General features: G+C 34.6%; 3 protein-coding genes and 2 long non-coding RNA genes across 5 annotated transcripts in view; 2 read left to right on the forward strand and 3 right to left on the reverse strand.

The window, feature by feature from the left end:
* The window catches only part of LOC126823930 (prostaglandin reductase 3), a 22,773-nt gene extending 12,517 nt beyond the window's left edge, over positions 1–10,256 (reverse strand). The window contains exons 1-8 of the mRNA XM_050553005.2: positions 10,121–10,256; positions 8,328–8,470; positions 7,652–7,739; positions 6,504–6,599; positions 5,712–5,810; positions 5,037–5,076; positions 4,903–4,931; positions 4,246–4,320 (exon numbers count right to left, since the gene is read on the reverse strand). Of these exons, the coding sequence (XP_050408962.1) occupies positions 4,246–4,320; positions 4,903–4,931; positions 5,037–5,076; positions 5,712–5,810; positions 6,504–6,599; positions 7,652–7,739; positions 8,328–8,464 (564 nt within the window). The 5' untranslated portion in view covers positions 8,465–8,470; positions 10,121–10,256. The remainder of the gene's footprint in view (positions 1–4,245; positions 4,321–4,902; positions 4,932–5,036; positions 5,077–5,711; positions 5,811–6,503; positions 6,600–7,651; positions 7,740–8,327; positions 8,471–10,120) is intronic.
* A 25-nt stretch (positions 10,257–10,281) lies between these two features.
* Positions 10,282–12,572, forward strand: LOC126823936 (uncharacterized). Its single transcript, XR_007681377.2, has 4 exons — positions 10,282–10,540; positions 11,370–11,536; positions 12,008–12,178; positions 12,433–12,572. It is a non-coding gene; the product is annotated as an uncharacterized LOC126823936 (long non-coding RNA).
* A 2,016-nt stretch (positions 12,573–14,588) lies between these two features.
* LOC126823938 (uncharacterized) lies at positions 14,589–19,092 on the forward strand. Its single transcript, XR_007681379.2, has 5 exons — positions 14,589–15,041; positions 15,287–15,825; positions 16,174–16,516; positions 17,065–17,119; positions 18,147–19,092. It is a non-coding gene; the product is annotated as an uncharacterized LOC126823938 (long non-coding RNA).
* A 904-nt stretch (positions 19,093–19,996) lies between these two features.
* On the reverse strand, positions 19,997–25,788 carry LOC130013237 (BET1 homolog). Its single transcript, XM_056102031.1, has 4 exons — positions 25,649–25,788; positions 24,647–24,750; positions 23,951–24,007; positions 19,997–22,445 (listed from the first exon to the last, which is right to left on the reverse strand). Exons 1-4 carry the CDS (start codon positions 25,665–25,667, stop codon positions 22,290–22,292), a joined length of 336 nt encoding a protein of 111 aa, XP_055958006.1. The 5' UTR covers positions 25,668–25,788; the 3' UTR covers positions 19,997–22,289.
* Positions 25,789–30,991: 5,203 nt separating this feature from the next.
* Positions 30,992–54,719, reverse strand: LOC126823927 (actin nucleation-promoting factor WASL). Its single transcript, XM_050553001.2, has 11 exons — positions 54,305–54,719; positions 35,373–35,513; positions 35,139–35,225; positions 34,121–34,220; positions 33,858–33,929; positions 33,584–33,704; positions 33,372–33,414; positions 32,605–32,779; positions 31,876–32,312; positions 31,565–31,673; positions 30,992–31,133 (listed from the first exon to the last, which is right to left on the reverse strand). The coding sequence occupies exons 1-11, from the start codon at positions 54,461–54,463 to the stop codon at positions 31,078–31,080; spliced, it is 1,500 nt and encodes a 499-aa protein (XP_050408958.1). The 5' UTR covers positions 54,464–54,719; the 3' UTR covers positions 30,992–31,077.
* Positions 54,720–57,029: the final 2,310 nt, after the last annotated feature.

A 57,029-nucleotide genomic window follows, 5' to 3' on the forward strand; every position in this document is an offset into this window, starting at 1 on the left:
TAGAAACACAAAAAATATAAATCCCAGAAATGTCTTGATAGTAAAAGGCACAACTACTGTAATGGGTTGCGATGTCTGTACAAATTAGCAAAAGGCACCACTAATATAATAGGTTAATGTTTGTAGAAAGTTTCAGAAAGATATCTTGAACAGTTTATGAGATATGCTACCTAAACAAAATTATACACCAAAAACTAAGTCAAATTTGTTTCCATAGAAACACAAAAGATAGGTTGCCAGGCAACAAAACATACAACCACAGCAGCTATATCATCCGGGCAGTCAACAAGAGTTGTTGCATATTTTTACTTTTTTCGGTAATTAAACATTTATAATACATTAAAATCTGATTAAGAGTAACAACTCATTAAGTAATTATCAGAAAACCATTAGAATTTGTTTGGTTTTTATAGAGTTCTGCCCCATGCTAACGTTTAGTATACGAAACTTTCAACATCATGGATTTAGCTGTTCAAGTCATAAAGATTCATTGAAAATCAATATACTTGTTCGTCTCAAGACCTTAAACTCTGTGTATCAATCTGAAGTCAATCGGATGATAACTTTAGCCGCTAGAGCGTCACAAGATTTTTCAAAGTGATCAAGGGCCATAACTCTGACAATTATCCGAAATCATTGAAAATCAATATGATTCTTTATCTCATGGCCTCAAACACTGTGTATGACCTTAAACACTGTGTATAAATTTAAAGTCAATCGATATTAACTTTGGCCTTTAGAGTGTCCACAAGATTTTTTGAAGTGATCAAGGGAAATAATTCTGGCAGTAATTATCGGAAATCGTTGAAAATCAATAGGATTTTTCGTCTCATGACCTTAAACACTGTGTATAAATTCAAAGTCAATCGGATATTAACTTTGACCTGTAGAGCTTCCACAATATTTTTTGAAGTGATCAAAGGCCTTAACTCTGGCAGTAATTATCGGAAATCGCTGAAAATCAATAGGCTTCTTTGTCTCATGACCATAAACATTGTGTATAAATTTAAAGTCAATCGGATATTAACTTTAGCCGCTAGAGCGTCCACAAGCAATTGTGGACGCCGGCCGGACGGGGGCGACAACAATATACGACCACATTTCAATGTGGGCGTATAAAAATATAAATCCCAGAAATTCCTAAATGGTAAAAAGCACAGAGTTTCTGAAAGATATCTTGAATGGTTTATGAGATATGCTACAGAAACAAAATTGTACACTAAAAACTAAGTCAAATTTGTTTCCATGGAAACACAAACCAGCGGCTGCCAGGCAGGATACGCTCACATTTTCACGAGATGGATAGAGAACAAGCTAACAAGAAAGTGATTTTTCTTACTATCAAGGGCCATAATTCAGGAAATTACAATTCAATATGCTTGAAGATCGAAAGGAACCGAGATCTTTGGGTTATAAACTTACATTTCAAGTTTCAAAAAAATCGGATAAAAATTGTGACCTCTATAGGGTCCACAACCTTGATATACCATATTTTTACGCTATTTGAGAACGAACGGTGGCCATTTTGTTGGGCCGATTTTCACAAAATTCGAACTCAACCTTCCTTAGGGTGTAACGGTGATATAATAATACGGTTTTTTAAATCGGATAAAAATTATGACCTCTATAGGGTCCACAAGCTAAAAACGCTAATTTTCGTACAATCAGGGGCCATAATTCAGGAAGTTACGGTCCGATATGCGCGAATATCGAAAGGAACCGAGATCTTTGGGTTATAAACTTACATTTCAAGTTTAAAAAAAATCGAATAAAAATTGTGACCTCTATAGGGTCCACAAGCTAAAAACGTGATTTTTCGTACAATGAGGGGCCATAATCCATGAAGTTTCGATCCGATACATGCCAATATCGAAAGCAGCCGAGATCTTTTGGGGATAAACCTATATTTCAAGTTTCGTCAAAATCGGATAAGAATTGTGACCTGTAGAGAGTCCACAAACAATTGTGGACGGACGGACGGACAGGGGCGACGGCATAATACGTCCACATGAAAATGAGGGCGTATAAAAATATAAATCCAAGAAATTCCTAAATAGCAAAAGGCACAACTACTGTAATAGGTTGATGTGTGTACAAAGTTTCAGAACGATATCTTGAACGGTTTATGAGATATGCTCCGGAAACGAAATAGCGACAGACGGACCCCATTTCAATATCCCTCTCTAACTTCGTTTGGTGTGGTTGATGATTATTTATTCTAAAATATAATCGAAAAATGTTATACATGTTTTTGATTCTAGAAAGAAGACCAATTCTTTTTGATCGTGGAAAGTTTAAATACAGGTTTAACAAAAAAAATCTCAAAATAATTAGTTTTGAGCTTTTGAAATTTTATAAAGATAGGTTGTCAGGCAACGAAACATACGCCCACAGCAGCTAAATCGTCCGGGCAGTCAACAAGAGTTGTCACATATTTTTACTTTTTCAGTAATGAAACATTTATAATACACTAAAATCTGATTAAGAGTAACAACTTGTTAAGTAATTATCAGAAAATCATTAGAATTTGTTTGGTTTTTATAAGGTATACGAAATATTTAATATCATGGATTTAGCTGTTCAAGTTATCAAAATTTACTGAAAATCAATATACTTGTTCGTTTCAAGACCTTAAACTCTGTGTATCAATCTGAAGTCAACCAGATGATAACATAAGCCTCTAGAGCAGCACAAGATTTTTCAAAGTGATCAAGGGCCATAACTTTGGCAGTAATTATTGGAAATCGTTGAAAATCAATAGGATCCTTCGTATAAATTCATAGTCTGGCAGTAATTATCCGAAATTGCTGAAAATCAATAGACTTCTTCGTCTCGTGACCTTAAACACTGTGTATATATTTAAAGTCAATCAAATATTATCTTTCGCCACTAGAGCATCCACAAGATATTTTGAAGTGATCAAGGGCTATAACTCTGGCAGTAATTATCGGAAATTGCTGAAAATCAATAGGCTTATTCGTCTCATAAACACTGTGTATAAATTTAAAGTCAATCGGATATTAACTTTGACCTCAGAGCATCCACAAGATTTTTTGAAGTGATCAAGGGCCATAACTCTGGCAGTAATTATCGTAAATCGATAAGGTCTCATGACCTTAAACACTGTGTATAAATTTAAAGTCAATCGGATATTAACTTAGATTACATGTCATTTCAGTCTCGCGTCATTTCATACTTACGACATTTCAGACTAAAAAATATGGCCTTGACGTTTCGGACTCGGACAGGTGATATTTCGGACTCCGGTAGGTGACGTTTTCGAACTTGGGAATAAGTTGGAAGGAAAGGTTGAACACAACTTTCGAATCATAGATAGCAGCACCAATCGATAAATTAGTGCGTACAAAGAAAACTCTTTTGGGAAAATATTAGAAATGGCAACGATCAAAGTGGGATAATTAAAGCTGATTAACCGATAATCCCTATGTTATTATAGTATGCGCAAAGAAACCTTACAGTTCTTTAGTGGACGAGGAAAAATGTGAGTTGTCAATCGGTGATAATGGCAGATGTATGTTGATTCGATTATTGAGACTCGCGTAAAAGACGTTTAGGCTTTCAGAATTATAAAAACATTAGCAGTATTACTAAATATACACAAATTTTCAACAATCTTGTATTGTCAAGTTCAATACTCGCCAATGAAACAAAACAAAATAGAACAAGCAGTGTAAAATCAGTGTTATCTTTTTATTAGCAGTCTCATGAATCGCCGATCAATTAAATAAAACAAAACAACTATTGGATTCACATAAAACAAAAAAAAAACAGCTTTTAGAAATATATCACACAAATTTTCTACAGTCTTTTAATTATTCATCGTCGCCAGACCGAGTCTGAAAAGTCGTCAAGTAAGTCCGAACCGTCGTCAAACTGAATCTGAAAGGTCGTCTGTGTTGAGTCCGAAATGACGCGGGACTGAAATGACGTGCTACCCGACAATATACGACCACATTTCAATGTGGGCATATAAAAAGTGTTTTTGGCCAAAAATCGGTTATATGAGGTTTCAAGCAGAGACCTACGATATACAAGTCTAAAGCACGAAATATTGTAGTTCAGCGGTTTTTTTGTTGTTTTTTTAAATGAACAAGTATTATATTTAGCAACATGTCTTTATTTTACTTCATTTAAACTACAAATTATAAACTACATATAGTTTTCAATTATTTTTTGGCACATTTATTTCCATTTTCTATAGTTTTACTGGTAAATATAACAAACCTTTAAAAATTGAACTTTTTCTTCACTAGAACATGTTCCTATTACATGACATCCTGCATTTTTTGCCCACTGAACCTGCAACACAAAAGCTAAATATCGCAATACATGATATGTTGGACCCTCCATTATTTTACACCAACAATTATCTTTAAATTTATGTAATAATGTTGATATCATAAAATATAATGAACTAAAAACCAGTAATTTATCACCGAGAAAAATATATTTTTATCCAAAGCTTCCCCATCATTATGCAAGACATCTTAAAACCAGCTAACACCAGGGCCTATTATAAACATTGCCGTTACTAGATCACTGTATACATACACCAAAATTATCTTTAAATGGATGTAATAATGTTGATATCATAAAATATAATAAACTAAATAGATTAAGTAGTCACTGAGAAAAATGTATTTTATCCAATGGTTCCCCAATATTATGCAAGGCATTTGAAACCAGCTAACACTATTTCACATGAGTATAAACATTGCCGTTACTAGATCACATACATGTACGCATATGAATATAAAAGAATGTGAACCATTTTAGGTATCAACATTGGTTTAAATAATATTTTATTTCTAGTACAGGAAAAATAATACACAAACCATTATTAAATAATGTACTTATATTGAAGTATCAAAAAAGATTTACCGCTAACTGTCCAGCACCACCTGCTGCAGCTGAAACAAGACAGTTACAATATGAGATTACAATATATTTATGTTAGGAAAGTTCACATACAAATTCAGAATGCTAAGTCAATTTTGCAAAAGGGAAATCCTTACCTGTTATTAGAACAGTTTCACCAGCTTTTATTTCTCCATACTAAAAGAAAAATATGTGGTAGTTAATTTTCCTCTATAATGGTGCCAATTATTAGTCTTGATCACTCTAGGCCAAACTGTCTTTACTTCAACTACAAATATTAACTGGGACAAAATAAGTACCATCTGCGATATCACCTCGGTGGAAGCGGACGTTAAATAAAACTAACTCACACACACAAGTACCATCATATGTATACAGTGTCTAAGTTCAAAAGGGATTTAACATGTTTTAAGAGTTACGATTGGTTGAGAGGAAAATGACCATGTAACCTTACTAATTAAAAGTAATTCGCTTGAGAAGTTATTTCTCATCGCTCATATAAGGAACCACAAACAGTCAGTTACCAAATCAATTTAGGATGGAGAGGTCAAGATCACAAATTATTAGATAAAAAAATATTGAACTAGAAACAGATATCATTACAGGTGCAAAATGTGGAGTAAAAAAATGACTAAAAAAACAACAGTATATTATTAAACAGTAAACATCATATGAGTGTATTCTCTGATATTGTTAACCTTAGAATTGTAAAATGGAAATGTTTTAAAATTGAACTTCCATCCAACAAATAAAATTCAGTTAGCATTCTCCAACAAAGAAGACTTTTTAATAATATGTGTACAGCACATTACCTTATCCAAGCTGATAGAAGCTGTTAACCCACTCAGCATTAAGGGTAATAATTCAGGATTGGTATTTGGTACAGGTATTGCCATGGCACTTTTGAGCAACTAAATGGAGTAGTAAAGTCCAAAATCAAAACATAAGTGTGCATACTAACACAATGTTACCATGTGTGTGTGTGTGTGTGTGTGTGGTTAGGGAGATATAAATCTTGGACAGCAGGTGTCTCTTTCTACGATACATACAGCTAACCATTGCAGTAACATTATTATACTACCCATGGCTAAAATCAGTTAAATAATTTTCAGGAAGTGTATCGACCAATGAAATTTCTTAGATCTGCTGCGTTTTATCTTGAAATGTTAATCATTGAACTCATTCAAGACATTCACCTAATGAACATCTACAAGTTTAAACATTCTACCTCATATAAAAGCAGAGTTGTTATGTGGAATTCATCGCTGACTGAAACTTTTTTATTTCCGATTCAACATGATTTAACAATATAGTTCAATCATGCAAATAAATTACTGTTATGTGCAAATTTTGAGATGTGTGTCAATCCTTAGATTCTACGATTCAATTTAAAAGTCATAGAAATTTTATAGTGATTTGGAAAGAAATCGGATCACGTTTATGCAAATGGTTTGTTCTATAAGTAAACCAGTTTTGATATTCAAGATGGTTTTTTTTTTCAACATCACGTTACATCAAATTAACGACATCATTTTTCTTTGTACAAGTGATGATCTACATTTAAAATAGTAAAGGCTAAATAAATAATTAAGTCTCCTCCATACCTTGTATTCAGAGAAAGCACCCATATTCATATACAGAACTGATTGTCCAACATTCACACTACTTTGATCTCCTGCAGCAACAACTTCCCCAATACCCTAAAAGCAAACAGACATCAAACTCTTTTTTTTTTCCCAGCATTAAAGGTATATAATGTAAGACTTAGATAAAGAGCTGGCCGTTCTTGCTATAATAATTCAAAAATAGATAATGGAACATTAAAGATACAAACTGTGTGATTTGATGATATTATTGGGCTAAAAATCTATCAAAAATTTGCTTCAAAACCTTCTCAAAACTTTGTATTCATGGGGAGATACCCCAAGCTATAAAAAAATATGTTTTTAGAAGCCATGTTTGTCACCTAATTTGATTGAGGGAGGGTCCATTTTTCAGAATGTATTTATCATTACTTACTGACCATTTACAAAACATATTGAGGCCTAAGTAAATTCTTGAATTATTTTCTGCCAACTTTTTTTTCGCCGTTTAATTGCAGAGTCTGTTATACGTTTACATTCTCAATGCTCCCAAAACTGCTTAACCATTCGATCAAGAAATAACAACCATTCCCTCACTCAACTAAATATCGGAAAAGCCATCGGGTTGCCAGTTAGTGATACCCTGACATTTTTGCCCAGTCCTTGCCCCATGGGTGTTTTTTGGCATCTGTACTTTCCATATATACCAAATGTGCCATACTTTTATTGAAAATAACCACCTAATAAAAACTTTCATGACAATGTGTCTTTAATGTATTGAAAATTTCATTAAAATTACTTTTATTGATTAAGTCTTGATTTTCCATTTTATCGTTATTTTTTTTCAATCTAGTGGGTGTTCAAATCTATTTAAATCTGAGCCATAGGATGATCTAGAGAGCTGATTATAGGCTTGTCATGCGAATAAATGTCTAAATAAAAATCTCAATAGGCAAATTGAGCTCTTACAAGATGCATCTTTATTTTAAACAAAAAAAACAAAAATTTTTTACGAATATCATTATATGGCATTATCACGCCCAAGAAATCATTTAATTGATATCAAAAATAAATCAATTTGAGCTTCTTATACAGATTTATATGACTAAAGAAATGGATCTTCAAGCTAAAATTATTTAAGGCATTTTAACATGAATAATTATTTATACCTCAAATCCACAATCAAAGGGAGGCTTTAATTTCTGGTCATATCTTCCTGCTGTGTAGTTTATATCACTGGCATTAATACCAACATATCTGTAAATAGATTTTATTTTTCTATACAATATCTTTATTTAGTAAAAATCATAACTGGGGAGCAGGCTAAGCATGAAAGGATAGGACATCTTTTAGTTGGGTCAAAAATCAAATTGTCAATTTCAATGAATTTTAGTAAAAATCAACATTCAGAAAGTGGAACGGGCTAGGGATAAAAGGATAGGACATGGTCAATTTCAATGAATTTTGTGATATGAAAAACTATCTTAAGAATTTACATCATTGTTGACATGTAATTGATTGTGTGTGCAACAGTCGACATTAAATACCGTAACTAAAAGATTTGTAACAAGCCGATTTTTGCTAACTGTACCAAAATCAAAATTTCATTAATTGAAATAACACGTCCATAAACCAAATTCATCTTTTTTTTTTCAAAGAAGTTTAGCTCATAAATACCAGTTTGAATACCAGCTGTTGAAATATCATTTAATTAAACCTGAAAATAGTTTCTCCAGTTAGTAATCTGGGATTTAATACCTGAATTTTTTTTTTTATCAAATATCAGATTTTAATATAATTCTAAAATAATATCATAGTTTCCTTCAATCAGAAATGTAGTCTCACCTGTTTTTTATAAGAATTTCTGAGGGGCCAGGGGATGGAACTGGTGTCTCAATAATTTCTGTTGCTTCACGGAACTTAGGACTAAATTTTGTTGCAACAATTTTTCTCATTACACTTGGAATTTGTCTGACTGCCATTGTATGCTGAAGTAGTATAGACAAAGTTCTTATATACATGTATATTTAAGTTGACAACAAAATATAAATTCTAAATTTTGTGGCTGTGATCCAATTCATCAAGGACATATAGAGCAGGAGCCCAGGGGGTTAACCTAGCTGAAAAGTGTACCAATTTTCTCCTATATGGTATCAATGTATGTATATCTGGTATCATCAGAATGTAAGTCTGCCGGGTTTCTGGTGGTGGGTGTGGTATTCCACGCCCAAAATGCCATGCCCTCTAACTAGTCTAGATTAGCTCAAAAGTGTACCACATGAAAATCGCACAGAAATGTACCGTACATCTTCAGGTATTACAAAAACACTCTTGACAGACATTTCTAGTGGTGGGGTACCCCTGACAGAGCTATGTAATTGCCAAACATTTGTAGTGATGGAGTATCCCTGACAAGACCAAACCAAACCAAAGCTAGGCTAGATTAGCTCAAACCTGTACCACCTAAAACAGCTTTGGAGTTGTTCAGTACCACCACAGGAATCATGAATGACCACTGCCAGACAGTTTGTGCGGTAGGTTGCCCCTAACAGACACGCCCAAAATAACACGACCCCCAATACTAAGCTCAACTAGTTAGTAATTGTGAGTTGTAACAATTTAACTGCCATAAGTCCGATACAAGTCGGATCTTTGATGCAACTTAAAGGAGCTAAATCGCTAATATTGGTGACCTAGAAATGGACACAAATGGGTCACAACGCATACAGTAATGTAATATAAATGAATAAACTGATTTACTGTAATTTCTAATCAGTTGTGTTCATCGAAATATGCCACAAGAAGTCTCAAAATGGTTACAAATGGTGCTGAAACGCATTATGGTACACGATAAATGACCAAATGTTTTTGGATAAAAGAAGCCCATCTTTTCCTGGTAAGATCACAATATCAATGTTGATTTAAACTGAAAAATAATTTGTGTTTTCAATGTCGAAGACTTTGGACGATATTTATTTTATAGAGACATACGGTAGCAACTTTTAGTCAAACTCAAGTCTGAATCGCTGGACTCAAGTTCGCATCTCTGTTGATAGATACATGTTAATGTATTTGCATGTTGGTTTTAGTTAATTGGAATCCTGTGCCTGTAACGAATGACTACTCCAGTTACTAAGTAGTATTAAAGGGACTATCCCTTATTTGAACAGAGTCTCAAAAATAAAAGTCTGAGTATGTATGAAATTTAAGCGCCAAAATATAGAGAGATACAGTGAATGACCCAAATGCTGTACTTGATAACGAACGGTAAATTTCATCTACACATTATTTTTATACAAAAAATGGCTGGTTTTATCTAGACACCACATAATACAGCTTGGGGCACTGGTCTCCATTTCCAGATAAGATTGACGGGTTTCAGTTATTTGAAAACTTATCCCATATATTGAGTTAGTTGCTAGGCCCTTAGGTAGAGGATTTTAAGGGATTTTGAACCAAAATTAAACAGTTTTATTCTCCAAAAAATTATCGGGCTTAGCCCTTTAACGATATGTCTGATGGAGATAGTATCGTAACTAATGACTGACTGCAGTGGTTTACCGATATAGGCTATGCAATCTTTGGATAAATTAAGTGTCAGCCATAAAGAAGCTTAACTCTGGCGAAATAAATAATACCTGAAACTTTTTACATTAACGTCTTTACGAATACTTTCTTTTTCCAGACTCGACTTAATTTTCAAGAACACCGACCACTGGCACTGTCAAATTTCAGATCAAAGTTCATTTAGCATGGATTTGGTCTGGATAACCCTGACTTATTTACAGAGTGACTTCCCTTATATTGTTATTGTGAGATTTTTCTGAACTTTCTTATTCAGAATTAAATATTGATTGTTAACATGCTATGTTCATTAATCTATGCATTTTTTCCATTAGTATCGGGTTCGATACTAATAAGTTCAGTGATGTCATTAGTTTGTTTCCTGTCCAACCAGCAGTTGAGGGTTGGAATTAAAATTGGGGGAGATGGAGAGTCAGAATCTCATCAACAACATAATAATAATAATGATGATAATATTAATAAAGAAGTTATAGGTAGGGTACAATACAATTACTACAATACGTGCATCAAAGTAGACAGTACCAAAAAAATATGGCTGTACCAACAAAATATGAAAACAGAATGAGGGTGGAAAGGTTCACAATTAGGCCCAGACCTACATACAATAAGAAGCAGCTAGCTGTATTTGGCCAATTACTTTATTAGGGCTCTGAAGAGTCTGACCTCGCACCAGTCCTGCAAATGCATTGCAATGACATGTCTGACATATATATCATCCAATTTTCATACCAGAATATTCTATAATTTAACTTACTGTACTCAATTTAAGGTTACCCATTGATAAAAGTGGTTATATAAGTTTAGCCTCCAAATTAATAAAATATCAGCCAATTTGTACCGAGGCAGAAAATTCTATAATTAAACTTATTTCATCTATGGGTACTCGATGATAATAGTTGTGTGTACAAATTAAATCTCAAAATATAACTTGGCTGGTATGTAGAATTGGCTATCCATGCACCTTAGCATCAATAGCATGCCAATCACAGAAACTGAAAGTTTGTATTTCCTGTGAAATAGTAGGCTATCGCAAGAGATAAAGATAATTACACAAGACTAGGATAAAGGAATCTAAGAGTCTTGTATGAACATTAACCCATTTGATTCACTAAGATAGATCTGAGACGGGCAATATTAAATACCTGTTATATAAAATCCAATCACACATAACATTTTTAGTAAAATGAATTCACCAAGATTGTAATATGGTTGAAAAACAAAATCTGGGAAAACTATTGGTAGATATATGTTTGTTGTCAAAAACAATACTATATCATATGATTATTTCTGTTTATATTGTAGATTTCACCGAATTTAGACATATCATTTTTGATGTCTGTTTGATTGCTATATTCATTCTGCAACATTCATTGATGGCATGTAGTTTCTTCAAAAATGGAATCAGCAAGTGTGGTTTAAAACCTGTTGAAAGATGCATTTATGTGGTATTTACTGGTTTAACATTAATGGTAAAAGTGAATAATTTTTGTGTATTTATAGCTTGCCTAGAAAACATTTTTATACATTAACAATTAGTGCAATAAATAATTTCAAGTTGCGATTTCTCTTGTGTATGCTACTTAAAAGGGAAATTGAACTGTTATTAGTGTTAACAACTATAAATAACTTGAAACTCGGCTAATCATCAAAAGTGGCCTACTTAAATCAAAGCACTGTTCAGCTAAACTTTTGAATACCAAATGCGCATGAATCATAGTCATAGGGAATCTTAAAACTCTTTTATATTCAGCAATCGATTGGCAGATTCGTTCCACTGAAGGTAACATAGGCAGTGATATGATCACATGGCATTACTGCTAAATATATAAATAAACTCAGTTATTAGTTTAAATTCATTTTTCTTATTGATAGGAAATAATTTTAAATAAATACAAGTCTATAAACTATTGATTTGTTGGGGTTTTTTTTTAATTTTTCAGACAATGATATACTTTTGGCAGCCTGTGTATAGTTTGTCAGCCTGGTTAATTGATACCAATGAAAGCTGGATTTTATGGTTCTTCTTTAATCTTGTTCATTGTTTTGCCTGGCTGATTATTTTCTTAGAAGTTTTGATTATGGAACCCATGGAACTGATTGGTTGGAAACAGGTAAATTATAAAATCTAAAAGCTTTAACATGTCGATAAAAATTACTAACCAGCATTATACAAGTGACAATATTGGTGTCAGTCATTATCACATATGTGATAGAACTGGTTATAATTTTAATTATTAGCTTGCTCTGTTAACAGTGGAAGCAAAATTGGTTATGCTCAAGGAAGAAAGATTGAAAATTTTACTTTTGATCCAAATCAGAGAGGTTTAAATTAGAATTAAGTTAATCATCATTTTATATATTTTAGGTGTATTACAGTTTAAAGGGTTACAATAGTCCAATATCTTACAAATCAAAGGGTATGCAGAAATTATATAGGCATATGAGACATCCTGGAGCTACTTGTTTTTTCCTCATTCTCTGGTTGCACCCTTTAATGAGCGTAGATAGACTTATATTAGCATGGTTTCTATCTATGTATCTAAAGTGTGGTTTTGATGTGAAAGCAAGTGATTATGGCTATTATAAAAAGCATACATTGGGTAGAGTATCATTTGAAGAACACAGGATTGAGACCATATCAGACTAAATACATGTAGATTTATTTTTCAGTCTAAAAATCACTGCCATGATATCATTTTTTCGATATTAACAGGAGTGCATAGTTTCTTATTCCCATTCATTGGATTTGTGCCTTGTTAAATGTCCCCTGCTTGGAGACTTGTTATTTAAAAATTTTAAATTTATTTTGCAATAAATAATTGTGTCCCTAAATCATAATAGGTCAAAATTACTGTAAAGACTTTTATTTAAGAAGATGAACAGAAACTAAAAACTGAATAAATAAGGGTCTGAATGAGCATGGTCTTAAGTTTAAATATTTGAATTTAGCTGTGAGTTGCTGATGGTAGTCAAACAAATTAAGCTTTTTAAAGGAAAAAAGAACTTCAAGACCTAGTAAATATATGATTATTTTTCTGTCATAAATACTCTGTTGGCCATTATATTTGTAGGCCTAGTGTTATTTTTATTGTATTTTATATATATTTTTTTAAAATTTAATATATACATAAGTTTAAATTTAGGCTAAACAGTGAGTACTCAATTGTACAAAAGGTTTATTTATTTATTAATTAATTATTTCTATAACTTTGCTTATTTTATATGTATTCTTTTACCCATCCTTATCTTGCAATTATAACATTATACATTATTTCTGCAGTAAATAATAAAAGTAGTTTTGTAAAATGACTTTATCGTTTTTAAGGCAGTCTGGGGAAATATAAAGTTCTACATATATATATCTGGACGTAACAGAAAGGGTTATTGCTTTTTTTACACTATCTTCGTGCCGTATGACAGCTTCCATAGCAACTCCGTACACTCATGGCAACCATAAATATAATCGCTCTGCGAGACTGTCAGTTCCTATCTTTTATTCAAAGTTTGTCGCCAAACTAAATCCCGACAAATGCCGACAATTTGACTTGCATGCAAAAAGTCCTATGTGGAAAACCTTACAAGTGTTGTGGGTATCAGAAGTCGCCATCACTACTGATCAAATGACATGTTTTCAAAATATTACGCGTGTCACATCAGACACGCACGCGTCATCAAAACTTCATTAATAATGTCCTTTTCAATATTTATAAATTGATGATGTTGTGTAGTCATGAAGGAACAGACTACATATTTATGAAACAGATTTTAATTTCTGTTTTGTCTACAAGTTTCTCAACCATTTACTGCTTTATTACTTTGGCCCGAAACTTTTAAATCGCCAGAACTAAATTTAATTATGCAGAAAATAATAAGGAACTATTTCATTAATGATAGTATAGCCATCACAAGAACTGACCAAAAGAATCAGGAATATTTTGAAAAGGAATGTGACATTTTATTCAAATTTTTCAACTCAAGGGAATACACTCCTTGTTTCCAGAGATTCGTCAATTTTATTAATAGCCTTCTCCCGGTTGAATATCAATATTTATTACAATACAATGATAAATTTGCTAGAGCTTTGGTATCTTTGCGATTTTTTCAAGGAAAATTCGATGATGTATGTGACCTTTTACAGGTAAGTTAGCCTTTCAATTGTCCTAACCCCGTAAATCAACCGATTAGTCGTCAAGGAATTATTTTGTCAAAGGACTTGAACCATCAGACAGAAATCGGGTACAGCATTGTTTCTTTTCTTTAACAACACAGTCGATATGTATTGTTTTACATTATCAAGATAATTATAAGATTTCACAAATCTCACATAGATTGGTTCTATTAATATTTTCTTTCATTTGATTTTATAGTTTAAAATTATGCTTTTTGCAAATGGATTTTTTCAAGACAAGGGGTGTGTTAATTTCGTAAAAATCGAGAAAACTTTACAATAAAATAAAATCAATTTTATTGGTTTTATATCTGTGTACAAGGTCATAATATCAAACATTACAATAAATATAGACCAATTTATTGAATTTATATGTTGCTACTATATTTAATGAATTTAGTTGCCGTCCGAGCTACGCTGGACACAAACTATAAAAGTAGAAACTTCGATCTGAATATTGTCTTTTACAATATTGTCTTTGTAGTGCCATGTCCTGGCACAGAAGAATTATTTTTATCCTAATTAAATAAAGCTGGAATTTAAAATAAAATATAATTGTCAAGGGAAAATATTCTCTTGGCCCTGCCCCTTGGGAAGTCAAACTTACCAAATTCTTCATCCTACTCCGATGTTTTCTGATTAAAATTAACAAAAATCACCAAACTTTTGCAATTTTCAATTTAGAGTCACAACTTTAAAGATAAAACTGGATTGCTTAAATTGTGGGATACCAGTCATTATAGACTCCGAGAAGTTGATATTGGACGACCATTGAATGCCGTGAAACGATTTCGAGTAAGACAGAGGTATACATAAAATATATATATTTTTTTTAGCAAATAAATTCATTTATATATGCATGGTAGTACGATGCATACTGGTCCGAAAGATAATTTCTGAATTACTTTAATTGAATAAGATCGCAGATTTAATATCTCTCCGAGAATTCACACAGATTTAATGACACCGATGACACTTAATCGTGCACTCATTACTAAACTGTTCAAAATTATTGTTCATATTTCCAAGGACAAATTATTACTTTTTTCAGTAATCCCCCACCTAAAGGAATATGTGTTGATGGTACTCGACCAACGTTGAAGCTTCCCTCAAGTGCTCTAACAATTCTTCGTCAATGGTTCACAGAACACATAGACCTACCATATCCAACGCATGAAGAAAAGGCATACCTTGCCAAAGAAACTGGACTCACCCTACTTCAAATTAAAACATGGATGTCTAATACCCGGCGTAGACAAAAGCAACACCCCGGTGAATCGTCTGAAAATAAATGGGGCACTGTAATACTTGCCAACATTCAGAAAATGAAGTATGTTGGTGAACAGAAAGAAAAAGAAGATGAAGAAAGTAGCCCTGGTGTCAGTTGTTCTACCACGAGAACAGATGCCATTGACATTAACAATAAACACCCCAGTACCTTCAACCCTATGGATTCAGAAAATAGACCCTCCAGTATCCCCAAATCATCGGTGCGTAATAATGCCAGCACCTTTAACCAACTGAAAGAAGAAATTGTCCAGTCTTCTGAAAGCTTAGGGGCACTGCAAAATATCTGCAACAACTTAAAAGGTAAAAAGAATTTTACTCCTTGGAATTCCTAAGAATATGTGGAAGATAACTAGTTTTACCACTGCAATGAAATTTTCTTTCTTATCTCACCGGATTATTCCCGCATACCCAAACCCACATCCACATTTATCTACTAGTATTTGTTATTCTGAAAAGGTTATTATAATCTTATGCCATTAACTCGCTGAAGCAGTGCGAAGAAACCCGAGAAAATCTACGAAATTAGACATTCGTTACGAACAGTTTGTGGATTCTAAACCACATCGGAATCAATCAGTATTAGAAATATAATTATTTAATCTTGCAAATTAACAACGTTAAATTTCTATTTTTTTTTCTCTTTTCAAGGAAGGTGTTTTTGGAATGGCATTCGGGAAACTGTAAATAAACCATATCCTACAGCTTTGTCAGACATCCGTACTGATTTGGTGCCACAAAAACATGAATCTAATATACCTCCCAACAACCAGGATCATCAAGAAGTAAACAGTGACATGGTTTATGTAGTTCCGTACTATACAAGCTATTCTGTAGCCATGTCAACACCTACATCACTGTACCAACCAAGTATGTCTACAACAATATCGCCAAGATACAGTACTGTTGAGTCACTACACCGCCGCCCCTCCGTAAGCTCTGCGCATTTCGGAGACCAACATATTTGGAAAAGAACAGACTTTCTAACCCCTAGGTAATTCAATCACACGTTAACTTGTATAACGGCCTACAACCATTACAAGAGCATTTTGGATATGGGAGAGCTATTGGTGAAGCAGTGGTATATACTTCCACCGAAGTATTTTTAAATAGTATATCTATGCATTATTGTTTAATGAAATATCCTTAGATTCGATTATTAGCAAAATTTAAAAAATCACGCGGACCCTTATACGCCACCCAGAGTTAGGTCTATTTCATAAAGTCAACTTCAATTTTGGTCAAAGGTCACGAGATGTAAATAATCCCAAGCCCTAACCCTAACCTACAATTTAGCCAAGAAGCCTCTATTTTGATAATTGTTTAGGCAGATCTTGGACATTTGCACACATCATCATATGCCCGAATTCGGTGGTTGTTGTTAATCAGATCTTGTAGACTTGTTGCTTGAACGGTGCATATCCAGATGGATTCAAAAAATGTTACACGTGTCTACAATGGCAGCCAGTGGCAGTTTTGTGTTATGTTCGAATATTATAGCTACTTGGTTCCTATTAGTCATTTTTTGTTTTTTCTATACAGTTCAAACACAAGCCAAGATTCAAGAAATCAATTGGTCTGTTCAATAGATACTGAGGTAAGTCTATAATATGTTTTAAAATTTTCCTTTGATGGGATGCTGTTGGTAATAGAAGCTGTATTTGTAGTCCAGCGGTTCGGGTATATACTCTCGATTTGATCAGAATGTTCCGGCTTTGAAAGCCAGTATGGACCTGGATCTCATTTTCACTGTCGGCACTTGAGTGGACGGGTTTCAAATGATATTTAATGGAAATTGATAATAGAAAATGTACAATTTTTAATTTTATTAGATTTATCTGCTGCTTTCGACACGGTGGACCCTTCCCTTCTTCTACGTAGACTTCAATTTAAATTCGGTATTTGTGACTCTGCATTAAATCGTTTAGAAAGCTATCTTTTAGAACTTTATACACCTGGCCGAACATTACGTACATCAGATATAAACTACTTTTAAAGCCTAAAACTGTTCAACTAGTCTCTTATGGTCAGCGCTTATCAAGCACCTGTTTTATAGAATAATCTACCATTTAGTTTAAGATGTTGTACATCTCTACATTCGTAAAAAAAACCCACTTAAAACACATTTATTTAATCAGGCTTTTAACTGCACTCTGTATACAATCGTCAGTGCCGGACTGGCGAGCCGAAAGCCCACCTGTCAGGTCATTGACCAAGGCCCACACAAGTACCCGCCGAAGGCGTGTCACGAGCGCGGTCCGAGGGGGGTCTTTGGGGCTCTCCCCCAAGGAAAATTTTGAAAATTGACAACCGCAAACCCATTTTCCAAGCATTTCAGACCAAAGCAGAAGAAGGCAAATGTTTGATTTCCTGATACAATTAGATAACAGAATGACCGAAGAGCACTATCATTAGATGAATTTGAGAATTCTAGTACACTTCTTTTTGTGTGTTGTTTGTCATTTTTTTTCCTGTCTTTTCTTTCTCCTATCCTATTTCCTGTAGTAGTAAGAGTAGTAAGAAGTTTTATTTTAATCCCTTCAAGTGCCTGTGCTATTGACAACCCAAATAATTATATGACCATACCACGTAGTTTTTCACTATGAAAACATTTTTTTTTTCAGATGAAAGGTATGACAGAAATTGCCCAAGTTTTGTTAGATTTATCTTCACACATTCCTTCAAATTCCAACGATTGATCCGCTAGCTGGTCTGTTAATTATGTCTCATAAATTCTAATATGGATACTATTAAACGGCATCTTCAACATTTTCATGTATTAAACCTTCGTTATTTATTGATAAATGAAAAGGCACAAGTTCATGGGTACGTACGTATAAATACTGATACTGAATTTATTGCAACGCAATTTTCCAACGAAGATACCCTGGTCTTCATCATGCAAATCATACGATTAAATATGTGGATAGTTGACAAATTATGTATGCAACAATGATAACAATGAAACTCAATAGAGGCCTTAAGCACTTAAAAGATTTTAGTGCCCCCATACCATTATATATATAATTCAAAATGATAAACCATAAAATTAGATTTTTTTCGAAATTAAACAAATTAAAATTAAGATTAAAAATAATGTTTATTTGTGTTAATTGAAAAATTTCTCCTAATTGCAAAGTCTTTGTTCAGATCCTCCAAAGTAAGTAACATATTTACGTGGTATCCAGCCGTTCTGTTGGGATTTTCAATATACTTCAACAGAGGAGCTTTTCGTGAACCAGGCCATTTGCAATTTTGCAACTTATAGTATCCGGCAAATTTATGATGCCTTAGCCCGTGCTTATTTTGCTTAATGGTAAATCCAACACTCGGAGTTGTGGAATCGTGGGAATAATAACATTTCATCCCAAGTAATAAATTCAGTAATTATGTACCATAAAATTGTAAATACGTTCAATTACTAAATGCCTATCATGAGAATTTAAACAATTATATATTTATTAGGAGTTATTTATTCCCAGTGTAAAATTATTACAAGTGTTTTTATGATAGTTTAAGAAAGTTATTGATGTTAGCCTGATATTTTGTGAAGTTCGACAATGTAAATGGTGGCGGATAATGTTATCAATTAAAGAAAAACAAATTGTGTGTTTTGGAGTTTCATACTGGTTGAATTCGTCTGTGTGCTTTTCTCCCAATCCAAAATGAGAGACCCTCGTACTTGATATCCTCAATACACTTTAGTTTATGATATATCCCGAATTCCTAATAGACAGATGAGGGTGGGGTAGTGTAGAGTCATAAAAGCATCATACTCCAAATGACGTCAGGGCCAGTAACTATGGGGAACAATTCCAGCATATTAAAAAAAATCATGTCTCCAAATCTCTGACCTGTAAGGTGCTTACAAGATTTCGGCAAAACGGGTAATAACTCTGGTTTGAAATCGTTTGGCAACTCAAAAGTTGATGGCACAAAACTGATACAGTATTTTCTATCTTGTAAAATTGTTTGCTTATATAACAGCTGAACTAGTTTAAACATGTTTTCTATGGTTACCAAAGCATTAGAAATATAAAAGTTCAAAGGGATATTTTCAACAGAGCAGTTTTATTACTACCCAATATGCAGGCAAGTGTCTTGCGGGGTTAGCAACTTAGTGCAAGTGGTCCAGACCCCCAACCCTACTAAGAGCGTTTTTTTTTTGCTCCAACATTCATCTAAACAATGTTGAACAAATAAATGCTTTATGATGCCTATATTTGCTTTTGTTGAAATTGTCTACTGTCTAGATGACTGGCAATCGTTTTTTGACCAATGTGAACAACTATACACCTCTGTTCTCAAATCGGCAGACAATACTCCTATCAATGCCAACCCTTGCTTCTCAAACTAAAATCTGCTGAGCCCATCACCACACAAACAACATTGCAGCATCCATATCTAATTCAACAACTACATGTACCTTCATTATACAGATGTATTATTATCAAGAAATAACAAGGTACAAAGCTGGCATTGAAAAATATTTATTCTCTTATCAGTTATTTGATTTCTTTTTTCCGAAAACCTAAACAATTGCATAACAAATATGGTTATATTTTAAAAGAATAGTGAAAAATAGAAACTGTTTCTCCAGTAGATGATTAATTCTGTAAAATATTTTAATAATAACCAACCTTTAACCTAATATATGAGTGACATAAATATGCACACATAATAATGATATCAAGTTAATATTATCATTCCAAGTATAAAATGGTCGCAGTTTATGTATTAAAATTTATATGTAGGCCTACTTTTATATATACATAAGCAAAACATAATATGTACAAGTAAATATTCAAATAATATATATACTGGTAAATTAAATGAAGAATTGTTTCATTAATACCATAAGATCAACTTATCTTGGACTGTCAATGAAAACAGGAATATTAAATGTGATTAAAGAGAGTCAAACACAATCTCACTATTTTCAGACATAAACATAAAATACCACATTCCAAATCACTTTCAAAACAAAATGTATATGAAAATATTCAATTAATTAACATCCACTATTACCATTTACAAAATCAGCATTCATTTAAAAACATGTTAACAATTATACACTAACACAGTACACACATGTAACTGTAAAACAGCAGTGCTAGACTTCTCAGGATACGCATTGGTTATGGCCGTATATTAGATTCAAAATTCTAACATGCTATCGTCCAATTTCTAACTTCTATTCATGTAATTTCTAACTTCTATTCATGTAATTTCTAACTTCTATTCATGTAATTTTTAAATTAAGACAATGTATAATCTAACTTCTTTTTTTGTTCAGTGTAAATTTTAATTCTATTTCATCTTATTTTTATTATTGAGACGAACAACGTCTTCTTCATTTACACGGTTAGCATGAATATCGAACAAATTTAGAATATTTACACTTCTGCGGAGCAACCATCATTATGAATTCGTTTGGTGTTGCCACTGCGTGCTAATTTGGTAGTTGAGCACCTGATTGGGACCATAATGTTGATATAAACGACTCAGTGAAATTAAGAAATGAAAATGAAATTGTTCAATTTTAACACTCCACCAAACCATTCAACCTGACGAAGAGCGAGTCATGAGTGAGTTATTTGTATCAACATAATGGTCTTGATCAGGTGCTCAATCGCAAATTGAGCACACGGTGGCAATACCAAACAACATTATAATGATGGCTGCTAGGTAGAAGTATCAAAATTCTAAATTTGTTCGACATTCATGCTTAACATGTAAAGCGACAATGAAGTAGACATTTTACGTCTTAATAATAGAAATTGGATGATACATTGTCTTAATTTAGAAATTACATGAATAGAAGTTAGAAATTACATGAACAGAAGTTAGAAATTAGATGATAGTATGTTAGAATTTTGAATCTAATATACCGCCATAATTGATAAGCATACAAATGAAATGCCAAACTGTGGAGAAATGGCCCAAATGGTTGAGCAGTTTGGAAAAGTTTGCTTCCTTAATTAACAGGGTAATGTAACTCATTTAAGGAATTTCATTGTTCATATTGACTTTGTAATCACAACATTCACTTACACTTTAACTTACGCAAGTATGTACATGTAGACATGGCTACCCACAGGCACTTAGGACAGCATGTAATTTTGAAACTTATCTCTAAAAACATGTGCAAACTGAAACCACTGAACTTCAGATAGTTGTACAGGACTAGTATAAAAGGTTTCTAAGCGTCTTCCAGACAGAATCAATCTGTTTGATTCAACAAAATCTGGGAGGGTTCCTTTAACCAAAGACTTAGAAATTAAATCATTCAATGAAATAGATTTTGGCCATCATTATACATATCAGTTGGAAGCTTTGTGATGAGCAAATTAATCTTTAACAATTCCCTATATATACAAGTACATGTATTTAATGACAGTGATGATTTCTATTTTGAATGCTTTTTGATTTTAGAAAACTCATTATCTTTATATACATAGCTGTTATGTATTATAATTTTACTTACTACAAAACTGTAAATTGTATTTATAGTGATTTCACATATTATAACTTCTTTTTCTAATCATGCATTTGTCTAATGTTGAACAGTATTTCGTGTTTATTTTTAGAGAAAAATTTGTGGGCAATTCTCTTATTAACAAATCTAACATGAAATATTATTTCTCATACAAAACTAAAACAAAACTTAATCAGATGTGACAAGCTTATTATTCTTTAATAGATCTTGTCAGTACCTTTAAGTTGAAAATAAATTATTTAAATTTTCATTGTTTTTGAAACCATTATCACCGAAATTTAACAATCATCCAGCATACACCAAAAACAAATAAAGCAAATAATAGCAGATAAAATATAAATCTATGGCCACCAGATTTTGCTATAGCTTTTAATCTATTCATAGAGGATGCCAATAATCCACCAGACTTGTCAAAATCATTGTCCTGTACAATAGAAAATAATACATACAATGATTACAGCATTTTCCACCTGAGTCACGGTACATGTAACACAGTATACATGGTATATCATTTGCCATCTTGAATTTTGGAAAAAAAATGTGCATATTGCAGACAACCAATCTGATTAAAATACAGATCTATATTTTATTTTGTTTTTTTATATGCTTTCGATGGCCTTTACCACATGAAGATCTGACAGGTTGTAACAGAGGTCATACGAGCGGCTTTTGACCCTACGACATCAGACATTCGATTTACCAGTCAGAGATGATGTTTCTGGTGAGTTACCCACAGTTCTGTGCTTTTAACACCAAAAACGCGTGGTAACAGACAATTTCATTAGCTAATACCTCACATCAACCAGAATGCTGGTTATAGAACAACTTTTCCAGATCCTAGTATAGCAAAAACTTTTCCAGATCCTAGTATAGCAAAGACAAGTAAAATAAAATTTTGAACTATAAAAAACAAAACAAAATAGGATCTGTGTTTTAATCAGATTGGCAAACAACTATCAAGACATGCCACAATATTTGAATTACCCAATGGAATTGTTGGTTTAATCACTAATTATCAGGCTTTAAATTTTAAATAAAAATTTCCGTTGAAAACAGCAGATTAATGAAAACAAGGCAGTAATTAGTCAAAAATGTTGCATTGTCTATGATCGGATAATTATCGAACATGAAAAAACAGGAGACCATCAATGAAATTTGGTACAGTAGCATTGCATAGTGCAGCGAAATATTATTAGTATCCTCTCATTGAAGGGTATGGTTATAAAAAAACTGAAAAGCTGAATCAACTTTGTAGTTACCCTTGCGTTAATATGTATTTAAATAGAAAATGGAATTGTGAATAACATACTATGGTTATATTTGCAATGTCAAATCATCACAGGTTTTGACAAATGTATGCCAATGTGTACACTGGTGCATAGAAAGAGGGGATGAATCTAATTTAAAGAGTTGTCCCCCTTCCTCTTAATATATTTAAATTCCTCCTTTAATTAAAGATACATTATGGGAGATTTGATAAAGAGCTGGCAGTTCTCACTATAATTGTTAAAAACTAGATAATGTAAAGGGAATTTGCTGAAAATTTCAGTCAAATTGATCCCCTCTGAACCAAGATTTTAGGGATTGAATTTTCGGCCTAGCCTCGATCATCATTACTAAAGTCGGTACGTTAAAAAACATAAGTCTTGATTACTCATTTCATGATTAAATCATGAATGAAAGTTACGCAGCAAATCTAATCGTAATCCAGTAAATATTGCAGGCTAACGATGACATTTAGAGTTGATTATGGTCTGGATAAGTTAATATAATGTCTAATTAATAATTTAGATCACATTTCTGGCCTAAAGAAAGACCTGCAATAGGCAGATTTAGCTCTTGCATAATGTATTTTTAATATCATAATTCCATTGTTATAAATTGACATTAATCTAAAGATTTTTTTAGTTTTCAACATCTTTCACTTACCATGTCATTTAACATTTTATTTTGACTCCTCACTTCAGTACCAATATCAATTGTGAGCTAAAAAACAAACAAACATATTTTTAAAGGGCACATATGAACATGTACATGTATATGCAGATTTATTCTTAAAAAACATAGTATATTACAAGTTATATTTTTAGCTAACTTTTATCCCAATTCAGTCATAATTAACTGAGATATGGTCACCGAAAGTCGTCACACTGAACAATTGGTAGAAAAAATTTCCAATTAAATGTAGCTATAATACTAAAATAGGATAGTCCATGTTATATTGTCATCAGAATCAGTATGCATGCAGAGAGTGGGGGGCGTTGGCATCCAATCAAAGAGTGATGAATAAAAAGTTTATTTCCTCTGTTTTGAAATATTTAACATGTCTTCATTTCTCATATTTCCTATACTTAGTCTTGGGGGCATGCAATCAAGTGGTTGCCCCCGGGCATCACCAAACCTCTGCATTGCATGCCACTATCTACATAACAGCCAGGAGAAATGTGCACCAACAGTGTGGTACTCATTAATGCCTCACTGATTATTAAAAACAATAAACTGCTTCAGTGGCATTTAGTAATTGAATTTAAAAATCATGTGACACAATTGTATGGAATACAATTACTTATCACAAAGCAAATCTTCTTGGTGAATATCAAACATTATTATTTTGTCATATTTTACCGTTCGTAATGCTGACACTTTACTGGAAAGTTGATCTTCTAGTTGTTGACTTTCATCTTCTAACATCTGAGAAGTTGGAGTATATCCATATGTCTGTTCATTTCCTAATATGAAAAAGATTAGACCAAATTAAATGAGTCTGATGAACTCTGTCTAGATTCTAAAGTAAATATTAGATGACAATTATTAATTACCGGTACTTATGTTTATGTTTTTGTAAAAGCATTTAGCAATCAAATAGCCCATTAGTATTAGACTAACCTAAGCAGAAGATACTCATTATCCAACTCACTAGATATGGGCAATATCATAATTATGTGCAATGGACAATTTTTTAAAACTTAATCAGAAGTGGGCTGAAAAATCAAACTTGCTCGTGACACCAAAATATTGTGACAACTTGGCCCATACACACAGAGTTAGGCCTATGTTTTAATGTTAAGTCTCAGTACCGGTAGTAGACATTTTATTCTGATACCGGTAACTAAAATTTGTGGTGGGTATTGACATTGTTTGTTGACTATAGTTATAGATAGGCAGGTCCGTAACTAGGAGGGGGGGGGAGGGGACATTGTCGACCATAGATACATGTACATATATTATCCGTCACCGTTATCCTTCAATTTTACAGCACCCCTCAGAACACTCCCCACCCCCATCGTTGCTCTGAGCTAGTTACAGCCCTGGTAAAGATGAGCAGTAAATAACTGAAAATGAAGGGAGGGAGGGAGACACAGAGCATATACCTACTAGCATTACAAGGGCCACAAATAATGGAAGGATAACCTAATCTATTCAAAACCGGTACAACTTACTATACTATACACAGACAAGTTAGTAATACCATGGACCGGTAATACTATAAATAGAGACAGAGAGAAGAGAAAATATTTCAATATTTCAATTTGTCAGAATGTCACGTCACTCAGTGTCTATCAAGATCTAATAATTTTACTTAAAAAGATAAAACATTTCCAATTCCAAAATAAATAATACAATTACCTGCATTTGCTCTTCTCATTTTTGATAAGAAAGTAAATAATCTAGTATGCGTAAAAAAAACAACAAAACAATATGTTTACTTTTTTCGACGTATGACAGTTCGCAATCTTCCGGTGTATAAAACACGTGTAATTAAAGAGTAGCGCCACCTTTATAAACACGGAAATTTCAGAGTTACCTCCCGGTGTGATAGTTTGAGTTGACTCCTGGTGTGTGTTTTCTCCTGGGCACTTGCGCATGTCCGAAACTGATGTTTGCCGTAACAACGAAACTATATCTACTTCCTGCAGTGTGAGTTGGTTCCTGACCACTGGTCAGTACAGGAAAAAATATATCATGTACTTGATTAGAGTTTTGTCATTAATAAAATACTTGTTGACGTGATTAGCTATTGTTTTAGTGATCAGTAGTTACACGATCAACGGATCTAAGTTGATTGGCTTGAAATTGATACTTCGTTCGTGATTTGTTGCCGTTGTTTTTTTTTTTTAGTGATTAGTCGTTCTACACACGTACGATCAGTGGAAACCATACAAATTGATGATTGGCTTGAAATTATCAATTATTTCACCTCCAAAGGAAGATTAAGGCCTTTGATATTTCGTGGCTTCATTTATCACAAATATAAAAGTATGGAATTTCTTATTCCGATTTCTTTAACATAAATATAGATTTATTACACCATCCCATACGTACATTCAAACATGCATGTATGTAGACAGCCCAAATACAAGAGAGAATGTTCGCATTGTGGACGGGTATATATACTAAATAATAATAATAAAGATCGTCAATTTGCATCTTCTCTTAGTGGTATTATTGTAAATATATAGTCTATAATATATTGATTTGACCGTAAGAACATCTTAGGGGAAATCCTATCACGAGGAGTCAATGCACACTGCGTCTGTAACGGTGTGAGGTGACTCCTACAACTGCGCATGCGCCAAACGGTAATCACACACCAGGGACCATCTGAAACTGCCACATCGGTAACGTTTGCGCTTCAAGAAATTGGGATTTAACGTCCTACTTTTCTACACCAACAAGGTTGATGAAGACGGGCATACATACTAAGAAGGAAATTTTTCCCGAGCAGCGGCACAGCTACGACCCACTCTTATTTCGATCGAATGCTGTCAATGGTCGTAGGCTACATAAAATATGTCAATGCGCCTACACGTCCGACCTCGGTTTTCCGTCCCATACAAACGACTAGGCACTGATCCTTAATTGTCAGGCCCTCTAACCTGCACCACGAGCAAGGGGAAACCAAGTCCGAAAATTCAGATGAATGGAACCGCACATGGTAATAAGAATCCCAGCGTTGATTGGTTGAGAAATGAGAGCGATCTACTGTTATGAATAGTCATCGGAAAATTCCATATTCGCTGTGAATTTCAAATGGAGTTATGATAAAAGTTGTTCTTTGTGTATAGAAATGATTATAATATTATTGATATATAGCTAATAATGAATATATCGACAAGTGAATGGCACCATTCGTATTTCTGTACTTATAGAGAATAGTTTAGGATATCAAGTATTACTGGGTTATCCAAATTACCGGTAATTAATGCGCTAAATGCCGGGATCGTCTTTGTTTGCCACATGGCCTATTTAAATAAGTTTAGCCTAATGGATCTATATTGTCTACGATATCACCCCTGTGAAAGTGGACGTAAAACTCCAGGAACGAACGAACGAATGGATCTACGGCATGATACGGCATTTTGAAATTCACTCTAAAATATTCCAGTCACAATCTATAGAGGTTGTGTTTGAGTGGTGCTCTTCATACTTGAGTGGTCACTCTGACAATATTTTGAGACAGAAAAATTTGATTTTTTTATGGAATAGAAGAGAGGAAAGATGATCAATGTGTAACATTGGTCAGAAAAGTGCTAAGGGATGAACTAAAACTAACGAGTGCGGAAGATGACAGTTCAGTCTTTATTGACCGTGTCTACCGAATCGGTAAAAAGGTTTTGAACTCTAATCGTCCGCGTCCAATCAAAGTGTCTTTTCATAGGCTGCGAACGAGAGATTTAACCGAACAAAGCCCGCCAACTATTAAAAGGTTCAACTTTTGGGGTTGCGGAATATTATTCAGATCACGTTCGTTCAATCCGAAAAGCACTCATACCTAAACTTAAAGAGGCCATTTTGCGATAATATTGCAACTTATTTTCACCTTATTTATAATGTTATTGACATATCAACTGTGATTTAGCAATGTATGAATATTGGTAGGGGTCGTGACTATATTTCAGATATTTTTCCATCACTACATGAAGGTATTTCAAAGATGGCGACCATACAAACTATTTGATTCAAAGGTTTCTCCTATATTGTATAAATTGTGTTACAAAATGATCTGGATGTACATGGTAGAATAAATTAGTGCACTAATACGGAATTGGTCATGTTTGGATTTATCAAGGTGTTGCTAATATTGCACAATTTATGCTGTGCTTTAAACAGCGTGTTAGAGATGTAAGTCTTCAAGAATGGCATGATTTTATTACCAATTCCCCAAAATGTATGTTTTACAGTCTACTTAAATCTAGTATATATTGCATATCATACTTAAACAGCAATCTTCCACATAAGCCGAGATTCGCATTAGCAAACTTTAAATGTTCAACCGTTCTACTACTATCTTAGACTAACTCACCATTGACAGTTATGTCAGTATCCATTTCTGGAAAGTAGGGTACTATAGTCCAGTCATCTCATGCACGGATTAGTACAATTATTAACTAAAATAGTGTTGACGTAAAACGGTGCCTATACGAAACACTTACCCAAAAATGGTAATTGTCCCACCCTAACAGATGATGACGCATTTTACTCTCTATATAGGAGAGAGATGGTTTGATTTACTCTCAGACATCATTTGGAGCTCAGGGGAACTTCATACTCCTCGGCTAAGAGGCCATGGATACAGACATCATAGAACCGCCCGAGAGGGAAACATCATAGCCTCCTCGGCTTAGAGGCTATGGTGAAAACATCATGACGAGACCGTAGGGAAGACATCATAAGAGTAGTGCGAGAGGGAACATCTTAACCACGGCCGCCTCGGCGGAGAGGCTGGGATAGAGACAAAATGTAGTATTTAAACCGTTAGGTGTAAGTTGTAAAGGATGCTAAACTCAGACCGTAGATATTTTAATAACGCCTAAAGTTTCTATAATAGATGTTGTAGTTTTCCTGTATTTAACTTTGTAGTTTGCTGTATTTGTTATATAAACTTAGTAACAACATAAACAGTGTTTCAGACTTAATTGGTCATTGGAAATAGTTCTCACAACGTGAAGTCAAAGAAAGTCCTAGACGATAGGGTCACCCTAGCATCACGGGACGTTTTCTGGAAGTTCCTGATTAGATAGTCACATTGACCTTGACCTTCTTGTTTGGTACTACGACACTGGATAGTGTCACACAATACTTAAACGTTAATATGTCGAATAATTTGAATCGGATTGGTGTGAACTTGCCGTAACGTGTATATAGTAACCACTGGCTATAAGTACATAAACTCTAGTTTTATCACCTTATGTGCATGATAGAAGGAGTTTCCATATTCTAGTGATGTAAGAATCTCAGTTGATAGTCGGATTTTCTTTTTGTGACTGTATTGATGAAGTTTAATGGTAGGCAGTTTCTGCTTAGGCTGAGCAATTTGATTCTTCTGGAGTCTTTGTCAAGAACTTTCATGATTCTGGTCTTCATAACTTCATAATCATAGTTCCCAACCGTGTCAAACATATAATGTGACTCCGGTATGCTTCAAGTCGACTGTAGAATGTTCCACTCGAATCAAGCAGTCACCCGAACTTGTCCTACAGGATAATGTTGCTTATATGCAAAATCGAAATGAAATTAAATGAAATGGGGTTTAACGTCCTACTGTTCTGCTCCTAACCTGGGATAATGAATACGGGCATACGCCATACAGTGTGCTATGAGGGAAATTTTGCCCGGAGAGCGGCCTACTCTTATATCGAATTCCAACTGCCAAGGGATCTTTTACGTGCACGCCAATGTGTACACGGGACCTCGGTTTTTCGTCCCATCCGAACGACTAGACAGCTTTCCTTGTCAGCCCCTCCGCCCTGCATAACTGACAAGGGAGAACCACGCCGGAAAATCTGGATGAACTTTCTCGGCCAATGCAGGGATCGAACACCCGACCTCCAGGCTAGCGAGCTAGCGTCTTACCCACTTAGCCACGTGATCCCCATGCAAAATCGACCCTGAATAGTTCCATTATACAGATGGATACCTTGTCTGAGTTAGCATTTTCTGATCCGGTTAAGAAGAATGATAATATAAATGTCACAAATGTGCAATTAACTATGAGTGTCATGTATTTATTTTTGTGTTGAAACGGAGAACGAAAACGGTTAGTTTGTTTTTCCTAATTCCTTTTTGAAAGCTGATTTTCTTGTATCTCTATTTTATGCGAAGGCACATGTGCTTACTCCCTTTCGTTCTTACCCCATGTTTTCTCCGGGTAAACCGGTTTCCTCCTACTTCTAAATACACATACGTGCGTTATAATTATTTCGTAATAGCAATGCCGTTAATAAAAGAATAATAAAACTTTATATAGGTTATATAGACAAATAAGTTTGTTATAAGTTTCAAAGCATAGATAAAAACAGGGAACCTAATATTACAGAATGCTTTGACTCTCTAGCAGAACTCCATGTTATTTATCAAAGCAAAGGGGTGGGGGCTTCGGTAGTTTGTAAATAAGGTGTTCCGAGTCTTCAATAAGCATTCAGGGCTCGCTACACTTAAAACCCACGCAACATGAATTTTGTTCAGACGGAGAGGCCTATGGTGAATATTGCATGTATTTAATAGTAAGTGCAGGGGGAGTGCACCACACATAATTTACACAGAAACAAATACATGGATAAGACATCATACTCAGAAACCACAAATAAATAAACAATTCAAAAAAAGTGAATGGATTAGGGGGTTAGCCGTAAGCGTCCACAGTCCCGGGCCTGTAGTAACACAGACTTCACTCAAATTTGAAAACAATCAGGAACACAGCCCAAAGAAACCATTGTGTAATGCCAGTATGAGTCATGATCTGCAATATGCTACAAGAAATACGAATGTAAGCATATAGTTGTAAAATTCAACTATACAAGTAACCACATCGATGAAATGTACAAAAAAGTAGTCTAAACTGAATGCTCTAAATCAATCAAGAAACGTTTAGGTATTCAATGGTATCGAGGTATATTGAATACATTTAGGGCACATGTTCCACCCGTCACAAAAACAAACAAAACTGAATACAAAGAAGCAAATAGGAAATGTAGACTGTCTCGAAACTGCGACCATTTAATTCATAACGTTTGTTTTTAATTGACAACATTTAAATATTATGTAATGTCAACTTATTAATCATCCCAATCATCGTCGTCATCGATACCATCAATATCATCATCTTCGTCATCTGTAATATATATTTAAAAATATTAATGTTTGTCTGTATTACCGTTAATATCAGTAATTATTATTAGAATGAACTGCTATCTTTTTGTGCTAAGGTATAATAATAAACACTCTTCTCTGGATCCAATGATTACGGCAAATTTGTTTCTTACACATCTTTTGGTTTTTTTCAGTCGGTTAAGATCGATCGTATTTTATTTATTCGAAAGTGCCTAACTAGTGTTTCTCTGGTGTGTTTTTTTTTTTAAATTTTAATCAATTGTCACATAATAAGAATTGAATTTATATTAGCTCAGAATAAAGTCAAAATCTTAATTTAGTTATGCAAACCATTACTGTCGACACGATATATACAAGTCCAACCAAAGTTTGTTAGCTATATGTAAATGTCTACATCCCATGATATTGTAACTATCACAAGTTTTGAGTTACCTGAACCATGAACAGCTCTTTGTCTTTCAGCTAGAGCTCTAGCTAAAGCTCCCACTATTCCACCCCCATCTTCTACAGTCGGACGTTTAGCAGTGGGTACATGTTCAACCTACAAAATACATCAATAATACAATTCAATTTAGACAAAGGAGATTCTGTGTTGTTGGGGATTTTTTTGTTTAATTTTTTAAAAATTTAAACGCACATAATCTTGAAGTTTCTGAAAAGAAAAAATACCCGAGACTGCCTCGGGTGACTAATTTATCGGATTTATTTTGGGTACACGTGGGATAATCATAATATTTATTTACCTTCTTGAGATTAGCACCAGATTGAATAGCCTTTAGTAAACTCCCCCGGTCGCCATCAACAGGTTCTACACAATCAGTTTCAACCGAATTCAATTGCATACCCATTCGAATAGATTCCATTAGGTTAGCTCTAGGGCCATTGTTTGATTCTTGTGGTGACACAGGTGGCTTGCTCTGTAATGATGGTGGTATCGGAGCATGAGAACCACCTCCTATTATAGGTGGTGGTGGTGGTGGTAGCCCTCCTCCTATCGGGGGTGGGGGCGGTGGAGGCGGAGGCCCATTTGGTATTGAACCCGGGCCTCGAACTTGATCTATTGGTGGTTTTGGAGCTGGTCGTTTATGATTAGGTACTTTCGGTGGTACTCGATTAGGTGGATCATGTGGTTTCAAAGCTTCATCCCCGGGAATAGAGGGCAAAGCTCTAGTCTTTTTTCCTATGTATAAAAAGAAGAATGTTAATTGCACGATCCCGAATATGGACTGTAAATGTCATTATAGTATTGATTGTAAACAAACATGGTTATTATTGATTGCTCGACGAATTGAAATCTAGATTTTCAAGCGACTTAAAAATTTGTGCAAGGCTCAATATTTTGAGCTGAAACTTCAGAAAAGATAAAATCGATGATTTCCTTATATTTTGTAGTTTGATTTAAATACTTGAACTAACAAATTTTCTTATCGGAGACCGTGTGAAAACTTGGACTTATTCCTTTAAGTACAAACCTGGGGCAATAGCAGTAGGTCCAAGTGATATTTCTTGATTGACGGCATTTATGCCGCCATGTCGATCTACAAAGTCATAAATAAACTCTACTGTGTCATTGTCTACAGCTGTATCATCAGGCGTTATTCCAACAGATTCGAATAATCTTCTCATTTCTGGTTGCATATTCTTCATCTACATCAAAGATAAAACACAGATACACCATGGTTAACAAAATGAATAATAAAATTTCAATGGATCTGAATTGGCAACTTAAATATATCTGGGACGAGACTCCATCTCCACCTAATGGTGTGGACGCGAATCGGTATACCGGAGAAAAGTCAATCTGCTTAAAATCAGATGTAAATAAGGTTCTGTTTTATTTTTTTTATACTGCACAACATTATTACTTGCCAAATCGACATATCACTTGAACGTTTTGATTAAGCAAAAGGCGTGGCTATTATTGTGGGGATATCGCATGTAAGAACGATTCTGGCTGGTTAAGGGCATGGACAATGACCATACGCCACAAATAGGACGATTGCAAAATAATCATATTCTTTACAGGAGCAAGTTTCGGCCTTTCTGGTTCTTGTCCACGATATCTCTATGGTAGAATCAGGTATTAAACAACCAAGATCGCTTTAGTTACCATGTCCCCCGTCTTGTCAGGCTAATCGAGTCACAAACTTATGAAGAGCAGTTGCGAATGTGTATCCGTTATAATAACAAACTATTTTTATGTAACGGTTCTACAAATAAAGAAATAAACTGACTGTACCTGAAATCCTTGTATTGGATCAAAACCAATATGAGCAACACGCCTGGAAATAAGAAATCACGTTTTATTTTTATAACCATCTTTCTATTTCTTCAATATTTCTTCAAAATAAAGACGTTCCAAAATAGTTTAATTATTCTTTGCATATATTGAAACAGGTCATGGTAAAAAAAAATAATAATAAAAAAAAATAAAACGTAATGAAAATTTACGTGAAGTTTGATGGACTTCCAATATCTTCTTTGCTAAATTTCTTTTTCTTGAGACTTTGAACACTTCCTGTACTGGTTTTCCTTTCTTTGCCCTTACCAACATTTGGATTTGTTAGTGGTTCTAAAATAGCGAAAACAACTAGCAGCTCGTTAATGAGTTCGTGTGATTTAGTATTATAAGTAGTGAATGAATGAAATAAGTCATGTACAACATATAAGTTGCCCTTTTTATTCTGGCCATGTATGAAATCGACTTAAAATAAAATATACTCACCCGACACTGCTAGAGGCGAAATATTCGGAAAGTTTGGTGGATTTGGACTCTTCACTGTGTTCTTTTTTCTTGCTATTAACAATAAATTAAAAATATACATTGATTTAATATACGAATTAGGATTTTTAATTTCATTGTTTGCCCTATAATACGGATACTGATGTGATAATTAATATTTCAATCATAAGTGTTTGATATCTATTATTTCTTTCTACAAACAAAATTACAAATTATGCATATTATTTTATAAATATTTATTTTACCAGTCCGTCGGTTACTTCTCTCTAGCAGCTTTTGTTCTATGGCACTTTTAAATAAATTAGCCTCGTCTTCACTAGCAAAATTAAGGCCAGCTTGAACAGTCTGAAATCACATGGAGAAATAACATTGTTTTAATACTACTGTAATGTAGCATACTAATCTTTTGTTGAAAACCATGGGTTAGCCAAAGCCATAGTAGGATGTTTTGAATTTCAAGACCACACAGAAAAAAAATCCCTCAGTTTTTGTAAATCGTGGATAACGTCCATTTGAATATGTTTTAGGGTGGTGCCCCAGAACCCCTGAATTGTGTTTTGGAGTGGATTTTCTTGAAATGTATTGAAGCTCAGTTTTAGGACTCGCTTAATAGGCCTGTAATTCACTCGCCATAATTATAGTATGCATTATTACATCAGCCACGTATCTATTGACAAATAACGTACTTCAAAATGTTATCGGTTGCCTCTATGGTTGCCTATATAAGTTTTAGAAAAAAAAGAACTGACCGTTGTTTCTATGTTAGTTCAAAAATAACTAATGGAAAATGAATGTATCGAAAATTTCTGTCAAATTACTCTTTTCTGGGGGAATTATGAATGTTTAAATTTTTTACAAGAAATAGTGTAAATAGTCTGATAATGAAGATAGTAGTCGTCCATCTCAACGTTTAACGAAGATGTGGCAGGCACTGTCTAATCCAGTCAATACCATAGCCATCTGGTGATCTAGAGAGTTGACAATGGGCTTTTACTTTTCATTTGAATAAATGTCTAAATGATAATTTATATAACATTTGAAGTCAGAAAACGGAGCTGCACACACCATGTCGGATTAAGCTCTTACAGTGTTACACAAATGCACCTTTAACAGAATTATGATACTGATGCCACATCAAAAATCGAAGTCCGTCAATCGACGTGCATTTAAGAAGTAAGAACAGACATGTCAATTTTAATCAATGTCGACTGTTCTCATGCTTTTTGACAATGTTTGGGTTATAAGCAATACAATTCATCTTACTTCACATTCAAAAGTATGAAAATAATCTCGTGGTGATTTATATCGGAACTGGGTGTACAATTCTTGTTCCCATATCATTGATTGTGTCTGAAATAATAAAAAAAACCCCAAAAAACAATATAAATTAGGCCGTAGGACATATCGAATTGACAGTTATAACCTATGTAATATGTAATATCTTTAGTAGCATTAAATTTTTTGGAGAAAAAATAATTAACAATAATCATTTCTTACTTTTAAATCATAAACCCTAATAAAGTAAGATTTTTGAGGATTGTCTTTTATAAAAGTAGCAACACCACAACATCGTTTGTTCCATTTTTTATTTTCTGGTTCTTCTGATAAATAAAGTTGTATAACAGCTGTAGCTAAAGTCTGTAAATAAAATCATAATATCATATACCACTCAATCTTAACTTTTTTCATTTTAGATCAGGTACTCAGTGCCCTGGGGGCAAACACGTGCAATGGCCGATTTGTCAGATAATAGTAATTTCATTGTTTGATATGGTTTGTAATAAGTAATTTATAGGGTTCTCCTTGTCACTTAATTTTTAAAATGGGTTTCCAAAATCCAAGATGGCGAAAATTTAAAATGGCGGCCTAAATTTCCCTAAAATGATCGATTTTAAAGATAATCGTCAATTTTCTCTTTGAAATGACTTGTAATATTATATCCTTTATTTCGTAGATGATTGTTTCAGAAGGAAACGGGACAATCATCAATTTTTTTCTTAGATTGGTTTATAATAGCAAAGTGTAATAGTTTTTTTCGGGGGACTGAAATTGATCGGCTCGGGAATCTACCTGTTAGTCAATTTACCATGGTTAGAACTTACCATAAGTTAATTAACAGACTAAGAAATTAGAATTTCAAAGATTTTAACCTTAAAAAACAATAAATGCAGTTTAGTTCATTGTTTTTAATGATAATGCTAAAAATTTACACATTCTTTGGAGAAAATATCTGGTTAATCCGACCCTCCAACTGCACACCTACCCCAACCTATAACAATACAACGGGGGCAACAGGAACTGATCGTATTGGATCACAGATCACAAAATACAGATTACTGAGGCATTTTTGATTTCATCTCCTTTAAGACTTATCCTTACCAAAGTCTTAAAGGATAAATCTTCTAGGATTTTGTGGTCATGCATTAAGTAAAATCCTATGAGTTTTGGTCATGTGACACAGAATATATAGTACTATGCCTAATGCTATACGTCGCCAGCTAGATGTGGAAACCCAGTAAGCCAAAAACTCAACATTCAACGTGTGACCCATACTCTCTTCTGGCATACTCTCTTCTGCTACATATTTTAATATCCTTCTTGAGATCGTCTAGTATTATCTCTGGTTATTCTTTTAATTCTTTTCTTTTGGCCAGGACTCACGTTATGTATATTCTTACTATCTGAGTAGTTAAGACGCGTGTTTTACCAGAAAAAAAAAACAATGCAACAGTTCTTTTGCACATTTTTATATCAAACACTGGATACATATGGTTACAATGCATAATAGATTACACTATAATACTTAAAATCAACTTGTCTTTCTCTCCACCCCCTAATTAGGGTTTCACACTGCGTAGCTTGTGTGAAACACTATTGTTTTTGTTAAAATTATTCTTATTATTAAGCTTTCATATTACATATGAAAGCTTATTGTTTCTGTTAAGATTATTATTGTTATTTTTTTTGTGTGTTTTGTCCACAAATCGGATTTCTCAGAATCTAGCCATAGGATCGTTCTGAAACTTTTACCTATCCCCCCAAAAATGGGTGGTGGCTGTTGATTAAATATATTTTCAAAATATATTTTCGTCGCTGTCATTTCGAACCGGAAGTTATTACCAATTTGACAACTTCTTTAATAGTTGTGCGATTTTCGTGAAATTTAGAATGTTAGTAGATCTTGCCAATGCGACTTCAATGATGTCCTTGGAAATTTTCTAAATTATCTCCCCTTGGTGAAATTAAGGATCAAAGTTTTCAAAAAAATCGTCGAAATATAGGTCAGAATGACCTAAAAAAAAAATTCGATACTAGACAAGTAATTACTGATTCGTACACAAAATATGGAGTTTGTCGATCGAACCGGAAGTGCCACCATCTTTAAACGTGAAAAATCAAAAAGGCTTTTTTGCTATTTTACTTACAGACTCGGGCGTCATATTTTCGGAATCCTGGAAGGTATGTCTAAAAATCTATCGGATCAGAATTTTGATTTCGGTCACGTGATGGTCACCATTTTGAATTGAAAATGAAAAATAGAAGCAATTTGAAGGGCCGGGACTTTGGAACACAAGAACTCTCCTTCTAATTAAGCTAGAATGTTCAAACTTGGTGTAGGCGTTCACTAGGTCAATGTCATGATTGAGTTCAAAGATGAGCATTTTTTGCCTAGGGTAAGCAGAGATAAGCAAGCTGATTTGTTGATTCTTTAGGGCACGATGACATTGGTTATAATGAATGGAGGGCGATGAAACTCTTGTCAATCGAGAGGCTAATAGCTGGCCTGTTGTGTGAAATTATTGTATCATTTTTTGAAAATGTCCGGGGTAGCCGAAAAAAGGAGATCGAAATCCAAAAAGTCGTATTTTTACGATTTGGGGCACTTTTAGAGGTCGTGTAAAGTAAAATAAAGCATGCATATACATATATAGATGGCCAGCAAAGTTGTCTTGTACAGAGAGAGAGAGAGAGAAATGGGGTTTAACGTCCACTCAACACAAACTAGGTCATTTTGGGACTAACATACGGTTTCAATTTTATTTCAATAATTCGCTTGCGCGTATGGGTCTTTAGCAGTGAGAGGAAACCGGAGTTCCCGGAGGAAACCCACGAGGTTGAGAAGACGCCTCTATCTCCATGCCACATACGCTCACACCTGGGATCAAAGCCACAGCCACAAGCCAGAGGTGACCGACCAGCTAGAGGTCGAAGCGCGGCACTCTAGGCCATCACAACCCCCCTTTCTTGTACAGACCTGTGCATGTGTAGTCAATGTGAAAATGAAAAAAAAACTGTTAAAGAGACCGAATTTGATGTTAATACATTTAGTGACAGTGATGATGATAATGAAGATTAACTTTGATGACATTTGATGTGCAGAGTAACTGTTTAATTTTGATTTTCAATGATTGTTTCACTTTAATAAATAATTTCACAACTGTTCATCCTGTTTTCTAACCTTTCCCTTCATTCCAGCCCAGATACACAATTATTTTTTTTTAACTTATATCTACATGTATGTTTGTAATTTGACCATTAATCATATCCGAAATAGTAGTTCACAGCTACATGTACAGTTGTAAAAATACTGTAGTGGCTAATTGAAAGGGAACATGTATGTGGGTTTAGAATGTTTATCTTAGTGGAAAAAAATCATGTGGTTCAATGCTTATAAAGTGCTACTGATCTCCATTATTTCAAAAGCATATCACTCAACTACTGTCAAACATATCCCCTGGCTAGAATATGCTACAAATCGACTCTAGCATGTTCCATACAAGCGATAATTTCTGAGCAAACATCCAACAACCAACCCTAACAGGCCTTTGAGATCCAACAAACAAAATAATTATTGGGCTTGTTTGCCCACACCTGGTCTTATGATTCATACAAGACCTGATAGTCTATCAATTACAGGCATTTGACAGAAAGGGAGATAATTCTTTTTTACCGTTAATGGATTTCCACAATTCTTTATTCACCCATGACATTTGTGTTTTGAGCATTTTTATTTACATCAAAATCTGTCCAATAAACTGTTCATTGCCAAGGATGAAGGCATGAGGTGTTTTACCAACTATTTAATTTTATGTCAACTTCAGAATTGTTAGTACACAAATAGCATTTATTTGACAATTTTGACGAATTTCATCTGGCCCTACATCAATAAATTGCAAACATTTTGCTTGGAACTCCCAGATTTTGTCTTCCTGGCATCATAAGCTTTCCAAAAATGTATAGTTTTTCTTTTATGGAAGACCGTGTAGCGGAGTTGTGTTTCTAAGCTAGCCAGAAATTTTGGCTGCAGGCCTACACCTCCCAAGCTAAATTTCCCTCATGTCATCCTGTATAACAAAGGCATATGCCTGTCTTAATTAACCCAGTACTAAACACAATTTACTTGTTTAATTTTTCCAGCATTTTTCAGGATAGCTGATGGGATGCGGGTCAAGTTATGCCACTTGTCTATTTAATTATTTACCAGTGAAAAATCGAATTAACTTCACCATATTTTTACTTATTATAATGATTTTTTTTTCTGTTCATATTATTTCTATGACATGTGACAGTGACTGTGAATATGAAAGCTTTAATATCTGCTTAGCAGATCTAGTTAAGCTTTCATATTACATATGAAAGCTTATTGTTTCTGTTAAGATTATTAAGCTTTCATATTACATATGAAAGCTTATTGTTTCTGTTAAGATTATTATTGTTATTTTTTTTTTGTGTTTTGTCCACAAATCGGATTTCTCAGAATCTAACCATAGGATCGTTCTGAAACTTTTACCTATCCCCCCAAAAATGGGTGGTGGCTGTTGATTAAATATATTTTCAAAAGGTTTTACGAATCCGAAATCACCGAATTTTACGAAGGAATGCATTTGACCTACAATGCTGTAACTCTGTGACTATTTGACCTATTTTACTAATTCTTTTTTCTTTGAGTATCTTGAAACATTTACTTCAAATCTGCAATTTCGGATTTTGGCATTTCGAAAATTCGTCGCTGTCATTTCGAACCGGAAGTTATTATCAATTTGACAACTTCTTTAATAGTTGTGCGATTTTCGTGAAATTTAGAATGTTAGTAGATCTTGCCAATGCGACTTCAATGATGTCCTTGGAAATTTTCTAAATTATCTCCCCTTGGTGAAATTAAGGATCAAAGTTTTCAAAAAAATCGTCGAAATATAGGTCAGAATGACCTAAAAAAAAAATTCGATACTAGACAAGTAATTACTGATTCGTACACAAAATATGGAGTTTGTCGATCGAACCGGAAGTGCCACCATCTTTAAACGTGAAAAATCAAAAAGGCTTTTTTGCTATTTTACTTACAGACTCGGTCGTCATATTTTCGGAATCCTGGAAGGAATACCTAAAAATCTATCGGATCAGAATTTTGATTTCGGTCACGTGATGGTCACCATTTTGAATTGAAAATGAAAAATAGAAGCAATTTGAAGGGCCGGGACTTTGGAACACAAGAACTCTCCTTCTAATTAAGCTAGAATGTTCAAACTTGGTGTAGGCGTTCACTAGGTCAATGTCATGATTGAGTTCAAAGATGAGCATTTTTTGCCTAGGGTAAGCAGAGATAAGCAAGCTGATTTGTTGATTCTTTAGGGCACGATGACATTGGTTATAATGAATGGAGGGCGATGAAACTCTTGTCAATCGAGAGGCTAATAGCTGGCCTGTTGTGTGAAATCATTGTATCATTTTTTATTCGAATTTCTCCTTTGATGTTTTCCGTGCCGACAAGGTTGTTTTCGAGTTTAGCTGGTTTTGATTTCGCGCATGCGCTACACAGGAACCAACGGTACCATGAGTACTAAATTCCGGCGAGCAACTTTTCACGTTGGTACCTAGGCACCCTGAAAATTTCAAGGTGATACCTGCATTCGTTAAAGTCGTTTGTTCTTGTCACCTGCCTTTCGTCGTTTTTTTTTTCTAAGTCAATTTACGGCTTCCATGAGGGGAAAAAAGTGGAATTTCGCCGTGACACCGGCACCGATTGTCCGAAAACCATGAAATTTGGACACAATACGCCCATTACCACCCCGGACTCTGTGCTTTACCCCCATTTTGATCCCATTAAAAAAAAAGAGTTTTAGCAAAAAAACGATTTTCGGAATTTAATATTGGTTTTAACCCTGTAATACCCAGACATGATATATTATTATAATCCCTATGAAATATTTTAATTATTTACTGCTATAATATGAATTATCACTTATTCCCCGTTAAATAAATATCGGTCACCTGGTGCCGCTGTACAACTTAAAGGACACTGGCCTCAAGTCAATTTACGGAGAGAGAGAGAGGGAGAGAAATGGGGTTTAACGTCCACTCGACACAAACTAGGTCATTTCGGGACCAACATATGGTTTAATTTTATTTCAATAATTCGCTTGCGCGTAGGGGTCTTTATCAGTGGGAGGACCCGGAGAAAACCCACAAGGTTGGACAGGCGACCCTACTCCTTGCGTCAATTTACGGCTTCCATGAGGGGAAAAAAGTGGAATTTCGCCGTGACACCGGCACCGATTGTCCGAAAACCATGAAATTAGGACACAATACGCCCATTACCACCCCTGACTCTGTGCTTTACCCCCATTTTGATCACATTAAAAAGAAAAGAGTTTTAGCAAAAAAACGATTTTCGGAATTTAATATTGGTTTTAATTAATTTTGAAATTGGAAATGCAAAGAGATTTTATCGCCTCTTCCGTATGTGATAGGTATTGGTACTATACACATTATCCTTAAAAGACAATTTTTTAAACTGACCGTAACGATGCATCGACACTAGAAACCGAAATCGCCTATTTTGACCTATTTTGACTGCTGGGGTATCTTTCCGTACGTGACAAGGAGTAGGTCGCCCGTCCAACCTGTGTATTTTTTCAGGATCACCCGGTTTCCCCCCACTGCTAGACCCCTACGCGCAAGCGAATTATTGAAATAAAATTGAACCATACGTTAGTCCCGAAATGACCTAGTTTGTGTCGAGTGGTCGATCAACCCCATTTCGCTCTCTCAATTTTAGCACTCCTAACTCTAAAACTAAATGCAAGGAACGGGGCTATTTACAGAGGTCACAATTTTAACCTACATGCACACCTACATGATATACATATTATTATAATCCCTATGGGATATTTTAATTATTTACTGTTATAATATGAATTATCACTTATTCCCCGTTAAATAAATATCGGTCACCGGGTGCAGCTGTACAACTTCAAGGACCTTGGCCTCAAGTGCATGGGACCAACTCTACATTTTCTGAAATGTCAATAAAAGCCCTGGAATGATTTCATTTAAAAAAAATAATCAGAAAGTAAATCTAGTTTTATTTATATGCTATTTGTTGCCAGAAAATATATTTTGTTACGAGTCTAATTCAAATTTAAAAATAAACAATGGGTCTGAGGCATATTTTATTGATATATAGAAATTAATGCAGTGTTCTCATTATGTGATAAAAGAGTGCCAGAAATGTCTCGAAATTCAGCCATTTGTGTATTTAGTATATCAAGTATATGCGTGTATTACAAAGCTCTGATTTGTGTGATTTGTGTACACCCCGCCCCCCCCCCCTCCTCGTGTCACTATCATGTACATATCAATTCTGCTGCCAACCCACCCACGCGAACATGACTAAATTATGAAACATTGTCTAGTCGTTTGTATGTTACGACAAAACGAGGCCAGCGTGGCTCATTTGCTGCAGAACGGAAGGCCTTGCAAGGATTAGTGTCTAGTCGTTTGGATGGTACGAAAACCCGAGGTCAAAGTGGTTCCCCGTTGGCAGTGGTGAAGTATGGAAGGCCTAGCAAGGATCTGTGTCTAGTCGTTTCGATGGGACGAAAAACGCCCGTCCCCTCGTCCATGGTACAAGGATTAGTGCCTAGTCGCTTGGATGGTATGCAAAACAGAGGTCCCCGTTCTCTCCCTTTGTCTGTGGTTCTTGACCGAAAAATCGAAATCCTGTGTGCATATTGGCGTGCACGAAAAATAACCCTTTGCATTTGGAATTTTATGCACCCACCCCACCCTCGAACAACGCTTAACATAACATTTTGTTTTCACTACCTACATTGTAAAATTTGTTTGATTTCAGATGACTTAGCCCCGGTTTTTCACAGTGAAAGATTTTGATGAAACTTGACATGCATGTTTATAACCCAAAGATATGGTTCCTTTCGATATTTGCGCATATCAATACGTAACTTCATGAATTATGGTCCCTGATTGTAAGAAAAATCACTTTATATTTCGCGTGTTCTCTATCTATCTCTCGGAAATGGAATATGGAAATACACAAGCTAGCTAGTGTATTACAGGTTGGTGGTGGTGGGGATGAGGTCTTCTATTTGCAATGATTTTTTGACTACAAAATATACGCTCTAACTCATTACTCAAACTACAGCAAAAAAAAAAGCGGAACGGAAACCCGATTTTATATATTCTTACAATAGCAACGCACTTCGGGATTAACTTAGAAATGGTTCCACTACTGATGTCTTCCGCCTTACTCCTGCCACAGTAGTGGCTTGTCCTACGGAGTTCCTTTCCGCAAGTTTTTTTTAGTCAAATGACTACAAAAAGGTTACTGGCCTATGTATAGCTCCCTTAATTTACACATAAACTGACCTAAAACTGCACTGCACATATAATAAACCAATTCCTATTGAAATAAAGGTGAAGCCGTACCGCATAATTATATGATTTGATGAAACCCAACTGCTACCTGAAGTTTCTCGCCTATCGAAGTTATAATATCCGCCGGTGTCATGGCGGCTCGCACATTATAAGAATCATTGCTTTGAAAATGTAGAACGCATTAACACAAAGAAAAACTGATGGGTAACTAGTTTAGTGGTCCAGTCTTCACTATAATTTGTGATAGAATTACTTATTTAAAAAAAACTGAATGATGTAAAAATAAAAATGGTTGGAGTGCCCAAGTTTAGATTTGTCGTTGATTTCATAAAGATGTTAGGATATAGAACGTTAAATACTGTGTGATTCAACATGGCGGCCGAGGGGTTTAATATGATATAAGTACGAAATACATGTACATGTAGTACCAAATGGTTTATATGTATGAGAGTCAAGGTTTGGACTAAATGTCTTGGGGAAGTAGGGGGCGACTAGCATGTGCCTCTCTTTAGTGGACCGATGTGAGATTGCCCATTGTATTAACTGGACGGGTAGGCCTATTCACCTTCAGTTATGTGTCAATGTCAAATAAGCGGCTTCGTATCAACACGGTCGGCTCTGGGCCGGTTTAATTCTACGTATCTCTCGTAGCTGAGAGAAAAAAGATTTTTTAGCCCAGAGAATATCTTCCGTCAGAGTGGTTGTTGATTCATAGATTCTAATAACCCCTTTTGAAGTTTATATGAAAGCTTTGATATCTGCTATGCAGATCTAGTTATTGTTATTTTTTTTTTGTGTTTTGTCCACAAATCGGATTTCTCAGAATCTAACCATAGGATCGTTCTGAAACTTTTACCTATCCCCCCCAAAATTGGTGGTGGCTGTTGATTAAATATATTTTCAAAACGTTTTACGAATCCGAAATCACCGAATTTTACGAAGGAATGCATTTGACCTACAATGCTGTAACTCTGTGACTATTTGCCCTATTTTACTAATTCTTTTTTCTTTGAGTATCTTGAAACATTTACTTCAAATCTGCAATTTCGGATTTTTTCATTTCGAAAATTCGTCGCTGTCATTTCGAACCGGAAGTTATTACCAATTTGACAACTTCTTTAATAGTTGTGCGATTTTCGTGAAATTTAGAATGTTAGTAGATCTTGTCAATGCGACTTCAATGATGTCCTTGGAAATTTTCTAAATTATCTCCCCTTGGTGAAATTAAGGATCAAAGTTTTCAAAAAAATCGTCGAAATATAGGTCAGAATGACCTAAAAAAAAAATTCGATACTAGACAAGTAATTACTGATTCGTACACAAAATATGGAGTTTGTCGATCGAACCGGAAGTGCCACCATCTTTAAACGTGAAAAATCAAAAAGGCTTTTTTGCTATTTTACTTACAGACTCGGGCGTCATATTTTCGGAATCCTGGAAGGAATACCTAAAAATCTATCGGATCAGAATTTTGATTTCGGTCACGTGATGGTCACCATTTTGAATTGAAAATGAAAAATAGAAGCAATTTGAAGGGCCGGGAATTTGGAACACAAGAACTCTCCTTCTAATTAAGCTAGAATGTTCAAACTTGGTGTAGGCGTTCACTAGGTCAATGTCATGATTGAGTTCAAAGATGAGCATTTTTTGCCTAGGGTAAGCAGAGATAAGCAAGCTGATTTGTTGATTCTTTAGGGCACGATGACATTGGTTATAATGAATGGAGGGCGATGAAACTCTTGTCAATCGAGAGGCTAATAGCTGGCCTGTTGTGTGAAATCATTGTATCATTTTTTATTCGAATTTCTCCTTTGATGTTTTCCGTGCCGACAAGGTTGTTTTCGAGTTTAGCTGGATTTGACTTCGCGCATGCGCTACGCTGGAACCAAAGGTACCATGAGTACTAAATTCCGGCGAGCAACTTTTCACGTTGGTACCTAGGTACCCTGAAAATTTCAAGGTGATACCTGCATTCGTTCAAGTCGTTTGTTCTTGTCACCTGCCTTTCGTCGTTTTTTTTTAAGTCAATTTCGCCGTGACACCGGCACCGATTGTCCGAAAACCATGAAATTTGGACACAATACGTCCATTACCACCCCGGACTCTGTGCCTTACCCCCATTTTGATCCCATTAAAAAAAAAAGAGTTTTAGCAAAAAAACGATTTTCGGAATTTAATATTGGTTTTAACCCTGTACCCAGACAAGATATAGATATTATTATAATCCCTATGAAATATTTTAATTATTTACTGCTATAATATGAATTATCACTTATTCCCCGTTAAATAAATATCGGTCACCGGGTGCAGCTGTACAACTTCAAGGACCCTGGCTTCAAGTCAATTTACGGCTTCCATGAGGGGAAAAAAGTGGAATTTCGCCGTGACACCGGCACCGATTGTCCGAAAACCATGAAATTTGGACACAATACGCCCATTACCACCCCGGACTCTGTGCCTTACTCCCATTTTGATCCGATTAAAAAAAAAAAAGTTTTAGCAAAAAAACGATTTTCGGAATTTAATATTGGTTTTAATTAATTTTGAAATTGCAAATGCAAAGAGATTTTATCGCCTCTTCCGTATGTGATAGGTACTGGTACTATACACATTATCCTTAAAAGACAATTTTTTAAAATGACCGTAGCGATGTATCGACACTAGAAACCGAAATCGCCTATTTTGACCTTTTTTGACTGCTGAGGCATCATTCCGGTGGTCCAAATCTCTGGAATTTCTAGCGGTTGGCTGCGCCGCGATGATATTTATCACATACTAAATTGAGAAATATCCTCAGATATCAAGAACAATAAAAATTCGATAAAATACGGCAATTTTTTAAGCAAAAAACCTTTGATTGTTGGGGGCGGGTTTTGAATTTATTTTGAACGTTCTCGGAATCCAACACTCTTCTATTTTTAATATGTGATAACTAGAATCCCAAGGTACATTCTGTGCATATTTGAAGGCAATCGGAGCACAGGAACGTTGCCTGGGCAGAGCAAATCAAAGGCTTCTTCGTCTTATGACCTTAAACACTGCGTATAAATTTAAAGTCAATCGGATATTAACAGTAAAAGGGGGGCGACGACAATATACGACCACATTTCAATGTGGGCCTATAAAAAGTAAATCATTGCCAATAGAAAAGACCCACCTTTCCCCCAACAATGCACTAGCTATAATGGGGATTTTTCTGGAACACAGCGAAATGGGTCTTTTAAAATGTTCACAAGTGTATCACAAGGAGGGTTTGCTTCTTCTCTATGGGACACCCGATACCACTTCTCAACGAGGAATTCCGTCACACAGCCAACACCATTTTGTATGTTTGTGTAATCTTTATTCAGTATAAATCAAGTAATACAAATAAAAAAATACTTGGATTGATGAAAACATAATTTTTGAGAGTTATTCATACATGTAGCATAATTGTTCTTATTTAAAAAATGTACATGATTACATGTTTGTCATAAACAACATTAAATAAACAATCATGTTTCTTCACGATAACAGTAACAGTATAACAATTGTATGAAATATATTTTCCTTTATTTTTTTTTATTTTTAGAAAGGCCACTTCCTTGGTTTAAAATATATCATAAATTGTAGTTATCTAACATATACTTCCATGTATGTTTATCTAACAGATTACCACGTCGCCTTATCTAACAGAGAGTAAATGGTATACAATATCAAATTATAATCTACCAGCATTACTTGTTTCAGTAATTTAATCGTGTGTTATTCTTGTATTTAAGTGAGAAGAGTGAATAAACTATCATGGGTTGAAACAAATATATTGGAGTAGAAATAAACATTGTATATTGGTTTGCAAATAAATAATTGGTACAGATAATGCAATGTCATACAACATACTTTTTGGATTCGGTACAAATACAACCTTTTTATCATCAATGAAAATAATGTGATTTCAAAGTAACGATGAATAAAAAAACATTGCTTATATAAAGTACATGTAATTGGGTTCATTTAATTCACTTTGTATCTATAATATACATGTAGTATTAAACAATAAATATATTGATTAATGCCAATTCTATACAAATCTCATAGTTGTATTCATGTTTTCTTTACCATAACAAGAAACAGTACAACAGATTTAGTAACAATATATTCCTTTCTACATCCGTCAGAGTGGTTGATGATTCATAGATTCTAATAACCCCTTTTGAAGTTTATATGAAAGCTTTGATATCTGCTATGCAGATCTAGTTATTCTTATTATTATTATTATTTTTTTTTTCCAATTTGATTGTATCTCAGAAACTACTTGTCGGATTGATTCGATGTCTTCGGTTTTACTGGAAAAGTGGGTGTGACTTAGAGATTAAAGCTATTTCGAACGTTCTGCGACAATGCGAAATGTCCGAAATCGTCGAATTTGTCGATTTTTGAAATATTGCCGTAATATTAACAATAATCGTCGGATTTTAACATTGGATACATTTTGACATAGCCAGAGACAAGGCACATAGCCACGGTTCTTTAGATTTTTGATTTTCCACGAATTGTCGGAGATATTAGGCGCCAAATTTTGAAAATTTAAATTTTTACAAAAAACTTTTTTATTCATGAATATTTTAATGTGGTATTTTACCCAGGGTTAAAGAGTCATCTGATTTGACCAAAAATGGCACCATTTTTTGTCATCGTAAATTTCCTTGACCCCCATTGGCTAATTCAGTTTTTCAGTCCTGGATTAATTATTTATTGCTCGATTTGTATAAAACAAAGTTCATATGCTCCGTAATCCAAAATGTCATTTTTTTTGTTACCGGTAAAGTTACCTTTCGGCAACGGAAGTGACGTAAATTTAGCAAAAACTACAATTTTGACAGTTCGGTACCACTTTTTGAAAGCAAATATTATTTTTTTCAAATCTGGTATGACTGAAAGTGTGTGCCCTGTAAAGGCGCAGAAAACATCGGACTCAGTTTTTTTAATTTCGATTTCGTTTTCGGGTCATTTTGATTTAAAGGTGAAAAAAGGTGAAAAAATGAGCTATTTACAACCCATTCAGGCTTTTCATATTTTAAAATATTTCTTCGCAACTTTCATAAACTTGTAGCATTAATCCATACGAAGAGAATCTATCTCAAAATTAGTTTGTAATATGAGCAGTTGTCGAGAAATGGTCAATTTTGCATGAGTCACTCTTTACGCTATTGTGTCTGTAAAAGAGTCAATTATTATTGGATTTTCATAAAAGTGACACCATTTGATGCATAATGTCAATTGTGACTAGTTCAACTCAATTTAACATTTTCCATGTCACCGGAAATGACGAAATTTGGGTAAAAACTGTATTTATAGCCTTAGAAACAAATAATTTATTGAAATGAGTCGTATTTGTTGTTTGTTTAATATTTTGATATTTGATTCTAATCAACTAATAGAATGAACCCATACGATCATATAGGTATCACAAAATGGTTTCTAACTTGTTCAGTTGTAGAGAAATAGGTAATTTTCAACAGGTCGCTTTTCAAGGTTTTTTGTCCATAAAAGTGTCAATTATTATTCGATTTTCATGAAATTTTCACTATGTGATACCTAATGCCATTTACGATTTCATACAAGTAATTTAAGATTTTTAAAATTATGATATTTGATTCCAATCAACAAATAGAATAAACCCATACGATCATACAGATTCCAGAAAATGGTTTCTAACTTGTATGGTTGCAGAGGAATTGACGGTTTTCTACAAGTCACTTTTTAAGGTTTTTGGTCTATAAAAGTGGCAATTATTATTCGATTTACATAAAATTTTCACCATGTGATGCCTTATGCCATTTCTGATTTCATAAAACTAATTGAATATTTTCATTATCACCGGAAGTACTGTACACTTACATGTAACAAATATATAAAATGAATTGATATTGCTGGATTTGGTTGATTCGGCGTCCATTTTATTTGATGTGTGCAATGATGAGGTGGAAACCTGTTTAATGGTTTCATTGGTACCGGAAGTGACATATGTTTAGGGTAACGTGGCACCGGTGAAACCCGTCATTACTGCATCGCAGTTCTAGTTTGCAAGTCGTGTTTACTGACGGATGCCAACATTATATCGCTCTCCTACAAATCAATGTTGTCTACTCCATCCAGCTGCTGTCTCTTGAACCTCTGCGGTCTCTAACGAATTTACCGGCTATTAGTTCGTTCCTGGAGTTTTACGTCCACTTCCACTAAGGGTGATATCGTAGACAAACTATAAAGTGTTTTAGCGAATGGTTACAGAAAGGGTCTTGTAGATTAAGACTATAGCGCATGTGCAGTTTTAAACTTCCGAGACGACAAGTCGATGATACAACAGTTATGCTTTTTGTCGTGGCGACAAGTCGATGATACGACAGCACGACAAAACACCAAACTGTCATATCATCATCGACTTGTCGTGTCGGAAGTTTAAAACTGCACGTGCGCTATAGTCTTAATCTACAAGATCCTTTCTATAACTATTGAATTCGATAAAACACTTGGCACATGTGAAAACAATATAATAATAATATATTTATTTCGTACTTAATTGAGTACACAATACACAAATACTTACAAATTTCAAAATTAAAAGAGTTTTAGAAAATATATTTTATAGGTCTGTTTGTTCCTTTTAAACTGGCCGAATAGAGGGATAGCGTGTTTAGTCCAACGATCGGTTTGTCGATCCCGTCGTTACACTTTTGATGGTTGCGACTAAGCGAGTCTTAAAACTATGCATACTTATTCCTTACACTCTAATGATGATCTTTTTTGCTTTTGTGCATGCCCGACCAACAGGGACATAGCCACGCCCAATTGTTGGATGTATTGTTTCCAGGCCGCAATTTTGAATGAATCATCCTTGAACTTAGTTACCCATTCCTTACACCCTAACGATTATCTTCTGGGGTCAGTGACACCCAATTTTTATTTGATATTTTGTGGGGGAGCCACAGTGGCTAGGCGGGAAAGACGTTGGTTCGGCAACCCGGAGGCCGGGTGTTGGATCCCTGCATTGGCCGAGAAAGTTCATCCAGATTTTCCGGCGCGGTGCCCCCTTGTCAGTGGTGCTGGACAGAGGGCCTGGCACGTAAAAGATCCTTTGGTAGTTGGAATTCAATATAAGGGTAGGCCAGTGCCGCTGTCCTAGACAAATTTCACTCATAGTATGACGTATTACCGTCTTCATCAGCCCAGTCCGAGCAGAATAGTTGAATGTTAAACCCCATTTCATTTCGATATTTTGCGGTCGCAATTCTTAATCGATTGTCATGAAACTTGACACACTGGTCGCCTCTACTCTCACGAAAACACCTATTGATTTTAGCAAAGGGGTAGTGCTAAGTTGGATCATCTTTGAACCTGGCATATTGATTCCTTATTATATGCTAAGGTAGGCACCGATTGATGTTTTGGCCACATCTACTTTTTTGTCAATAATTTGTGGCCGCAAGGCTTCATGCACGCGGTGCCACGCTCGCTTCTTGTGTCTCGCGTACGGGCCCCTCTGCCAAGGGCATGGTGACGCGTAATTTTGTATGGGGAATGTTATTCCTGAGGTGGCACAAAAACACACAGTATACATCGTTAGAGGGGGCGGTGTGTGTGGAAGGGGGGGGGGGGCGGTTCTTGGGTCTTTGGTATATCTGAGCCACTGTTTGAACAGATATGGCAAGTGTAAGCCAATAGCGTGGAAATCCACATTGAAAACTATGCAATTTTTTTGAAAGGGAGGCGCAAACACTCATGAAGCGCAAAAGAACTGCGTCCACTTCACTTAGCTCCTGCGCTCTGAATGGATCAAATTTGGCACAATCATTACTATCAAAGAGAGTATGACACCCTCTGATGTAAATGCATGCCCAAATCACTTCTGTCATATTGAAACCCGCTTTGATTTTTTGGGGATTTAAAGGTGGTGGCTCGATTTGAGGCTTTCTATAATTCCCGTCCCACCCTGTAAAAAAAATATGTGAAATCCTCTGAAATCCCTTCTAAATTATCGCTCCAGTCATCTATAAGTATCGGTGGGTGTCGTACACGAGGCAATGTATGGTTACTTGTTCGATACCTCCGACACCACTTCTTATTCAAGGAATTAACATAGCCAACTCACTCTGGTCCTGTTATTGTAATTCTAGATTTTTTGAATATAATACCAAATATAATTCACTTTTGGACGCAGAGTGTTTCATCATTTTGAGAAAACAAATAATTAATCATTGTTTTCCTATTATCTCTTTTGCACGAGTCTTATTTATATTTATCTAATCTGCTACTTATATGATGTAATGAGTACAGCTGTATCTTTGTGACTTGTAGAAAGAGACTATAAGCCGACAAGTCGACATCTCGATGTTACATCAAAATAACACGATGATACGACAGAGTAAAGTGTCGTGTGATTGCTTCAATACTGTCGTGGTGTCGTGTTGTGGCGTTATGAAAAGGGGCGAGATTTAAAGGAGCTACGTCGCTAATATTTGGGACTTAGAAATTGACACAAATGGGTCGCAACGCATACAATAATGTAATATGAATGTATATAAATTGATTTACATTCAATCGTTTCTGTTTTTACTGTAATTTCTAATCAGTTAGATTCGGCGAAATACGCCAGTATTCTCAATCGAATTTCAATCTCTAGCGTCTGGTTATTCCACTCTTCGGCGATAGTATTTATTGGGCATGCTCTCCAGATAAGAATATAGCGTCACCGTTTGACATAGCTTGTGGAATATGCCTAGGCTCGTTTTTCGAGTCCCTAATTACACATAGCGCTGAAACGCATTATGGTACACGATTCGTGTACCAATTGTAAAATGTTTATTTTGTCTTTAAATATTGGATATCAGAAGGCTATCTTTTCGCGTTAAGATCACATCATCAGTGTTGATTTAAACCGACAAATAATTCGTGTTTTCAATGTCGAAGAATTTGGATGATATTGAGTTAGAGACTTAGCTACTTTAACATGGCCACTATCAGCCACCATATATGTATGTGAATCTAACAATTAGCCAAAGATATGTTATTAATACAATCCTATTAATTTAAAGAGCAAAAATTCATACAATAATCTTACATTAGCTAAATGTAAATATTGAGTTCAATGTCAGTCATATCGAGGAAGTACGCGCATGCATTTGATTGGTCACTTCACAGGATAAATCCTACGTGAATAGGACTTGTTCTAAACCCAAGGATTTATCTGTAGGCCAGAAAATCTGTAACCTACTGGACAAATTTTTGCTGGAATGATACTTTATTCTGAGCCAAGTTATCACTATTTGTAGTTTTGACAAGATGTGTGCATTGTAGGGCTGCAACGATACACCAGGCCACGATACGATGCGCATCACGATTCATACTCCACGATACGATTAATATCGCGATGCAGTTTTCTCGGTCCACTGAAAGAATTCCATTCTTGTCATAATTTACGGGAAATCCAAAAAACTCCCATACTTGTGACTTAGATCTATACTTGGCAGAGGGATTTTCAATTTCTACGTTATTTTTGTCGCCCGTACGACCTGAATTTGTTGACGAATGCATCATTATTAAAAATATTCTGTTGCTGAATCAATTCAATGGCTGGCTCGTATTGCTACAACAATTTCAGCCGATGCAAAGCTTTCTCGTTGTCAGGTCAGACGTAGATGAGAGAATGGCAAAGAAAATAACAATACGAAATTTGAATGTCAAAATATTATTATACATTGAAAATATAGAAAAGATAATTGTGCTGATCATTGTATGCACCTATCACCATTCTTGCACAGTAGTCTTATTACAAATCGCATATTACTGACGTATTTATAATAATATGTTGTATGCTTTTTCCGCATATTATTCAAGTGTGTAATTTGCAAGTAACCTAATTTCATGCCTGACTTGCTTATCCAGACTGATATTTTATTTTATTCTTGACGAAATAGCTGAAAGTCTCGAATTATTCACGTGCCGAAAGCGAGTTAACACGTACTCGCTGAAAGTAAAAAAAGGTTATTTTACTCATAGACTTATTTAGGCATTCCTCGTTAGTATATTTAAACCACAGAATGTCAGTCTATTTTTTTTTAATTTTGGATAGCGAATCGCGATACGGACATCGATGAATCGTTGCAGCCCTAGTGCATTGACTGTTTACTATCGTAACCACCGTACTGGTATTTCTGAGGTAAAACAAAATTACAACCCGTTCCCAAATTTCGTTCCGTTTGTGACACCCCTAATATAACTGAATGCTCCTACATTATACTTACTGGTCATTTGCCAACAAAATATAAGTATTACAAAGTTGTTATAAACTTTCTCTTAAATAGAAACTAACTATTCTAGGCTTAACTTGAATTATCTGGCAGGGAACAATGTCTTGTCTTTCAGATGGCACGAAGAACCGAACTCCCGGGTATACATCGGCGTGCACGTAACCCTAACCCTTGACATGAAATTCGAAATGTTAGGAGACCGCAGCGCCGCTGTACAGACACCCTGTCCCAACCCCACCCCTTAGCACACTACATGGCCTAGTCGATGCAGAAAAATCGTACGTTAAACCCCATTTGGACTGGCAATTATTTAAGGCCCATTTATTTAATGCTGAAAACTGTTTTGTCGATTGATATGTTTACTGTTTAACTACGAGAAAATGATTACTACTTGTTGTAATTACTAAAAAATATTTTTTATCAAACACAAGGCAGTAGTGACAATTGGTGAATAAAGAATATACTTACCACACAACTTTTCCCTAATGAATTGAATAAGGTCTCATTGTCTTTGTCATTCAAAAGAATAGACGGTTTGTTCGTTAACTTAATTGTACGGTTCTGGGACATTCTGAATTTATGTATCTCAATCTGTCCTATGCTCAATATTACGACTTGTGTGAGCATTGATATAGGATTACTTTTAACTTACTACCGGGTAACAAATGTCGATTGATTGTGTGAAGATAATGAGTCAGCTCACTATAAATTAATCTGAATAATCATATACATATAGTATTGATACGTTTAATTTTGTATTACGGCGTGATCTTTATATACATTTTGTGGTCTTTATATAGGCTACATTTATATTATATAGGGCCTATTATTGTTATTCGTCGTAAGCTATCATATATAATTAGTCTTCCGTGCCATTAGTACCAACGGTAACGCTCATAAATAATAACAACAAAAGATACGACTGAATATTGTGAATGTTAAGGTCATTTCAAATACTTATTTTTAGCGACAGGCCATAGGATAGGGAATGACGATATTTTTCAACACCTTCAAAATGGCTGCGTATTGGGGACAGTAAATTACTGATTATTATTATTATTGTTCGATTTATATAGCGCTTCATTACACATGAAGTGTTTCTAAGCACATATCACAAACATTTACTTCAAACACACAGAAACAATCAAAATCAGGAGAACATAATTAAACACAATTAAAGACAATTAAACACAGCTGCCTGTTAGGCGCTATTATTCAAAGGTTTATATCCAATAAATCAACCGGCTAATCTCTATATTGAACTCAGTCAAGGTATTACCTGATGAACACCTACACCAAGTAGAGTTCAAAAATAAAAAACGAAGTTTAAAAGAATCAACTTCATTAACAAAAATTAAACAATCAAAAACTAAACAGATAAATCAAATTCAAACGAAACAAATAAAACAAAGAAAATGAAAAGAGCAGTTCATTACCATTCTACATTAACAAAATAAAGGAAAACAACTTGTGAAAATTTTTCAAAAAATAAGAGCAAAGTAACACTAATGTTAATACTTTTTTAACGAACATATGTTATATAAAGTATTAATTAGACATTTATTCACATGACAAGCCAATAATCAACTCGTATCATGCTGTTACCATTGTTCACATTTGTTTGTGGACACTCCACAGGTCACAATCTTTATCCAATCCAGATGAAGCTCACAATATATGTTTATTTCCCAAATAACTCGGACACATGTCGAACCTTAAATTTCTGGATTATTACCCCTGGTTGTACATTCATGGGAGGACGAACTCCATCAATAATCAGTGCTCCACAAAACTCTGTTCCAGAGTTAACCCCTGAAAACCTCCGAAAAGCAATAGAGGCTACAGTTTATGAAAGAAGAGTTCAACCTAGGCTTTGACTAGAAAAGTAGAATTACGCGGATCAAACGGGTGTGTTTTGCACACTTCTGTCCACGATTTTCGCAATAGAATTCGGCGTTTTACACGATCGACCCCATTGCTCGAGCCACCCCTACACATAATACATTTAAATTTGATTGTATTTATTAAAGTGAAGATCGAAGTTTTTTTCTAGTTATCTTAGTTATAGGCCAGAAGCTGGGTCAGATTTTTATGACTTTTTCTTCCACCCATCGGTGTTGTGGCTAAAAACATTTTTAAAAATTCAATAAAGTTACTTAAACGAGCTCATCATACGCACGAAAACTTGCTAACATCCAAATTATTTTCTTAATTTAGGATTTTATTTTTTCCCGGATTCATAGAAATAACATAGCATAAATAAAACGATATCAACGGGCATATTCATTTGATGAAATAATAACCTCAGTCGGACTTTCATTTATTTAATAAAACATACATTAATTTAAACATACATTATGCAAGAACTAAATCTGCTTATTGTAGGTCTTTCTTTAGGCCTGAAACTATTAATATAACATTTATTAACAAAACAAGACCATAATCGACTCTCGATGGCATCGGATACTCGAGATTTTAACTAGATTAAAGCAGTTCGTCATTTAAAAATTTAATTTAAAAATGGGAAAGCGAGGCTAAGTCCCGATTATACCAGTGCCCTGGTTACCACTGTGCACACATCTTGTCAAAACTACAAACAATGATAACTTGGCTGAGAATGAAGTAATTTGAATGAAATTTTCAATATTTTCTTTTTTTTTTATCATCTTTTTTTAAAATTATTATAGCAAGAATGACCAACGCTTACTAATGCATCTTTAATAAAACAAACATGTTAATGAAACATTTAATAAAAAAATACATTTATTTAATAAAACATACATTTTATGAATAAAACATAGCCTACATTTATTTAATAAAACCAATATACAGTATACATGGAATACATTTATTTTAAATCCAATTATATAAATCATACATGAAATGCATTTATTTTAAATACATTTATTTTAAATCCAATTATATAAATCATACATGAAATACATTTATTTTAAATAATCAATTTTTATTTCCATTTTTCAGACATTGTCGCCATTTTTTTTTATTATTGAGCAGGTGGGCCATACAAATGACTAACTTTTCTTAAAAGTTTGCTTGTACTAATTTCTTGGTTTTTGTATTCGTCCCAAAATTTAAATAGTTGGTCCTCTATCTGTCGGTACTTCTTTCGCTGATGTCGCCTTTGCGAACTCTCTGACATCATGGTGAGTTCGAGAGGTATCTTGGTAGATTC

The sequence above is a fragment of the Patella vulgata genome, chromosome 6, assembly GCF_932274485.2.
Source record: "Patella vulgata chromosome 6, xgPatVulg1.2, whole genome shotgun sequence".
Lineage (NCBI taxonomy): Eukaryota > Metazoa > Mollusca > Gastropoda > Patellidae > Patella > Patella vulgata.

What these genes read in the sequence shown, in the direction of transcription:
- LOC130013237 (XM_056102031.1), bottom strand. An exon ending in AAGTGTCAGCATTACGAACG is followed by an intron (nt 24,008 to 24,646) that starts GTAAAATATGAC and finishes TTTGTTTTTTAG; the next exon opens with CTCACAATTGATATTGGTAC. An exon ending in ATAAAATGTTAAATGACATG is followed by an intron (nt 22,446 to 23,950) that starts GTAAGTGAAAGA and finishes TCTATTGTACAG; the next exon opens with GACAATGATTTTGACAAGTC.
- LOC126823927 (XM_050553001.2), bottom strand. Translation starts at nt 54,463, where the DNA reads ATGCTCACACAAGTCGTAATATTGAGCATAGGACAGATTGAGATACAT. An exon ending in TTAGGGTTTATGATTTAAAA is followed by an intron (nt 35,226 to 35,372) that starts GTAAGAAATGAT and finishes TTATTATTTCAG; the next exon opens with ACACAATCAATGATATGGGA. An exon ending in TTCGCCTCTAGCAGTGTCGG is followed by an intron (nt 33,705 to 33,857) that starts GTGAGTATATTT and finishes TCGCTATTTTAG; the next exon opens with AACCACTAACAAATCCAAAT.